The sequence below is a fragment of the Hetaerina americana genome, unplaced genomic scaffold (genome assembly GCF_022747635.1).
Source record: "Hetaerina americana unplaced genomic scaffold, ioHetAmer1.1.p SCAF_12, whole genome shotgun sequence".
NCBI classification, from domain to species: domain Eukaryota; kingdom Metazoa; phylum Arthropoda; class Insecta; order Odonata; family Calopterygidae; genus Hetaerina; species Hetaerina americana.
In genome coordinates, this window is record NW_027286292.1 from 15,324,613 (window position 1) to 15,396,701 (window position 72,089).

The 72,089-nt window shown below is 39.6% G+C and overlaps 1 protein-coding gene across 1 annotated transcript; it reads left to right on the top strand.

The window, feature by feature from the left end:
• The first annotated feature begins 3,333 nt into the window (after window positions 1–3,333).
• On the top strand, window positions 3,334–48,513 carry LOC139685815 (nuclear receptor subfamily 2 group E member 1-like). The gene is made up of 9 exons (XM_071582933.1): window positions 3,334–3,355; window positions 5,420–5,603; window positions 32,979–33,092; window positions 35,648–35,666; window positions 39,234–39,363; window positions 41,741–41,894; window positions 43,504–43,603; window positions 45,340–45,598; window positions 48,260–48,513. Exons 1-9 carry the CDS (start codon window positions 3,334–3,336, stop codon window positions 48,511–48,513), a joined length of 1,236 nt encoding a protein of 411 aa, XP_071439034.1.
• Window positions 48,514–72,089: the final 23,576 nt, after the last annotated feature.

The window sequence follows — 72,089 nt, forward strand, 5'->3', positions numbered from 1 at the left end:
AAAAAATCCAAATTTTAAGTGAGAAAATGACCACAGTTTTTAAAAAAGAACAAAAAACTAATAGAAAAAGTTTTCTTTTTAAATAGAATAGTTTTGGAATGGAACCAGCTACCTCGAGAGAGTTCCTTGAGCCTTTCCATCAAATGTTAATTGTTTTAAGAGTGGGTGTTAGGCAGACACTGGGCAAAGGACCGGGTGATAAATTCAGCATTGTCTGTGTGCGATATTGGTGTGTAATGTAATGTGGACGGAGTAAGAAGTTGGTCTGTGACAATGGGTGATTTTTGACGGTCAGTGATTTTTGACAGGGAGTGATGTTGGTCCTCGTGATTTTGGTCGGTATGTGATTCTAAACAGTGCGTGATTAAGAACGGGATGTGATGTAGGACAATGCCTGATTTAGGACGGGCTGTAATGTTGGACAGTGCGTGATTTTGGACGTGGTATAATGTTGGGCCACGTGTAGTATTATTTTATATTTTCCTTGATTATCCATATTTAGCTTTGATTATTTTTAACGATTGTGAGAATGATTGTTTATTTTAATGATCGCTTTTTTATTGTTCTGGGCAACATCAATTACGACTCTAGAGACTTGTGTGCCACCTGAAAACGTATGTATGCACATATTTTAATTTAATATATCATGGGGCTTTTTCGCAAACTTGCACAACTTTCTCGACTTTGTTTCAACCCTTACCTAACCAACCTAAGATTGCTCAGGTGCGTGTGGAGGACGAAGAGTCGGTATGAGTAGTGCTAGAAAGAGGAGTTAGGCAGGGACTACAATGTAACCAATGGTTTGCAAGGTATAAGTGAATAAAATGGTAAAAGAAGCATAGGGAGAGATATGAATGAAAGTCGGCACGGAATTCATACAATCAGATGAGTTAGCGGATGATCAAGCTTTAGTTAGCCATTAACCCATGTGGTCATAATCACACTGGATTTCCATCGAGCGCATTGAAGCATCAGTGTGATTTGTATGAAATGAGAGTAAACGTAAACAAAGGATAGGGTATCGAGGTCTTTGAGTAAAAGGAGTCTAAATTTAACGCTGACATAGAAGGGAAAAAATGTAGCAGGTGGATTACTTTAAAGATCTTTTGTTTTGGAAAAATTGTGTTAGGTATGAAAGAATTCCCAAGGATAGAATTGATGAAAGGCACGTTTAATAAGAACATTAAGAAAACACTTGCATATCTTTTGCGATAGCGCACTTTTGTTTTGATGGAAAAACATTTTTACTGCATTTGCTTCACTTTTTTCCGCAAGTAATTTTAAGTTTTCATAATTGTACTTATACATTTGAACACATATTTGCTGAAAAGCTTTGACATAAAATTATTTAGAACGTTTAAAACTCGCAACATCTCTCCTTGATAAATATTTTTAGGATGTAACAGCAATCTGCCCTTCCTGACTTCCCAAGGTTAAGAAAAACACGTACTGTCTAAGCTCACATCCGTGGGTTCAAAATGCAAGAGGATAGCGTCCGCCTTTATGAATGTCCATATGAGATCCTAGATCTTGCATGTATTTTTGCATTCTTACGACGAGGATATCCTTATCTGATTTAGAGAAACGCCGAAGGCGTATCTCCTTATCAAGCCATCTGGTACGCACACTAAGAACACCACTTCCTTTTAATTGAAATATCTATTTTTCCTTCATGTTTTCTTCGTACAGAGCATCTCGACTTCAATTTCACTTGTTGAAATCTCCAGCATCTCAGGTTTCGCCTTTTTGCTGTTTCTTTTGTCCTCGGCCGCTTGTCGTCACATCCGCCCCATCCATTTGGCCCACACCGCACCTCTCCGGGCCTCCATTCACGGGCGCGCACTTGTGGGCCGGGCAAAACCCACCTGCCTCCCCCTCACCCCACGGGGCGTCTTTTCCCGTCGCTCCTTGCCTCTCTTATTAGTGCCAGTCAGGGGAGACTTCAATGGCAGGCCCGGGAGTTTTTGCTTCCGACCACGTTTAATCGGAGTCCATGGAAACACCTCTCCGTCCCTAGCTTTGATGCAGATAAACTTTCGTCGCGTGAAGTAAACGTAATGAAATAGGCAACCCAATCAGAAGTCACAATACCTGTGCACAGGACGAGCATATTTCCTCGTGATATTAAACCATATAGAATAGTGCTGTGAAACATTCGTCCCATAATAATGTGCTCAGTAGGATTCAATTGACTCTTAATAATTTTTCCTCTTATCTGTTCATAAGGGGATCGAGATGGTGCGGGGGCTAACGTACTGGCTTCCCACCATGAGGGCGCGGGTTCAAATCCCGGCGGTGTTGAATATTTTTCAGAGGTATCTCGATCCCTACTTGAGGTGCTTTGTGGAGGGCACTTTGAGTGAGTACGCCGTCCGTCGGATGGGACGTTAAACTGCGGACCCCTTGGCGCCTTTCGTAAAGAGTAGGCTAATGCCGACGCCGGGTTTCTCTCCACCCTTCATCCTTTCCTATCCATCCCCTATGGCGCAAATGACCTTAGCTGTCGGTCGCCTCCCCTCAAAACTACTACTACTATCTGTTCATAACTGCGAAAAAATAAAAGAAGTGCGGAAAAACTTGTGAGTTGTTCTTGTATACTTTATGTTGCTCTTCAATTATTTTAATGCTTTACACTCCTAATGCTGGATTATTCGTTGGTTGATAATTAATAGCTCAATTTTCAGCCGTGATGATTTTTCACAAAGTACATTTACAGTTTTCCGAAAAATTTTTCTTCAACTTTATTCAGCCAATTTTCTCCAATTCGTAATTTTCCTTCTCAGGCACAGAGAGACCACCGGTGAAATCCCAAGGAGCCTTAAGAACATTTTATCAGTCTTTTCCAGGTTTTACTCGTTACTTCAATCAGATATTTCTAACCTTCTTCAATCAGATAATCCTAGCTTTCATCAGTATTTACTAATTAGGTAAAAGATGGTAAATGGAAATAGAAAATCCAAAGTGATTTTTTTATGCATTTTAAAGGAATAAAATCTTTGAATTTTAACTGAACAAATGTAAATATAAATGCTTTTCTTACTCATTGATTTACCTTTCAGACTCAATAGAATTTCTCACTACCTGCCCACCGTGAGCGGGCCCTGTTAGCAGGGCCAAGCCCTTACTCCCGGACCAGTTTCTTCGATTTTTTCGATTCCAAATTGTTCTCCACCTTTGATCCTCCGCGATTACCAAGTATTGGTCGTAAAACCCAGTAAACACGTCTATGCTAGCCGTCAATCGCCATTCGCTGAACATAGAATCACTCGTATTAGGGCGTGTTTCGTTAGCTTGCCTAACAATATGCTCTACTGTAGCTCAAAGGTCAACGAAATGAGCCCTCTCTTGGGTCCAGGTAAGTGCATTTTGTATTAGAGCTTTAAGTTTTGAAAGGATTTGATGATCCTAATGTTGCCATGCATAAAGGAGTGACTAACTTCATGCAGTAACTTCAATAAAAGTTATTACGCCTTTATTTAGCTTATTTGTATTTGTATCACTATGATCAGGTGTGACGAAAGAGAAGATGGACAGTTAGTTCAAAAAATGGTTAATTTTCAAAATTATTATCTAAACTTTACTCTTATTTCATATAAGAAATGTGGATTCGGAGAATGCCATGCAAGACCAAGTTTAAGGAGCATTGGACGATATTATGATATCTTTGCCCTTAAATGCTGGTCATTCTCACGGCAAAAGTTTTACTTCTAAATTTAGAGCAGTCCCATGAGGGAAAACAACCCATCCCCGATTTTTCTCTTCAGCCGTTAGGTTTGCCGTGCCCTTAACCACCGGTTAAATTTTCATCGGCCGACACACCGCCGCCTGCCTGCTTGCTGCTTTGGGCGCCCCGCCGCCCTAATTGAGGCCGCCCACATCCCAGGGGGCCCTTTCGTAAAGAAATGCGCAATCAAGCGTTTCCCCTGCCGTCAACCCTCGAGTCAGAACGTGTGCACTACGTGTGGCTACGGAGAGACTTCCCCAACGTCGACATTAGCTCGAGGCACTCATCTCTTAGACGATTCCTCGCGGTGTATCCCGTATCATCATGCATGCTCGCTTGTGAAATCCATATCCCTGTTATTGAATGAGCTCCATTGCTACTTTCAACAAATCTTTTCAAAAATATATAACGGTATCGTCCTCAATTTCTTCTCAATCTGGTATTTGCCACCCTTTATCTATTTGTTGGCTAGTGCAAGGCTAATGGGCTGGTTGTCTATCATAACACAGATTAGAGCTGTGACTACACGAAAATACGATTGGCTCGAGCATTGGCTCCTCTAAACTGATTTTTTTGTGATAGGAAACCTTTAATTAAATACACCAAAAATGCTTTTCGAAGAGTTAAATATTGATATTAATCCATATGAGAAACGGATCTACCAACATTATTGCTAAAGGGAAGTATCATCCCTACGCCGTCTAATCTTAGCTCGCGGTGGGAGGAAGGTTCTTTAGGTCTAACCCTATATACACACGCTTATATCATTCCAACTTTTAAGTTTTCATGTCTAATCTCAAGAGTTAATACATCCGTAAGGTAAAGATCAATGGAGCAAAAGGGTTAGGACGCGCTCATATTTAGGGTTGAAGCCCGTCCTTTGTGAAGGAAGGCCTGTAGGCTATACTCAATGGGGGCATCCAAGTGGAAAAGTGCCCTACAAGCAGAGGTTAGGCGCCGGCTACAAACCCGAGAACTACCTTCTTGTTTTCAAAATGAGTAATGAAAATGCGTTCTTTTAAAGACCCATTTCTAGATTTATGAATATTATTTCGTTTTTAGAACGTAAATCAACGCCATTCTCTGGAAACATCGCAAAAATTACATGCTCAACCCTCATTTAAATCAAAAGTCGTCTCGGAATCCCTCCTTAGGACCCTTTTTAGTATGAGCTTGTGGCTTTGACTATTTCCGTCCGCCTGCACATTTTCAATTTTCTCAAACCCTTTCACTCGCTCCGAATTATCCTGCCACGTTTTCGTCCTCCGTCAAGCAAGTCACTCACTCCGTCGGCGGACCTGCTGGAGGATTTGAAATTCACCTGAATGTGATACGCGACTCGCCAACCCTCAATGCCTCCCCTCAAAACCCACAATCAGTCAGCCCATCCCCCCTCCCCTCCACCCGGAAAACGGTCCTGGAAACGGCGGCCGACTCGCCACGCTCATTGGAAGCAGCGCCCTGCCGGCACGGCCATTGTGAGCTACCCTCGCCGAGCATCACCCTCCCCGTTCCTAACCCTCCTTCCCGCACCAGACCGCACCTCGACGGGGATGAGTCCCCCTGGGCCCTGGGTGGGGAGGGGGCCGGCCATTTGGTTGGCCGCCGGCCCCAACCAATGGGGAACCCGTCCCCCCAACGCCAGACCCTTCTCCCCGTCCCCCAACGGAGGAGGGGGTTGAACTCCTCCCGCAGACGCGGCCATCTCGGATAGCAGCAGCCAGCAGCGGCGGCAGCAGCAGCCGCCAGCAACAGTAGCAGCCAGCGACCGCAGCCGCCCACCCCCGCCAAAGCGAGTGCCCGAGCGGCGGCCCTCCGGAGCAGCGGCCGATGGTGTGCGGGCCCCGGACGATGGAGCAGCTGAGGCAGAAAGTGGCCAGTGAGTGAGGTTGGATTCCGCGCCCGTTGCGGCTCGCCCGGGACCCCTGTCGTGTTCGCTGGCCGGACGTCCGTCCCGGGTCACAGTGACCCCTAAGTCCGCGCCGCGGTGGCGACGCCCGTCTCGCCCTTTTGGGGGATGAGGCCTTCGCCCTGTTATAGTCCCGCCGCGCCCGGCTACGAATCCTTTTATCGTTCCCCTGAGACGAGAAACATATTGACAAGTGATCTCCTCAATTCACGGAAAGAAGACTGTGTGGAATCTAAGTTAGCCGTGGGAGACACTTGATTGCGCAGATTTATTGTGTTGTCGGCTCAAGGATTTTGGCAGTAGGTCATGACACAAGGGCACGGTGGGCGTCATGTTGGTGAGATCTGGATGTGGTCTGCTAACTTGGCTCTCTCCAAATGATTGGATTTGATAAACGAAAGTGAATTCTCGAAGAGAGTTGATGTTACTCCATTGCTCCGTCTGAATTTACGTCTAATGAGGCAGGAAAGATGAATGCGGAGCATTCTGATTCGCAGTGAAATTTTGAAAAATGTGGTAAAGCGAAAATGTTAGGCAAACAAGGATGGGGAAGGAATACAGGAATAGGATAGATGTTGGACGTAACGGAGGGAGAAGGAATTATACGGAATTGTAGTGGCAATTATTTAATGTCGGTTAACATGGCTATTTTTTTGCTAGGAAAGGCATCGTTGCACCTTTTTATAGACTGTGTTCATACAGAACCTACCTTAACCGGTAGAAAATCAATAATATTAATCACTGTGATGAGTATAAGAAATATATTTCTCCAAAGTTTGATAGCTGTTCTTATCAGTGGCCAGTTTTTGCGATGTTGGAACTTACTTGCATGACGTATAGTTTTCATAGTTGAATATGTCATGACATTATTACAGAAACGACCGACGCTGCAATTTATATATTTAATAAGATTTTGCAATCCCCTTTCTCCTCTTCCTTTGTTTTTCTTGGCGTTTATTTTAAATAGTTCAGTTTTTTAAACAAAATTTGTTTCCGTATTTTATCTCCCTATAATATGAAATTTTTAGATTAACATATCTACTGGGTACAATTGAAATTATGCCATAATTTAATTATCTCTTTAGCAAACCATTTATTGATATCCTTTTTGTAGCAAATGTTCGAATTTGTATTTTAAAAATTGACACGTGAAATGACTTTCCTCAGGATATTTATTCATCAGCATTGTGCTTTAAACCTCCTAGTTCATATCATTAGCTTTCAGGATTATTATAATATACTTTCGTGTTGCAATGCTATCAGCGTAGGAAATGTTTGTAAATTAATGCTTTAATGCTACCGTTTGCTTTTCATTCAATGTCTTACAAATCAGAACTTTGACATGCCTATATCGAGGTACATATATCCGTTAAACTAATGTTGTTATCTTATTTTGCTTTCAAAAAAATGTCAGTTATTTACTTTAACCAATGCTTCTTGAAATAAATGCATGCCTAACTTCTGCGTCAATTTATTTAATGCAACCGTGCAGCAATTGAGATTACCTTAGGCGATCTTATTATCCCATTTCGATCTTGGGATCCTTCAACTTATACGCATCATAATGGAGCTAGTAGTAATTGGATACGATGCGAGGTTAGACAGTGAAAGTATTTCATTTATTGCAATATAGAATGGAAAACGTTAATAGCTCTTCGCTAAGAGAGGAGGAATTTGAAGCCCTACATTAAGTGTTGAGTGACGAAAAACATGATGAATTGCAGATGACGATGTTCTGAAAGCAAATCTTATTATGCATATAAATATTCGATATTTTTTAAATGTTTGAAACGTTTAGCGATTTGGTGAGCATTTAGTTTGTACTTTTAAGCTTCACATTTATGTTACGATAAAATTATAATTCTTTATCCTACCACAACGAAGAAATTTTTTTGTTTCTACCATTCAAAGCTTGCTATAATTTGTTTAATAAGAGTTAAATAAGTGTTAAATAAGCGAATGTTCGTATTAAGATATCCTCCTGGATGCTCCATCAATCAGGATGGTATGCAAATGCCGCTATTTTATTTAATCCTTGAATTATTAACCGTTTCTTTCCAAATATCAATTATTTGTAATCGCATATTGTGTAAATATGGTATCATTTTGACTATTTTATTGGAATTTTAATGAGGCTCGGAGACTCCAACGTTACATACCACTAAACCAGGGCTAAAGATTTTCCTGGCTAAAGGTCTTTGCTGTGAGATTACTCGAAAGTGTGTTATTATCGTGCGTATTCCTTTCTGGTTATCCTAATTCCTTTATTTTTGGTTTTTAATTGCTTTTTGGTGATTTTTCAGCAACAGAAAATTTTATGGTACATATTTATAAGTTTAGATACTAAATGAAAGACATCTAGAATGTCTTTATTACCTCATTTTCCATTGCATTTGATTTAAATTTCGAAGGAGGAAGGGGTACTCAAATCAACTGGTTTGCAGCCCACATTGAGTAGTATGGTATCCAGCTGGCCCCCGATACCGTGCATATTTGGTGTCAATAGTTTAAATAATAATAAACAGCTCTCTTATCTATGCAATTTTTCATGTTTCACTATGTGGTAATAGAAGGCACAAATCACAGTTTTTTATGCTTGCTCGCTTAGTGAATATGTTTAAACGTAAATTGTAGATAAGGGCAAATTTAATCTTTAAGAAGAACTTGCCTTTAAATTAGAGTTTATTTCTGTCACCTGTAAGGAACGTAAAAAAAGTAACATTAAATACCACTCATCGGAGCCATGAGTAAGGCATATATTTTAGCAGCCTTGATGGTTGGAGGGAGCCGTTTTAGGGCTACATGAATTTTCCAGTAAGTTTGCAAAAAGCAGGAGGTTTGAGACAGAATAGAGCCATAGCCATAACGCTTGGCATTAACCAGCCCAGAAGTTATCAATATGAATAAAAATCAACTGCTGATTGGAGATTTTTCAATCAAGAGAGCTTCATCGAAGACCGTAAAATGCGTGCAATATGTGTTGGGGGAGGAGGGAATGTAAGGCCTCCGTTCGTCCGTCTGTGTGGGCTCCGCGGGGGGCATCCTCGGGTGGGGGGTGGCCTTCATGGGGAGAGAGGCAAAGGTTGCATCTTGTCTCGCGCAACTCCCGCTCTCTCGTGCATCTTGGCTGGCTGGGGTATTGTTTTGAAGGGTCTCCACCCTTCGAATCGTATTTATTCTAAACTGGGAGATATTAGAGTGCCTTCGTGGGAAAAGAAAACGTGATTTTCATAACATAAAACAACTTCTCATCGATAGAATTAAATACTAAGTAGTAAGTAAGTAATAGTAAGTAAGTAATAGTAAGTGTGTTTTTATATTTTGCATGAATTTCATTTAGCACCCTGCAACCAGTTTCACCGAAGGTTCATATCGGCGAGTCTCATAAACGTGAAACCAAAAGGAGAATTAAATTAAGTAGGGTGAAGTCTTTTACCTCTATTGGTAAACATTATCTCCATTGAGTCATGTCTGAAGTTAGTGTGCTTATTTAAAATAGAAAATTAACTTGTTTCATCGATTGCGTAGCAGTACTTTTATTACTGAGGTCTAGCTTAACTTCATTTATATAATATACTTACGTAAAAGAGTATTATCCAATTTTCGAAGATAGTTGTCAAATCACTTGAATACACGTGGCATTTATAAATTTTTTGATGCCGCCCATTCACATAAAATTGTCTTTCCACTGTGATACGATACCTTTCCTTCCGCTCTTTTTGTAAGGACAGAGATCTAAATGTCTTCCTTTGATCTGAATCCAAACTTTTTCTTAATGGTCTCCCAATGTCATTTGCCTTACTTATCTCAAAGGACGGATAGCCATCAATAGTCATTTATATCGATAGTATATAACAATTAGTACACATGCTACCGGTAACCATATAGATAATCCCTCACAATGTTGATGTAGGAGAATATTTTAACAACACAATTCACGCAAGAGTTTTGACTTTTTAAAGTAAAGTTAAACTATATTTCGCTTCTTTCTTTGTTCCCACATTATATTGGTTAAATTCATTTAATTATTAGGTGCTATATTTTATTCAGTTAATAATGCAGTGTGAGTATATAATAGTCACAATTCATTTTAAGACAGTATATAGGTATATTGGTATATATATATATATATATATATATATATATATATATATATATGTACTATATACACCGGCTTCCTTTATAATAGGTAAAATAATTGTATGTGCAATAATTCCCTTGCCTCTCCAAACAAAACTCAACCTCATATCCAAAACTACAATAAGCCCCTCTAAATTATCTCAAAGGGAAAATATTACTCTTTTGTCATTATGTTTCAATCTCCCATCATTATTAAGTTTCCCTCGCGAATCACTTGCAATTAGATCCCCTTACCGATCGAATATCCTGTTGACTTCTTCCTCCCTATGACTGCTTTGAGGCATATACTCGTATACCTAACCAAAGATCAAATTCTTGGGTCATCTTTAGACTTTAGATATTGAAAAGACTTTACAATTGATACGACATCGAAGAATTTTCATTAAATTTATATAGTGAGTTCCATTTATATATTCATGTGCTGGTACTGACATGCTGAAACACCATTCCTTAAATATCAGAAATAATATGACCAGGCTAATGCTAGCACCGGGTTTCTCTCCACCCTTCATCCTTACCTGTCCATCCTTAATGGCGCAAATGGCCTTAGCTGTCAGTCTCTCCCCTAAATACTACCTCTACAATGTAGCTAAGTTACATTCGCAGGGGTAACATTGAAAAGAAACACCTCTCTTTCCAGTAACGTCACCTTCAACTGCGAACAAACCTGCACGCAAACGTCCTGTGTTTCGATTATCAGTATTCACGGTACCAATAGACTAGTATCATGGGCAATTTCACTCTAACCAAAACTGTGGGTGACACCCTTGAAATTTTCAATGCTCCTGATAGTTCTTTTACGGTTATTCGGCCATGATATCTCACAATGGTCAGTATCAGTATTAAAGTTAACTTACTTGAACATTGAATGAAGCGCCGGGTTCACATTCACGGAAAATTGATATTCTTTCCTTTTATTCATTTAAAATCGCTTTCTAGATATTCTATAAGGAAGAAGTAACTCTCCAGAAGCCTCCTATATCACTACGTAATCCTCGGCTGAGGATGTATACAGGCTGAAACAAAATTTCAATGCGGTGCACTTCTCATCGCGTATTATCTCCATCGTTTTCATAGGCGAAACGAAGATGGTGAAGCTCTTAGCGGCAGTCGCAAACGCAATACAGGAGTCAACAATGAAACTTGTACCACAGGTATATTATATTTTCGCATACAATTATTGCAGTGCCCACAGCTTGCGATGTAGTGAAAAAATTATGCAGAAATATTATGCGAAGGAAAAAGTAACCATTTTTATAGTATTCTTCGTGCATTCATATTCTTCCAATGTGTCAAAGATATAATGAATAGACTCATTAACTGCGGGCAGTCCTCCCTGATATTAAATTCCACAATAATATTACCTTTATTTATGGTAATAATTATTGATAATTATCTTCACTGACGATTTCGAACGATAATAGCAGTTATTGATAATTAGCGAGAACAGAATCAGAGGTTCTCCGCCATTACCACGAATCCATATTTCTGGGGTAGTACACTGAGTTCTTAGGAAGCTCTTTACATGTGTGGATTAAATGATTGTTCCCAACACTTAAAAATTCTTAATAGCTACGCTGGGTACCTTGCCATCAGTTATTAATCTAAAGCGTTCCTCACGAATCACTGCAAAGGTGAACGGGAAGAATTTGAGGTATCTTCCAATCCCCATCGTTCCCGTAGTTTCGGACCCTAGATCACGACCCTTTGCCATTCACCTTGCCTTCTCCCTCATCTCCCGGGTCCCAATGACCGTGTGACAAGTACCTCTGGCTGACCCCTGCCTGTGTCCCCAGGTAGCTTTCACCCAAAGGCGGCCCACTCGGGTACCTCATCTACGGATGCGGGCGCAATGTCAACGCCCCTCTCGCCCCAACCCCCCTGCCAATCCGCCCACTCCCCCCTGTGCCGGATCCCTCCATATCGTCTTACGCCATCCATCTCCTCCCAGCGCCCCCCTCCCCCTCGATCTTCATCTCCTGCCGTCTCCCAACATTCACATCCGCTTGCTCTGTTACCTTCCGCGCATTCATCTCGTTCAGATTAATCGGAAATATTAAATCAACTCTCATAAATATGTCCGCGTAAGGGCATTCGGTGCAGTGGATTTTAGTCTCACGATTTTTAACGTAAATCCTATTCGTTTCCATTTGAGTATGAAAATGCCCTGATATATCCGGTTAATAAATGATTGGTTTTCCGACAGCCTGTCGTAGAAGTCGTTTGGTTTTCCATAAATATTTATTTTTGTATGTCCCAGGTTTCGTAGTATTAGTTATTAGGAAAGGTGACAAATAGCCAAGGTCATTTACACTGGGTCGTGCAAAAATTAAAAAAATATGGAAAACTAAGTATTTGTGGTGCTAATTTAGTGCGAAGAAATTCCGCCAAGCGACACCAGACAACGATGATTTGATAACAACCACCCCTAATATATTTAAATTTGCTCAAAGCAGAAATAATATTCACCATTAATAGTGGGAAAACTAATCCTTGGAGAACTATGTTAATGAAAGGGGCCGGGATCATTTGACAGGTCTCAGGTAAAATGGAGGACAATCCAGGGTGCCAGAAGTGACACCATGTAACATTTTAATGAGTTTTGTTACAATTTTTTGTTTTTGGTCGGTGTTATAAATAGTTTTCGCTGCAATATTTTATAGAAAATAAATGCTTCCCGGCTTATATTTCTCTTTGATAACGATCTCATTGTAATCTTGAAAAACTTTTGCGTCAGAATTCAGGATATCAACCAGTCAGGCATTTGGGTTTCCTACCCAATAATATTTTTCGAAGAAAATGTTAGAAATCGAGAGGATATCTAGAGGAAGGACCACACTGGAGTTTGAATTTGAACGAAATAAAATACACCTAATTAATATCAAAATAAATTGAATAGCTGAAGCAGATGCATGCATGCATTGGGGAAGTTCTAACGGAGAAATGGATATAACCGCTTTCCAAATAATCTTCGGGGACTATGACATATTTAGGTGATCAATCGGTGTTCCTGGCGTTTCTGGGCTTCATTAAGGTTTGTAATGATTTTTTGCCAAGAGCGACTGCTAAATCTCCGTTCTGATTTTAAAGGGGTCATTTCGTACTATAGGTTACATAATGTGGGCATAATGGGGATGCCAGCATATTAAAAAACTAACCATTAAAGGAAGAGAGGATTGGTCAAAATATATTCGCGGTTGTTTCTTCTTTACATTTCTGCCTCGCGATATCTCCATTCCTCTCTCCACTTTCGCTATTCTACTCAACGATGCCTCTTTCTACTCATCATGTTTATATCCTATAACTTTTGCCTTTAGCCCTCATTGTTGAGCCTACCATTTCACTCTAGTCTTTGTTATCATTTAATTACTTCGATTTGTTAATATTTCTCTCAACTTGACCGGACGGTAGATTCCAAAATGGCGAGATGGTGGACTCATTTTAATATAATCCGCCAAATGAAACACTGCTATGGGAATGGCTCCAGCCTAAAAAGTTTATTTTATGAATTAGTGTTTGACAGAATAGTTTATCGTTACGATGGCGGACGTTGCTCTTATAAATCCCTCAACTGTTGTGATCACTATTATAATTAAGTAACAATAAAAATCATTGAAAAATGAAAATGAATTCAAACATTGCGAAGAAACATTTTTAGTTAATTTTGAAAGAGTAAAGTAGATCTTGAATTACTAAGGAATCTTTGGGAACAAAAAGTCAACTTTGTAGCAAGAAAAGACATTCTTGTATTAACATTTCCCTGATTTATACTCCAGTATAAGTAGTTATAATTTACTTGAGGGGATCGAGATGGTGCAGGGGCTAACGTACTGGCTTCCCACCCTGAGGGCGCGGGTTCAAATCCCGGCGGTGTTGAATATTTTTCAGAGGTATCTCGATCCCTACTTGAAGTGCTTTGTGGAGGGCACTTTGAGGGAGTACGCCGTCCGTCGGATGGGACGTTAAACTGCGGACCCCTTGGCGCCTTTCCTAAAGAGTAGGCTAATGCCGACGCCGGGTTTCTCTCCACCCTTCATCCTTTCCTGTCCATCCCTAATGGCGCAAATGACCTCAGCAGTCGGTCGCCTCCCCTCAAAACTACTACTACTACTACTAAGACCTATGAGTAGAATTTTGTATTGGTATGAAGACGATAATACTTCGGTGACAAGGATTCCCAAGATTCCTCTTATTAGTACCAAGCTTCAAGAGAGAGTTTATAGGGCTATTCCCTGTCACTTTTAATGCCGCAACGGAATTCCGCGTAATAGGTCGTGATTATGCTGGCGGTTATCGCGAGAGGGGGACGAGGTTTGAGGCGTGGGGTCTGCCGCGAAAAGGGTCGTTCCTTGCCGCCGAGGCGGCGCGCGCGGGGGAAGGGCACGGGAAGGGAGTTTGTTCGGGGGACGCGCCGCCGCGGCACCTTGCGGGACCCCTCCACCTGACCGCGGGCGTGGGGAGGCGGGGGAGCAGCCGGCCCTTGCCCGCGCACATGTTCCGCCCATTGTGGCCACCCATAGTAGACGAATGGTAACTACGGCATTGTTTTCTTCAGGGGGGGCGGCAGAATAATGCACGAGGACCCCACACTTCAATCAATCGCTCCCCACTCAAAACCCGCCTCTCCTCGAATGCTGCACTCGAGGAGGTCCGACGAGTGGTGGAATACTTATGTGCACAAGTTTAACGGTGCAAATATTTCGCGTTCTTGCATTGTGACACACTCTCCAGGGGCACAAAACGCCCTCATGGGCAGACAAAAGTCCTGCAATTAAATAATCGCCGCTTCGCAAACGAATGCGACAGATTTCCAGGTTACGTGTGGTAGAAAAGTGGCGTTAAACACTAAGGTGAAAACAATACTGACAAAGAGGAAGCCAAAGATGTAATTGGTCGTCTAAATATTAGCAACGGCTGACGCTAGTCCGATTCTCAATTGTGAGTCCGGGTGGGTGGAGGGGATAAATTGGAAGTTGGACTTCTGTTCGAATGACTGTATTCTTCCCACACCAAAGTTTCGAGTTTTGATTCGTAGCCGAGACAGGGTGTTGCGGTGAAACTGGTGTCCCGAATACGGCTCCTTTTTTAAGTCCAGCTTACCAACCGTCTTTTGAGTCTTCCTTGTGTTTTAACCCCCAGACATCTTTCTTCAAGAACGGACTATTTTTGACGCCGAGTTTAATGTTTTCTTCTCCCGTAATTACCACTAAGTTCCTAATATGCCTTAAGGGGTCCAAAAACCGTGCGTCTCTTACTACGTCGCTACTAATACAACGGCCTGTCAAGCGAAAAAAAACAGCAATGTATCTGGAAAGCGCTGCAGTTAATATTCCATTAATTTCGGAGCGGTGGACTCAAAGCAATGCTTGAAAAGAGATATATCCCTTGGCGCGATATTTCTTGTGTTTTGAAAGCCGGTGCCAAGCATTTGCCGAATCTCAATAGGGAAGACTCTCAGATAGTTCTTGCCTGTATCAATTCATGCACACTTTGGAGAAATTTCACAACCCTTAATGATTATCGTGATGGTATTACCATTAGTCTTTAAAAATTAGTCTTCTGGAATAATTAAATTTTTATGAAGTAAGAACCTATTTTCCTCGAAATTAATTCTATAAACAAAAGTTTTTAGTTATCGCATTCATTAGGTATTGTTACTTAAAGCTGTGTCTGTTCCCCTCTTACACATCCTCAAAGATAGTTCTTTATCATGAAGTTCCGTGCTTTCACTAAAGCGGCTTTTTTATAAGCCGATAGTTTACAATATTAATGTATTTTTCAGTCTATTTTCGATTTAACTCTTTTAAAAGTAAGACATTTCACTTAATATTTTAATATAGTTGTGCAAAATAAATGTATTTAAATATTACAACACTATATATTTAATATCCCCCGCCACACCCCCTTTCGGCGGCTTGCGGGATATTATGTAGATGTCATTTCTTTCGGCTTCAAAATAAGTTCATTGGAACAATAAATTCTGATTGCTTTTTAATAGTGTCTCGAAATAAATTTTAAAGCTGTTTGTCATGAATTCACATAGTAATCCCCGGGAAATTTTGAAGAAAGCGTAGTTAACTTAAACATCAACAACATCTGTTGGTTTTAGATATTCTATGTGCATTGATAGTACGTTTACTGATCCGTTAAATTGAGCAATAGGTAGAGCAATAGGCCCAGTCTCTTCTTCAATATGGGATCATCTATATCACCTAGAGGTACCCAGTAAATGCACTGAATAAACGTAACCAAATATTTTAAAGAGGAATGATTAATACTTAATGCTTAAATCGATCAGCGCCTGAGTGTTTGGTGTAAAAATTGGCCCGGAGACACACATTAAGTCCTCTATTAACTGAAAGAAAAGGATTAACTAAGGAAGGTCGAATTAACATATTTTACATGCTCGAAATAATATACTTGTCTGAATGGAGAAACGAGGCGATTTTGATCCAATTTTCATAATCTTCAGAGAGTGAATGCCATTGATAGAAATATTAAAAACTTAATTGCCAAGCCCCAACCAAAAATTTTACTTGGCCTAAGGTTGGGGTGAGCGAAACATGTTTCACAGTTAACAATGCTACTGATTACGCTTTCAAATCTTCCTTTGGTACGGAATCAGTAGTTGTTGTTAAAAATATTGAAGCAAAATTCCTATAGTAAAATACAATAATAAATAATGCAAAATTGGAGCCATAAATACAAAGGGTCCGTGAAAAAGGAAGGAAAAAGCTGTCGTGCACTGACTGTATAAGGGAGTTGCACATGAGGTATGAGCAGTACAGTAAAATATTGAAAATAAATTTCAAATTATTTAATTTGCCTTTAGTGGAAATGGGATATATGAATTAATGTAATGAATCTATGAAAAGGAAGAATTTTTATGCAATGAAGGTTCAACTGGCCATGGACACGAATTGGAAATGCCTACCTAAAGAAGAAAGGTGAGTATCAAAATTTTGTTAGAAGAAATCATAAATAGCTACTATAGAAACTGCTTAACACGCAATTTTCGAGGTGATTATCGGTCGGGTGATACGTAACTCAGAATGAATCCGTTTTGGTCTTATTAATCACCTGTTCACATAGTGAGAAAGGGTTGACAGGGTTTTTGGTGGCTTTAAGGTAAATATATTAAATAGAATATTTCAAATAACATGAATTGGAATTAGCAGAGCGTGCTTACAATACTTATGCCTATTTAAAAAATGCATTAATTAATTGCTTTAATATTATTTCCTACTCACTTATAATAATTTACTTTTCTGTACCACATAAGCTCATTCACGTAAATCACTTTAGTCGATGAGCAAATCCAGTATAAGGTGACACGTCTTCCTAGTTTCGTATAAAGTGATTTTTGTAAATACCAAGGAAAGGGCTTAATAGAAGATTACATGGATTTTTTCAGTTGCTGGTTAAGTGGTAGTAGTAGTAGTTTTTAGGGGAGGCGACCGACAACTGAGGTCATTTGCGCCATTAGGGATGGACAGGAAAGGATGAAGGGTGGAGAGAAACCCGGCGTCGGCATTAGCCTACTCTTTACGAAAGGCGCCAAGGGGTCCGCAGTTTAACGTCCCATCCGACGGACGGCTTACTCACTCAAAGTACCCTCCACAAACCACCTCAAGTAGGGATCGAGATACCTCTGAAAAATATTCAGCACCGCCGGGATTTGGTTAAGTGGATAGGGGCCTGAAGGCAACCCAGGGAGACATCATGGCAGCGGTAACTTCCTCTTCAAGAAATCGGCGGGGACCGACATGATGCTCCCCGTCGCGATATTGGGACCCCGCCACTCACTACGCACTAACCGTTCTCCGATTATCCGGGCGGGAAAACCCGTGACGGCTACCACTTTGCCTCGTCAATGCTCAGAAACGTGAAATAAAATGCCGTCGATATTATCTTTTGGATCTAAATTAACTAGATAAAGTGTTTTAGGATGATCTCATTGTCAACGCATCATTCCTAAAGTCAGGAAATGTAATATTATATAGCTAACTTTGTGTATGTAGTGTAGCTAACTTTGCAAACTTAATTCAGAAGTGCTTTGGAATCCACGTGAAGATAATGAACTACTAAACCATGATCAACAAGCGTCATTATTCTTCTTTTGGTACAGTTTTCCTTTACGGTTGTCATTTTCTTTCATTTTCAGATACCGTTTAATGCAAACATCCACAAAATAATGTTTTTTAAATCATCTCAGGTCTGTCATGGAACAGATTACAATTACAAGTTGATTCGGTTGAACGAAAAACACTGGTATCACTGATGAATTTGGCATATATTTTAGACTTTTGTATTTATTCATGTGACAAAAGGAAATCATTGAAAATGCGCTTTACACGTGAGAAGTGGGTGGGGTCCTGCAAAGCTCTATATTAAGGGAAAATGAAGCAAGAAATGCAATTTTTCCGACGTCTTCGTCGTTGCAGTCACCATTGGCTACTCACAGCAACCAAATATGAAAAAAAACAATGCAATCATTCGTTGCTGTAACTAAGAAAATGAAAAATTAAAAACAATAATTTTTTGGTAAACTAACGTCGCGAATAAAGTACAAATATGCTACTATCAGAAATTGGTGTGATCTTTTGCTGATCAATGACTTGTGATGTGAAAAGATCAGCATGATGACTATTTAAAATAAGACTTCAGCCACTATTATATTTGGTCACATACTCTTAATAATACTATCTTTTAACATAAGCAATATAAGGTTGGTACATTGAAGAGAAAGGAAGATGGGTTGAAATTCACGAAATACAGCAGCCTTAACATATTACATTCAGACATTTAACAATAATTATATGGAGTAATTTTGGAAAGAAAGAAAAGTGCAATCGTGTAACTACGCATGGTGATCATTGCAAAGAGATCGTAAAGATGAAAAATATTAAATGACAGTAAAGATGAAAAATATTTAATAGAACGGAAGTATATTCAAAGAAGGTAGGATGAATTATTTTTGAATATGTTTATCATGTAGAAATGAGACCTGCAAGGAAGGATGTACTCGTAGATCGGAATTGCAGCGTAAATGATGACAGTGAATGTTTAGGAATAAATATATAGCAATATGAAACCAATAATACGGAGAGAAAAACCAAACAATGCAGTTGGATTTGATTGTATCCCCGCAGAGTTAGGTACCTGAAGGATTAGTAAATATAGACGGGCGTTTTATGTAATTCCTTATCTATTTTTGATAAGAAAGGACTTCTGCCAAAAACTTAATTGTCATGTAAATTTAAGCCTCTTTATCTATAAAGCAAATACAAATCATTAAATTAACTACAATGTAAATAGTACACGCTCTAAAGTTTGAACTTGAATCATCAATTACTGATTAGAGAACAGTAAAACGTAAAGTCAGCTGAGGTTGAAATTGAGGTGTATACATTTTTTCAGGAAGAACACAAAAGAAAGTTCAGGAAGAACAATAATAAATAGTTGGGGAAGAATAATAATAGAAAAAAATATTAAATTTAGCGAATATATCCCAATATTCTTCGTAGATGCTGAAGGCGTTTCACAAAATAGAGAGGAAAAGTTTTGCAATAGTATTGAATTATATAGAAATACGCGTAGACGAGAATGAGGGGGATCGGAATTATGCAGTGGCTAACGTTCTGGCTTCCCACCCTGAAGGTTTGAATCCTGGAGGTGGCAGATATTTTTCAGTCATATCCCGATCCCTACCTGAGGTGCTTTGTGGAGGGCACTTTGACTGAGTACGCCGTCCGTCAGATGGGACGTTAAGTTGCGGACCCCTTGGTGCCTTTCGTTAAGAGTAGGCTAATGCCGACGCTGAGTTTCTCTCCACCCTTCCTTCTTTCCCATCCATCCCTAATGACCTCAGCTATCGGTCGCCTCCCTAAAACTACAACTATTACGAGAATGAGGCGTCTTATTCGAAAGATGTAAGCCAAAAACAACGAATGAATCAAACTACAACAGGAAAAATGAATCTTTCGGTTTAGTATTGGGCTTTTTACAGGGATATTATATAAATAAATATAGTCTATGTGGAGTGTATACGTATTGGACTGGGTCGGAGCATAAGTAAATCGATTAGCTTTGCGGATAACGTTAGATAGTAAGCCGCGTGTTTTAGTGTTTATTGAACAACATATCGAATCAATGTTAAGAGTTAATGAGATGACGCAATATTATTAAAAAAATGAAGTTTAAAGGATAAATGAATGAAAAGACTAAATTGAACATGAAAGTACGTCTTAATTATTATAGCTGTAACAACAAATCCCATATTTGTGCATCTTTTGGACGCATAGTATGCATAGTATTGAGTGATAAATACAAAAGAGCATGTTTACAAAGTGAAGGGTGATGGTTAAGGGTATTCAAGAGTTATTGGAAACATTTTTGGTCAGTGTGCGCAAAGAAAATAAGCTGGACAAAGTAGACGGCAAGCCAAAAAATATTAGTAGGGTGAAGGAAGAGAGAGATAGGGTGTTGTTAAGGACATTTTTAAAAGAATAAGTGAATGGAGGAGATTATGATAAGGGCGTCATACTAAAGGCAGTGGACAGAAGGATGAATATGAAGAAGGTAGGAAAAAATTAAGAAGAACAGAGGCTGTAAGATACATATGTGAGCAAGGAAAATTATGGTCTTACACGAGCACTATTTAATAAAGCAATCATAACCTTTTTATCCACATAATTTTTTGTGCAAAATTTTAATTTTATATTATGCTAGTTACTTAACTTGAGATGTATATATTGTCCTAGTGTCGTTGATTCCACCGCAATATTGCGTTACATAATTAGTAAATGCAATTCAAAACGTTCAATTTGACTTTGGCAACGATGGTGGCAACACGCGACGCTCCGTTAAAATATTGCTTTTGCAAATCGTCAGCTAAGGCTTATTTAATTCTACAGGAAGCTTTTGGAGAATCTGTTCCTCGATAAAGAATATCTAGAAGCTATAAGTAATCTGTATGGAATATTTTATTCAGGGGTTCTCGATGGAAATCACTAGATTATTTCCCCTTAAAAATGTGTAAATGGGAGAGGACTTCAAGGGAAGATGGCTCCGGAGCCTCAGTTACTTTACTTAAGAGAGTGAAATTTAACATTGGTACTGACATTGTGAGGAAAGAGTTTCGAATAATGATAGTATCCATATTAAACATTTTCGAAAATTAAGGGGTGCAACTTACGCATTGGCAGCAGAATGATTGCGCATCCAATGTTTGCCTGTGCACCGGATATGGCGAAAACAAACAATAAATCGTGATTATATTGCAAAAATCAATATAAAGTGTGCTTACCATATTACATACTGTCAGAACATAGGTATATGCGGCTTTTCCCTGTTCCCGAAGGTGAAGAAAAATTTGTATGAAAATGTTTTTTATAATTGCAAGCAAGCGCTTGCGAGCTGAACATATTTCAATTTGCAACATTTTTTAACTAGATGAATGTGGCTTGGTGTGAAAGATTTTTTCTAGGTGCTATATAAAAGGACTATTAACCTGAGCAGATATGTAAGCAAAATAAGATGAGCGGATTAGTAGGTATGCAATAAAAAGAACTAATTATATTTTGTTCTAAGTTGGCCCACGTGAATTCATCGTCTTGGCCTTTTTTGCAATACGTAACAGTGGCGTCACTGTGTAAATTATTTTATCAGAGATCGGGATCTCGTACCTATCCCCAATAAAACTATCGGTGTGTCGGCCTCGGTGGTGGCGGGGTAACGTCCTCGCCTACCAACCCAATGGTCGCGGGTTCGATTCCCGCCTAGGTGGATTTCTCCTCCATCTTGGGCTTGGTTGAATGTGATTGTCTTCAATATAATGTCTGTAATGTAGGGTTAGGTGGAAGAAGGGACTATTAAGCCCAATCGCCCAATTAAGTCGTTAAATAAATAAATAAAAATAAATGAATAAAACTAAGAAAATTTCCTTGAAGAGCTAATTTATTTCCCTCATCAAAAGATGAAGTAAAACTAACGTGAAACTACGACCATCATACGGATACATAATTAAATGTTATCATTCTCTTCACACTTCGTTGTGTATTACTAAAATGATTAATAAAACCTCGTTCATGGGCGGATATTTAGTATTTTGGCACTTTTAAATGTAGGCAAAATAGAAATCCATCGCTGAGACCGGCTATGTAGTATTGTTTAAATCTCTTTTCTTCCATGGTGCCATGGGTTTCGCATCAATATCATGGTTAGTAATAATTATTATAGTAGTATAAGTGTGATGGTTTAATTCCTACAATCTCAATAAATTTTGTAGAATAAAGGCCAGCAAAATAATTAAATTACCCGAAAACTGTTCAATTAGAGCTCCCGTAAATGTTTACGAGAGCTCTAATTGTTTATTTCCATTAAAAATCCCTATTTTAAAAATTTTCATGAAAAATATATTCCTCCATTTAATGTATGGTAAAAGTAAAAAGTTGATTTTCGATTCCAAAGGAAACAGCTTGTAAATTTCCGTCTATATTCTTGTTTTTTAGATTATAGGGATCGCAATCTGTGGACGATCGACTTCTAATATCCAGGATTCTCGGTTTAGGTTTCCGGTTATAAATGACGAATTTATCAATTCTTCAATGTTATAGAAAACTCAAAAAAAGATTAATCTCACGGGTATAATCATATCTGTTCGTGTGTGCGCTTAAAAAATCAAGTGCAATTTTTCCAGTTTAGAAAACATTCTTGAACGCATTTTGAAGTGGGGGTAACGTGGAGTAACCTAAAAGAATTGATTGGAAGATTGAAGAATTTTCGAAGTAATAATACGTATAAAGAAGCCCGATTTTATTGTTAGTAATTGAAGGTTTTATTTTTATATTAAGAAAGCAATCGGGGGTTGACTATAATTAAACTGCCTGAATCTTTCCGGAGCCAAAATATAGCCCGTTGCTTTGAGAGAACCTTGCCTTACACTACATGTATCTTGGTACATCTCGTTTGAAAGAAAGCAGTCGTATCGAGAAGAAACGATAAACAAAATGCACTCATTCACATTTCCAATACCGCTAAACTTGAACAAATCAAAAGATCTCAAAAAATGAAAGCAGTAAAATGCAAAGAGAGGATAATATTTATGAGGCATTTACCGAAAGTTGGCCCTTTTTTTTGCCAGCATTTTGAAATATGGCAAGCCGTTGATTCATATATTGTAAAATGCGAGTTAAGGTAACGCCAACTTTAAAGCCTTTCTGCTAAGTGAGCACAGTTGTAAGGAGAAGCACGCGCATGTCGCAGCAGGCGTTACGGCAAGCCTGGCACCGCCCTTCCGGGATCGCATTTCCCCTTTGGTGGACCCCGCGATCCTCAGGCTTCGCTCGCATGAGCACAAGGGAGCATGATGACAAGCGCATGCGTCTCACACCAGGCTTCAAGCTTTTGAGCTCCTCGGTATTTAAATGTGATCCCTCGCTGTCAATACTCGAGAGTATTCAGGGGAGCGGACGGGAAAATACGGCAGAGGAGATTTCGCCGGCGTAACTTTTATCAGTGTAATGTACTCACAATCAGACCAAATCTAAGAAGCTGTCCGATCTGTAACATTGTACAACGTCTGTATCTAAATACCGTAGATGTCGTAAAACGTTTATATGTACGGTATTTCGTCACAACATATATTAAAGCCCCCGAATTTTCGGAGTAACCACGAGGACTCTTCGATAGCTTAACTGGCCAAAGCACTTGGCCGGACATCGAGAAATCCAGGTGCGAATCCCGGTTGATGTGAATGATTTTAACACTATGATACTGTTCAGTCATGCTCATTCAGTGGATGATTCCGTTAAATGTGCCGTTTCTTGGAATTTCTCCCCTAACTTTAGGAAAAGTTAATTGGCGCAGCGCTTTAAACGTTTGACGGTTTATCAACCCTTCCATCGTTCCAAAACATGCTCTCGTCTGCATCGGCCAGGTAAATTTTATTTAGCATTGTGTTTGTGACATTCATTAACATCACGTCATTGGTAATGGTTGTTTTCCACAAAGTTACAAGAAGAAAATATGAATTTCTATACCCATTTTCATTGTTAGTAAGATCTCACGAGGGGACAAGAACATAAGGCCAATGAAGATGGACTTAAAACTGAATAACTATATGGGGGTAAGGGAAATAAAATTAAAACGAGAAGAATGTGTGCGACAGTATACCAAAATTATGAGTGAAATACTGATGATGATGGTGGTGAACAAAAATTTAGTCTTTCTTATAATTAATTTATTAGGAGTTGAGCATGATAACTATGTATTCATTCATTCAAAGGTGTTTATTTATCCAAGTAGTTGTACAGAGCAACAAAAACTACAGAGTAACTAAATATGTATTGATTAAGGGAGTTTATATATCTGCTTATAGTTCATTAACTTTATTTTTCTTTATTCACTACATCCATCAACCACACATTCATTTATTCAGGATCCATCCGCAAATAATTTGTTGGTGTTAAGTCCGTCAACTATCACGGTGGCGTGACGCCGTTGAAGTGAAAGTGGCATCAGGGTGTTTCCCACTTCCGAGGGAAAGTGTATCTCGCAGTTCGGTAAATGAGCAGCGCCCCCCGGGTCTCTTCCAAATGACTATTTATGGCCGAGGAGGCGTCATAGGCGTGAAACCCCGGCTCGCGATCACATCACTTTTTCCGCCTTTGAATTGACGTCAACTCACCTCCCACAAAGGTGACGCCCTCCAACTCCCTTCCCCCACGCGGTGATAGGCCCACAAATCGACGGGGGGTGGGGGAGAGAGGGTACAACCCGTGGGAAAATTCTCACCATGCCCCCCCTCAATTTATGCCCTCTCGACAACCGATTTGCTGACGCCGCCCCCACCCCCTGTGTCCACCGACCCCCTGCAGCTGTTGCGTGATACACGATAGCCAAGGGGGGATCGGGGTCGGCCGGGAGTGAGCCAAGTGCCTTGAGGAGTGCTTGTGAAGCTGGAGGGTCGAGGCCAGCTGACGCGGCTCCGTGGCGACGAGTGCCAAGAGTCCATCATTATTTGGGTGCCAATCCCGAGTGGTGCATTATCTCAGGGCAACAAGCAGAGCAACACTTGCGTGCAAACGATCGCATTAGATTAATTGATTGCTGCAGAAATCGACGTAAATATACGTATGTGGTGACTCTTACCATTGTTTTCTCCTTACGGCCGAAGGGATAATTTCGTATTTTAAGCGCAAACGAGTTCCTGATAGTCGCCATACTAAACTTATACAATATATCATTTTATTTATGACGATAATCCGAAGCATCGCACTATCGCCCAACACACGCCCTATCATTTCACTAGTTATGCTTCGTGGACATCATAATACTCGCTCGCATATCATTAGGTAAATATTTATACTTTTTTGTTTTTGCCTGCGTGGCCATACGTGTTCCCGTTTCAAATATCTTCATTCCCATTCTAGTATTTTTTAATTTAGGATTATGAGATTATCTGTAAGCCCAGCCGAGCTTATTACAAGTAATTCAATTTTCGATTAGTGGATGAGGTCATAACACAGTGTATTGTCCACATCAGAAAATATTTTGAAATTTTGAAAAATTTTTGAGTGTTCAGCTGGTCATCAGGGGTCGAGTTTGTTGTCTTTTTTCCTACTTTCCGTGCAGCCTCTTCAGTTCCACGTTTTTCTGTATCTCTTCAAAGTTTTACTACGTTTTTCTACTTTTATGTCGTTTATTGCACTTTTATTGCGCTCCTTTCTCGTGATTCTTCCGATTTGGAAATCTTTTTCTGGTGCCATTTCCACATAAATAAAAGCTTTCATTTTTCCCAGCATTTTGAGAAACGAATTCCGAATAAAATAGTTTCTATTACGTACTTTGCTGAATCGAAACCCCTAAATCATCAAGTTATTTCAAACCTATTGAGCTTCTAATTGAGATATAAAATTTTAAACCTGAGCAGGTAAAAATAATTTAAGCTATAAAATATCGTATTGTTTTAAATATAAGTGGGTAGATGCTACAGAAAAGCAATTTTAATTCAGGATAATATTAGCTCATAAGTATGAACAAATATAAGGAGAGTTGTGAAGAAACAAACTTTTAGTTAGCGACTGTAAATCAACTCCAATCAAAACTATATTTCTCTTACAAGGGGTCTCACAAGCTCCTGCTGTCCAGCGTACGATAGCTTGTAAAATGTATATCGGAAGTTGTAATGCATTCATGTGAATGAGCAGCTTGAACAATTATAAAAAAAGCTAGAAACTTGGAAGCCATAGGAAAATGGAATATTTTCGAGTAAAGCGTATTTGGCATCATACTTATTAACGTTGGATCTTTTGCGTTCCAAAAACTTAATTTTACTGAAATTTTTCACCAGAGTTCCCCTGCCATGTGGTGGGCCGGTATGGAAGATTTGAAATTTTTTTCAAGCCTCAATATCTTCTTATATATAGTTTGGGTATGTAGTAGGAAAATATTGCGAACAAACTAAATCAGAAGCATATTAAGTAAAAACTTGCTTTTGAACAAAGTCAATTCAACAATCTCCCTAAATTCCTACATTTTTTTAGTATATCCGTCTCAAATTAAATTTCATTCCTGCTCTGACCGTTATCTTTCGATATGCTCCTCTGGTTTTCCTAAACTTTTTTCTTTCTTTCTCCATGCGTTTAAGATGTTTCATGCCTGTATTGAACGAGAGTAAATTTAATTCAGAATTATAAAAAAAACAATACTAACCTCTTTGCGGATTTCAAGAATTGTCCTCTCATCTCACTGAAAATCATTTCCCAGGGATTATTAATGCAGTATTATAGACACAACTCGAGAATTGAACATAAATGAGAAAACAATTCGATTTCAATTAATTTATTCAGTTTATGTTGCAAAATACAAAGACAATGGATATCACAAAACTTTTATTTTTACGCCGTAATTCAAGCTTCGTCAAACGTATGTTGTACCACCATTCATGATATCTTTTTAGCGGCAAATTAAAAAATTACATTTTCTTGAAAGTGTGTATTTTTTCCCAATTACTTCAACTGAATATTTGAACTTTCCTGAAATCTTACTCGAACAACTTAGTGTGGATTGTTGATTTTCTCCTTTCTCTCCAAATAGTAAAGCCGCTTAAGCATTTCAAGTCCCTAGTTCGAGTCGAATGCCTCAGGCAATGGTGCCTTAATTGGTCTGTATTTTTGTAGCTTTGAGTGAAGTTATAAACTGAGTATCGTGGCTAATAATTTTCATTCTTTATATTGGAAGCTGATTAGAAGCCATTTTAATTCTTCATGCAAAATATTTCGATTGTTTGGCTAGATGAAGGTACCATACCAGAAACCGGAATTGACAACAGTTGGAATGATGATTTTGAACTTTTCCCATTTCGATGGGTCTTAGTTCTTTCTGACGTAATTTTTGTTGCCGTTGAATCAATTTTAAGTGAATCCCTGAAATATATTGAGTGAATTAGAAATAAATACATATGCATAGCAGTGCTTTGAGCTCAAATCCTCATTATTTAAAGTATATTCGCCAATTTAGTAATATTAACAACTTTATTACGTTCGCTAATCGAGAGCAGTATTTATTATTTCATTCCCTTATTAAAAGAGGAGGAAACAAACAAGTATTTTGAGAAGCCATTTTATTTCGCGAAGTTTAAGTATGCATAAAAAATTCCTGTCACTAAATTACCTATTTTCTAGCCACAATTATTTTCCTTTATTCGCATTCAAAAGTCCTTCCTTTCTCCTTTCCTATACTTCTGTACGGTCTCCATTCCCTGACGCGCCACTAGAGTTTACAGTACCCTATACCTAGAGGGTAAATAAAGGAAGACTATCATTGCCTCTTGCACAAGAATTTTTATTTTTGGCAATCATAGTTTCGTCGGAAGGCAACATCAACAGGAGGTCCTTGCCTTACGACGAAACCACAGTCCTCAAACTTCAAAATTGCCGTGGAAGTAGCAAAGTTCGTTTCCCTTCATTTAAGCCAAGTATAAAAGAACGCCTGAGTAACGCCCCTAAGTAACGCCTTAGACACTGTCTTACATGTATACCAAGAGCGTTTAGTTCAATCCATCTGCTTCTTGGTTCTTCTTCTTACGTTTTTCTAAAGTACTCTCGTCTTTTCCTTTTACGCGCCTTAATCTTCCCTTTGTCCGTCCTTTTTACCACTTGCCTTCAGCACTATTTTTAAAGCTCTACCTCCTCCAGACTTGTTTTTCCAGCCGTCACTTTCATGACAGCTCATGACTGTTTTTCTGCTGCACCGAACGCCACCACTAATTTAAGCCAAATTCTCCCTTAACCTGTTTTACAGTTAAAAATGAAATTTCCCTAGGATAAAATGTGTTGGCCTTAATTAATACACTTCCATCCGGAGACGAAATAGTGAACATTCTTGGTCCTCTCATCCACCCACACGACCACTTACCACGCAGGCTGTGCGCTCTTTATCCGCCTCAAGTCCGTGGGTCCCCGGCAAAAATACCCTTCCTCCACCCCCCTCCCCCCGCAGCCAAAGGGCGGGGAAAGCTGTTTGGGATTGGCGAGCCAGCCAAGTGTGTAGCGAGCGGGAGTGAGAGTGGGCACCTTTTTATGTCCGAGCGCCCTGCCTTCCTTCCTTCCTCCCTCGGCGGCCTTTGTGCCCACTCCCAAAGACCCCCATTTGCAGCCGACGACACTCACTCATTGTGAGGCGGGGTGGAATGAGCAACGCCGACAAGTCAATGCACACGCCTCCCAGGGTCTCCCGAGGGGGCAGGGGTCCCCGTCACCCCGGTGACGGGACCCCTACGCGGGATTGTTTTGGCCTCCCGCGGGGTGCGCGCTCCTCGGGCACCCACCTCACTCGGCCGGTTTCAACGGGGACTCACTCCGCCCTTACGTCAAATCGTATTCCGGCAGAGGGCAAACTAGGGCCCGACGCCATCTTCTTTCCACCTCCGAAGGATGTGAATATGTGGCACTCTCTCTCCCGGTTGCCTTTTTTTTGATGCTTCAGTTGTAATGAGTACTCAAGAATTACTCAAAATGGTTGAAAATGAATGGCATTAACTTGACTACGGTCTTTATTTTGCTATTAATTTTAAAAAGGGTTTAGCCGTAATAACAGATGAGCCCATAAAATTAATGACTAGACGCCTCTATCAGTCGTGTTTGACTAGAGTAAGTGAATATGCTTATATTTGCATAATGTACTCTAAGCATGCAGTGAATTCACTGTTGGCTAATTCTTAGCTTTACTTCTCCATCATCTACATTTGGTGATTTTATTCTCCCTTTTTTCGGGAAAACTTCCTTTTGCATATTTATTCCAGCATGAGTATGCATAATCTCTTTTCATATGGTTAATTATTACCATTTTGCTATTTTACATTTTGAAAAAAACGATTCCAGGATGATATTATCTTGTATTGCTTCTTTGTTGCCTATCCAGAGGCAAGATGACTTCTTGCGTCCGCCTTGATGAAGCGTTTTATAATTTTAAGGTTCTCATTTTGTGGTGGTGCAGAATGTTCCTCAAGAAAGTGTTATTGACTTATGCTATTCACTTGACTGCATCCTGAGGTACTTTTTCCAACGATTCTGATTCTTCTGATGATGATTTCATTTAATTTTAAGTCGCTTTTTCGTAACCTACTTTAATTTACTATGTATGCATAAGCTCCATGCTCCCTTTTCCAGACATTACTTCTGTCCTGTTTTCTATGCTTCTGCTATGTTTCCTTTGATTTCAAGTTTTTTTGAGGATGATAAAAATAGCGGGAAAGTGTGGGAAGCATGACCTATTCCTTTGTATAGTCAATTGACTAGGTTTACAACGGTATAACGTGGGTCACTCCTCTGTTAGGAATAGTTTTTTCCAGGTCGCATATTCCGAAGTATAGTCAATTCCTTGAATGTATGTTCATAATTCACAGCAAAATAATATTCCATCGTGCTAATACTTTTCTTCAATCCAAACTTCTAAATATGTAAAGAAATTTTCCTACTTTACAGCGCATTCTTCTCCAGGTTACTCTATTCGTAATTTTCTTTACATGAGTCGGTATTCTCATTGTTCGATTTTTTTATAATTGATCACGTGCTTATTCATTTTAAATTTGGCCGTTGGTTTGGTCGTCGATCTATGTTTTTCCAGGTTAGTGTCTCATAAAATTTTTTAAAGCTCGTTTAAAGTGTTTTCTTCAGTTTTTTTTACTAATTCTATTATCATCAATTTCAGGCCATTTATTTACGCATAGACGCTTCACAACTCATATATATTCTAACACCGATTTTCATTCTGGATAAAATTAAGATACTACCTTCACTTTACCTTCAATGATCAGTTCTAAAATCTCTTTTCATATCCAATATCGCTTCTTAATGTGTCTTCCTGTATGCTCCCAGTAGTGGTTTCTCCCTTACTTATTGACTATCTGAACTTCTCTTTATGGGTTTGATTTTTGTACACGTGAACGTATGCTACTTTCACAATGATAATACTTCGTTAAATCTGAATATTTTTTTACTCAGAGATGCTAAATACGTGTTTAATGTATGCCAAGCCTTTGAGCTTTTTCTCGGAATTAATTAAACTTGCAGGTTCTACTATGAGTCGTATTTTATAAATCGTATTTTTTATGCCATGAAAGAACTGTTTAATAGTTTATTCTCATACCGTAATATTTCTCTACTGACCTCACGAGAAACTTTTCTTGAAAATTAACGTGATTTAAAGGACCTGTTGCAAGATCGACTATGCAGTCATGACTTTTAAACACGTATCTTACCATCGAGTACTTAAATTACTCTCAATTTATGCAGAGTTTAAGGTATTTCCGTAAGAATTCCCTTATTAGGAATCGAAATGAGTACCTGTTTGAATGAACGGAGTAAGAATTTTTACTTCCTCAAAATTTTCAATCCTCTAAAACCTACTATTTGACTAGTATTTGAACCTACTACTACCTAGTATTTGAAAGCCTGCATGGCCAAGATAGTCGAAATTCATGTTAGAAAATGAGATCAATGAAACTTGGGTCATTTCGCACTTAATTGTATAATCTGATAAGTAATTTAATCATTACAGTTCTATTTCTTTCAATATTTAGGAAATTAAACTGTGCATGGCCACAGACTGCTAACTTTATTTTACTTCCTGCTAAACAGTGGTAGACAGCATTTACAGCCAATCACTTTTGTACTGCCTATCACAAACTCTGGGTTGCAGTTGTCAACCTGCGGGGTAATTTGAAATTTAGGGGAACGCTCCCTTGTAATGATCCTTGTGGCATGAGAGATTCAAGTATCAAGGTAATAAGGGTCAGTTCCTTTCCCTGAGATGATATTGGTTTCCCAGAAATATCTGATACACGAGAAATAACACAAATCATGTGAAACTAAGAGTACGATATCAAAAGTCAGTGAGGACCTAACCCGGCCCTCCGGTTAGTAGTCCAGCGATATGACCGCTATTTCAATTCCAGTGGATTATCACTAGGGGTATTGCCTTTATTTTATGGCTGTATTTTGAAAAGTGTCTACGAGAATCATTCGACACCTTCCAGCTCTTTGTCTTAGGATGATATTTTTCCTAAACTCTTAAATAAATTTGATTTACTTATTCTAAGGGAAGCAAGGCGTTTTGGTCAGTTGAATGCACTCGAAGACACTTTGCGAATCTCGGGGCTATACTTTCTTCGTTGAATAAATTTGAAATGCTCTTACCATAATCAGAAAAATTTTTAAGTTGATATTTTATCGCATTGAATAGGGTGGTTGGAAGCGTCGCTTTGTGGAAGCGATTCATACTGGAAAAGAAAATATTTTGTACATCCACATACATTTTTACTAAATCCGACCTAGGTTTCGACTTAAAAAGTCATCATCACCTGGTGATGTCTTTGTAAGTCGAAACCTAGGTCGCGCTTAATAAAAACGTGCGGGGAAGAACAAAGTGTTTTCTTTTTCAGCATTTTATAACACTATTTTAATTTATATAACTTATTTAAAAAAGAAAATATCAAAACTATTTTATCATTTTTCATGCACACGATATATTATACTTCATCATAACATCAGTATTTCAATCCTAAGTTTGGTTTATTGCTTCCCTGATCTCTTTTCTATTAATTGTTGTTTTTTTCACCCCCAGATAGCGTCTCTGTTTTAAGGCATTCTTAATTTGTCCATTGTATTGTCTCTGTGTCTTTTTCGCGGGATCATCCCTTCAATTTCCCTTCTTTTATGTTTATCAGAAATCCTATTTGTCTAAAGGTGTTTCCAATCCATCTAATTTTCCTTTGCCTCAGAGCTCTCCATGTAGGTCTTTTCTCTTCTGCTCTTCGAAATATGTACTTCCTCGCTCCTTCCTTTGTCTGTCCATTTAGTCGTCAGCATTCTCACCTTTCATAATGCTTAAAAGGCTCTTATTCTTTTGTGGCCCAATTTTCCAATGCTCCATGTCTTTGGTCCATAGAGTACTATGCTCCATATGACAAGCATCGTACAAACGTTTCGACGAACTGCATCCTTACTTGCAACCTTAGATGCTTTGGATATAGAGGTTTCATCTTCTCAATGAACATCTTCTTAGCCCAAGTAAATCTACGCTTGATGACGGTGTACATTGTTCCATCCCAAGAAATATTTCTTTTCAGCTAGATAAAGGATTCCACTCAGTCTAGCTTCCCTCATTAAATCGTGATGTGTATTTACAGCTTCTATCCTCCACACGAAATGATTTTAGTTTTGTTCTAGTAGATTCTCACATTTTATTACCGAAACACCCGTACAGAATTGCTTACAAGTCCTCTAGCGTTCTGCAACTACCTCGATGTAATAGTTGAACTACTGCATGTTCATTTCTTCACCATTCACCTTGTCTCACATGATTCCCAATTATTGTACTTCTTTGATTGCCTCTTCCAGAACAGTCGTGGCGAGATATTGAATCTCTTTGTAACTACTTTATTTAAGTTGGCTTCTATTAACCTTCCATTTTTTTTTATTTGCATGGCCGTTACCTCATTTATGGGGAGGTATTACGTTATATTTCTGTAGTTGCCAAAATTGGTGAAAAGTAATTGTTAAGTGCAAATAAATGTTGAGGGAAACAATCGTGGGAGTACGCCACGGTAATTTGTAATTACACGGTAGTATGTGGATACTAATAAGATACATGTTAATTATTAAAAATTAATTGAAAAATTATATTTTTTGTGAGAATTAGGGTAGTAAAAGTATGTCCTTCTTTGCTTACAGGCCGCATTCTTTATGACATTCCGTGCAAAGTGTGCCAGGATCACTCGTCCGGAAAGCATTACGGAATATTTGCTTGTGATGGGTGAGTAAAACAGATGAATGTAATACCAATTGTATTTTATGTGAAGTTGAAGTAAGTGACCATTAAGCATATGATATTCAGAGGCAGACAGAGTAAAACTTCTATGATCAATTAATATTATGGCTTGCGACAGAGTCTAATTTCTCTTTTGAGAGCAGAGCAGAATCTATCTCGGGTTTGAGAAATTTCATATTTTAGTACAATATCGTTAAAGTCGGTATTAGAGTACTAATAATGGCGGCAGAGGTGTCTCATCATTGGAAATAAGCTGCACATAACCTTTTCGGTGAATTTAAGATTTCATGTTCCGCTATCGATTAAATGTATGTACTCGCTCAACAATAAGAGCATCCTGCCGCCCAATTTCTCAGCGATCCCGTTAACACGCGTCATTTTACGGCTATTATTTAGCTAGTATCTGCTTGCGACGCAGATTTGCCATTTCTCTTGCTTGCTTTCTCCATTTCATTGCAGCATTATAGAATTTATAATTTTTTCTAGGTGTGGAATGAAGCAGCTAAGCGTTTCTTTCTAGAGCCTTACATTCGGAAATGATTTGACTAAGTAATTTCCGAATTGTCATTCAAACATTTCCCTTTATTTTCGCGCATAAGCGATTTTAAGTGGCAAACACTACTGGTTTACCTTATTTTTGGCTGTCAAAATTTTTCAAGGCGATATAGCGTCACCAGGATAGCACATAAAGCTACGTCCAGACTCGTTAGACATTAGGTAGCATGGAATTAAGTGCCTAGGTGTTGGGCGCCTAATGAAAAGGCAGCTTGAGTTTGGACACCTTAAGCAGTAGTACTGCCATCTATATAGCTAAGAATAAGGAATAAACAGATGATGTTCGAATGTAACTATTTAGATATTTGAGATAGCTTGTGCAAATATTTGTTTGTAGTTGCAAAACCGCGGAATTTTTATTGTGTAAATCTGATTTTTTTCGTTCATTCGGCAATGTTTGATTAAAGTTTTCCATTTCTTTGCTATAATTTAGTAACCTGGGCGATTTTTGGTACTAGTTTCGTATTCATTTTCTCTTATCGGGTTATATTTAGTCTTTAGATAATCGGTTTTTTCTATTTTGCTTTAATTATTAGGCCAAATAGTATTAAATTTTATTAATAAAAAAATGTTTATCTTATTACATGGTATATTACTCCAGGGTAATTTTTCGGTCATTTATCTTTGTCAGTAATTGTTTTAAGATATGCTTTGTGTTGCGTGTAGTACATTTATATTTATGTGTAATTTTCCTTCTTAATGTATCGTATTTCTAAGTTACGCTTAACATCAATCCAATATTTATTCTATTATTAGTCTTTGTCAGTATGTTTTCATTTACGTTGGTTTCATTACTTTACGGGCTTACGTAGTGAAACGGTGACCCCTTTGGCAAAGGTTTAGCGAACGACCTATGATAATTCAGTTGGATTCATGCAGAAAGCTAGATTTTTACTGAGAACACTACTAAATGCTTACACTCTCCAAATACAACATTACGCTTGAAGATTATTTTCCGTAATGTTTTTATACCAAAATAAGATTTAACAAGCTCGAAAACGAGGTATGGATACCTCCACGATGACAATGACGATGTTCTTAGGTATAATATGAAGCACCAAGCAAAGAAATTTGTTCTTATCTCTACATTTCAAATATCTGTATCCTATAACTTGATAAAATAAAGTAATTACAAGAATCAAACTACATTCATGCGGAAGACATCAAATTTCTCTTTCCCAAGGCAAGCTCCGCCTTTTCCCAACTCGTGCTAATAAAGCCTTCGATTTTTCAACGAGTAAAATTGTACTTTCTTGAACAAATAACCCATGTTATTGTGACCAACGTATATAATACACTCCCGCCATGGTGATTACTCTTTTGCTAGTTATCTCGCTTCTAGCACTTCTGGAGTTGCAATATGGTGGATTTAGGATACACCTCGCGTGTCCTAAATCCTGGGCCCAAATAAGGTGCCTAAATTTGCACCCTCTCGCTGCATAACGAGTTTGGATACCCCTCAAGATTGCGTCCACACTAAATTGGGCGATTTAGGCACCTAAATGACGAGTCTGGACACAGCTTAAGTTAAAAAAGCACTGTCGTCAATGAAAACATTTCAATTCTATCCCCCCTTATAAGTTTCATACTTTTATAAGAGTCGGAATGAGATTTTACATACGCCCATTTATTAGTACACATTATTCAATCAAATGATGAATTTTCCAAAAGAGATTTATGAACAGTTACGTAAAAGCCTTTGAATTTTGAAAGAACATACGTGAAAATAAATTGAACTATAAAATAAGTTCACCGTTATTCCACAGTATAATATTATAGCAGAATTTATTTAAATATCAGGTGTAGGGGTTACAAAAACAAAACAAGTTTATCATATGATAGGTTGATAAATAATTGATTTTCACAAAAAAGTCGTCAGCGATGAAATTGATTTACGCTTACCTATTCATAAAAATACCAATTATATGTAACTATTGTTATTTAAATATTATAATTTCATATATTTTCTTTTGCATGTCTGGCAGCTGCGCTGGATTCTTTAAGGTGAGTCAAAATTTGATCAAAACTTAAATGAGATAAGACTATGCACTGAGCGGGAGGGATGTACAGGAGAGCGAGTGCTGTGCTTGACCTACTTGCCTGCTGTGAAACGTGAACGAGAGCCGGCGTCATTTCAGCCGCATTTCATTTGAGCCAAAAAATAGAGGGAAAGACATTTATTTCCGCAATTTTGAGCGACTTGGCCAGCGAAGAACAGTGGTTCAGCTCAACTTGAGCATTTTTATGTGGATAAAAACTTGAGATAGAATAATTTTTCCCAAATAATTTTGATTTAATTTGATAATTTCTTTTTAACTTTTACCCTTTAACAAAGCCATATCCAACATTTGCTGCTGAGTTTTTTTGACTCAATGAAAAATCATGTGAAGCTCTCGCGTACAGGATTACGCATGCATAGGTCCTCTTCGTAAAAAAACTGTTTTTATCTTCAGCATTTTTATGCTGATGCAGTTACAATAAAATAACTTCTTTCATCGTGGCAATTGAATGATACACCATTTTACCATATAAACATGGTTTGTACAAAAAGTATCGGGAAAAATTCGGAGAAATAGGTTGCTACAATACCTCAAAACTCTCCAAAGTAGATCCTTTGAGCATCGACTCACCTTTACCTGCGATTTTCCACGACTCGAAGGCTCCCTGGTCAGCGGATTCCGGAAGGTCCTTAGGGTACGCGTGCGAGCTTCTTTGACGGCACTTAGGGTCCCATGGTGGTTACCTATGAGGAACGATTTCCCTTTTGGGAATAGAAAAAAGTCTGCTGGTGCCACCCTGGGACTGTAAGGGGATTGGGAAGTCGTCGTAATGCCATTGCAGAAGGTCTTTGCAAGCAGACACTCGACTCTGCTCTTGGTTGTCCATCAAAACCTTCGGGTCGAGTTCAGTGCAGATCTTTCGCATCGCCAAATTTTCAGTAATAATGATGTGAACTGCTATCATCTTATCAAATGTAATACGATCTGTAATTCTGCTTACCCTTAATCGACGGTCTGCATTCAGTACTTCACACATACGTTAGGATAAAATTGTTGCCGACACTTTTTATAAAAACTTTGTAATAGATTTCGAAATCATGAAACTTCCAAATTGATGAAATTGATCACAACAGAAACACTGACACAGCGAGAAAAAGTTCATGTAGGAGATTTTATGGCGAGTCAATTTCCTTTCAACCCGATAGCCAACATTCAGAACACAAACAGTTGACCGCAGTTTCATTTTTCATTGAAAGTCGTTCTTCCACATGCATGCGAATGAAACGAGAGAGACGGTGAGCGGATGAGTTTCTTAGGGAACCTTGATTTCAAGTATTGCCCACAATATATGAAATAAAAATGTGTCCGCGGTATCTTGAATAAAACTTCATCTGGGCCTTATTTATTTTAATACGCTTACTGCACCTAGATAAATGTAATTGTTACAAAAGACAACTCTATAATGGTAATTCTACTTCATATCCAAATTACCAGTACACATTTAATAAATGTTATTTACTGCAAAATTCACATTCACACATTGTTTTTATGCATCATTTGATTTTTAATGTATCTAGAAAGATTAAAAAACTTGGCCGAGAGAAAATTCTGTAGTTGAAACACCTTTACCTGAGTGATGGAAGCTTTAAATAAAATTGAATATAGACGGTTATCAATGAGCTAAGGATAGTTAACTATTTTGTAATTATTATTTAAATGTTTAATACTTGGAATATGTCTTAAGTCATTAAACTATTTCCCCAAACTAAATTACTTAACTCAATTATCTTACTAATAAAAATGTAGCATAAAAATTTACCAGCATAAAGTATATTCAAATGAAAAGGCACCCTGAGATACAAATGCGTGGCGAAAGAAGAGAAAACGAAATGACTTAAAAACTCCATGATTACGCTTTGTATTTCCATTAAAATAGATTTTTTATTTTATGTGGAAATACAAAGAGTATTTCTGGAGACATGGATCCCTTCCAAAAAATAACTCTGGACACTTTATCGTATATCTCGTAGATGACTGTACCTTCAACAGGGTTATCCCACCGTTAGAGATACATGGTTCATAGAATTTCAAAATAATACATTTCTTCTTTGAAAAATGAACAAAATTTTGTACATAAGTTTTAGTAAGAATAAAGCGATTTCTACAAATCCGATTAATCTTAAAGTTAATTCTGATTTAACTCAATTGAAAGTATTTTTCTCAGCTATAAGTTTAAAATTTACTCAGAACGTAACTGAAATCAGTTATAATATATAAAACTCGACTTTAGATAGCCTGGGATAACCTTAACAGTCAAGTAACATCCCTTCTCCCGGGAAGGCTCTGCTGACGGGCTCGACACCCCCCCGGACCCTCGGCATACGGGCTCGACACTCCCGGGGACCCTCGGCAGACGGGCGCCCGCGGGGCGCGCGACGGCTCGTAACCATTGCTCCCCCCCGCGGGCCGCCGAAATCCACGACGCCCCACCCCATCATCCCTGTTAATGTTGGATAAATCTAAGGCTTTCTAATGACTGATTATCTTTTGTCTTCCCATGCCTTCTTTATCAGTTCCTCCACATGCGCGTTGGAAAGCGCGGGTGATTAGAGGCCAGCCCTGCTTTACGAGTATCTTGCCTAAAATTTTCATTGCTTAACCCCTCTCTGCAAGACCACACGCATCATTGCAGTTGGATTCATATCCAGTTTTCGGATAAGTTGCCTAATGCTACAGTTTTTTAATTTCCTTTTTAATGAATTCTTAATATTGCCCGATTAACCTACGAGATAAACAAAAACGCCCTGGTTAAATTCTGTATTTCGCTTTATCAGTGACCTCATTACTGCTGTGGAATCACGCGTTACTCTACCCTCATTAATCCTATCTTATATCCAACCCCGAAAACAAACTGATCTTTACCTAACTATTACTTTCCCTCTTCTCCATTCCTTTGTTGATGATCTTAAATACTGCCTTTGCTGCTTGCAAAAGCAAACTTATTATCATCACATTTGGCTGCTTTTCCCTTTTTTGGGATGGGAACTAATGTCGAATCTCGAATTTTGAAACGTTCCAGAAAATTTCCTCTCTCATAAAAAGGTCCACAAAAATTCTATGCCCCATATACTCCTTAATCCTTTGTTAGTTTTGCGTGTATGTGTTATATTCCTACGATTAAATATAGTTCAATTTAATCTTTGTTCATGCATTTCCTATCTTGCTATCTCCTGTACCTATACCAAAGCTATCCTCATTGTAAGCGGCGAAGACGTAAATGGGCTGAATTGAAGGTAAAGTAGGAAAAAATTGGACGTAAGGAATGGGTTAAAGAAATAAAAGAAGAATTGTGTTGGTAAATAAGAGCTCTTTATAAAAGAAGAGGTTATTCGAGCTGTATTCATCTCCCAGAAACTGTTCTTACCACCCAATTTTCATACAAAAATGGTTAATGACATTGACTCTTTGATGCATACGTTGCGACTTCATTCCTTTCTATTTTAAATTCAGATAAATGACATTTCTTTCTTGGGGGCATCGCTAATTGGGACGGGCAATTCATTTCCTGCAGAGGTCCATCCGCCGCAACCGGGAGTACGTGTGCAAGTCGAAGGGGTCGTGCGTAGTGGACAAGACCCATCGGAACCAGTGCCGTTGTTGCCGGCTGAAGAAATGCCTCGAGGCGGGCATGAACAAAGACGGTGAGTGTCGTCGCGGACTCCCTTCTTGCTGGGTGAGAGGAGAAGGGCATGACGGCGATGGTGACTGAAAGTCTCTTGATATCAGACTCTGATCGAGAAACTTCCCTCGATTATGATTACGGGCCCTTATGGGTGTGGAAACTTGAAGTATTGCCAAGATTTTTTAGTAATTAGCAATGTATCGTTTTGAGTGGAGATAACGAAATAGGTTGCTTTTATTTCATGACAACTTTGCAGGCCACCTCTTTTTGCTCCCCGGGTTCATTGGCTCTGTCAAAAAAGTCAAGTTCGAATCTTACATCATTTCGCTAAAGAGTACTCCTGTTTTTCTGTCTAGCAGAGAATGGATATAATTGCTTGAAGGAGATGTCACGATGTAGCAAAATGCCCTCCGTTCTCAAAATACCTAGAAGACATTTATTGATACTGTTTGGCCATAAATGAAATCACAGGAGTGAACAATTCTTACAGGACGTGCCAGCTTGGAAATAAAAAGTTAAGTGTTTTCATCTAGGTCACTTCTGTGACTTTCTGTATAGTGTACCGAATATTACTCGGAGTAAGCCTTAGTTAAATGTCTGTTGGCCTCATTGAAATCTCAAGGAAGTAGCCTTGGCTTAAGTGAGTGAGTAGTGCATTTTAAATTAGACTCAGAGATTGGCTCCGCTATGGGTCCGCGTACTCCTTTATGGCTTCTTCCCCTGTTTCCTGAATTATTACCGCATCCTGGTCTTCTCTATTGGATACCTCGCAAAGTTCTCAAAACAGAAAGAATTAAGTGTTTTGGAATGGGGACGTTATTTTAGCTATGCTATTTCACAGACGGATGCTATTTCAGTGTAGCTGAAATAATATCCGTTCTTAAAAAACAAATGTATTAAATGGCGTGCTCCCTAATACGAGTTGAATAAGTGCCACCATGTGCTCAAACATTCGGGAAAGCCAAATTAAATCCACATTATGAGCGAGTCATGCACAATTCCATTTAAGCGGTCGCTCCACTAATGTGAAAAAGTAGATTTTTTGAAAAACACGAGGCATCAGTCAGTTTTAACTTCTATCGCCTTTTAAATTGCTTGCTTCTGTGAGTCTGACCCTTTGAGCCTCTAAAAATGTAGAATATTGATTTGTCAAAGTATTGCTAATAATTTTATCATGAAAAAGTCTTAGTTTAAAAATTATTTTAAAATGTGTGGTTCCCAATGACTGCAGCAGCAAACACACTCTAAATACTTGATTTGAATTTCTTCCACATGCAAGAAGACCTTTTCTTATCGTCTTGGAATCGAATGCCAAGGCTAATGATTTCGTTGACTCACGAGGAGCTACATCTCGGTGAAACTTAAAAAGGTTATCCTGGCTTGCTAACTAAATCAGCATGTATTCCCTCAAAATTTTGGTGAGAACAGTCGCACGTATCCTGCTAAGACTAAGAGCGATCCTTGACGCCTAAGATAAGATCAAGTAAACAAGGAACCAGCCTAGTGTTTTACCGGCTTTGATGATTTTAATTCTATCATGATGCGTACGTATGTAACTATATATACCATACCTGTATATATATATATATATATATATATATATATATATATATATATATATATATATATATATATATATATATATATATATATATATAAATGCACACACACACACCCGCACACATATAGAAACACATTTAACTCACAGTACGCTTTAGTTTAATGAAGTATCTTGCATTCGCTGGAAAAAGCCTTAAGGGTGTATTTCTATAACGATATCTCTGGGACAGAACATTTTTCCGTATAAAACCTGATCCAATCTTCCCTGGTGATCTCAACGGTTGACTTAGCAATGTGAATTTTTGCTTCCGTTATACTATTTCATGTTTTCTCACACCAGCGGCAGCTGTAGCGAATGTCAAAGCTTAATGGAAAAATCATATTACCTAATCTTACTCTTTGCTTGCGACGAAGAATGATACCTAAACTTACTGTTAAATCATCCATTTCTCTAATATTGTATTCGTTGTGCTATCGGAAAATATAAGTTTGCCCAAGTTTGAATGAAAGGAGCGATTTCAATTCCATCATTTCTCTCACTGATCAAAATCGGTCGTTATTTTATATACGTGGTCGCAGTCAAGGGGTTTTGGGTAAAGCTACGTTTCCATGGCTTAGTGTCGCCGCAGGCTGCGCAGCCAATCAGCATATAGAAAGACGCCTCACCTCTGCGGCGCAGGACGCAGGAATAGCGTTATGTTGCAAAGCCGGATGCGCAGAAGCGTAGAGTAACGAGAATTGGGCACCTGCTCCGGCGTGGCCTTCAGCCCGCTGCCTCCTCAGACCCTTCGCCCCTTGATCGAGGCTTCCGCCCGTCGCGTCTTCCATTCCTCTAGCGGTGCAGCACGAGAGGGGTCCCCGCAACGCGACCCTCCGCCGCCGGCCACTCCACCCAGGACCTACGCCGGCCGTCGCCACTGCAGCCTCCCACGCCTTCGCCTCGCCGCCGCCTACCCCCCACCCTGCCCTGCCGCCCCTCGACTTGGTGCTGCACAAGAGGGAAGGGCCGGCAGCCGCGCCTCCGCCGCCCCTGCCCCCGGCGCTCCCCGCGGTGAGTCCAACACGGATCCTGGACTGGACCCCCCACCCTCACCTCACTACCAGTGCTTTAGCACATTCCTGCCCGGTGGGCTCCTGCACGCTTGAGGTGGGCAGTGGAGACCATTCGAAAGAACCCCAGCTATTGTTGGAGAGAGGGGATTGTTGGAGGGACTATTTTAGTTTCAATTTCGCCCCTATGAAGACCCTTTCATTTTCATCGTGTTAACCGCCCCCCTCCTTCAAACTTCTGACACAAGAAGTTCCGTGAAAATGAAATCAAATTAAGTTTTCTTCTTTAAAAAGGACGCTTACTAAGTTGATGCATTTTGAAAATTAATTAAAATTCAAGTTGATATTGTTTAATGATTTTTAAATATACAATTCCTTCGAAAGCCTGGTATAGTAAGGGTAAAAATAAAGATCCATGTGGTACGCAACTGCCTACTGTGGTGCCAAGACGTCGAAAGAAGTTTATTAATTCTGTGAAATAACAATTTACTTCCCATTAAATTTACATTCTGATCCAACATCTAAAGTTTTTTTCATCGGTATCAGGTTAGTTTATGCATAAACATTTGCACACTCACGAAAACGTTTGTCACGGTGGAAGCGATGATTTAAATTTAAAAAATTTAAATTTTTTTTATGTGCAATGGATTAAGGATTGTATAGGAATTGGTACTGGTCTTTTTTGTAGTTTGTTGAGGTTGTTTTTTCAATCCACCCAACCCCGTTACTTCGTTGACCCATGTCCAACGGTTTAAATGCTATATTTGCAAAGAATTACGTTTTCTCAAGTTGACGTATCGATCGATGTTTGGCTTGTCGAAACAACTTTTATAATAATTATTTTCCTTTTGATTATTCCTTTAACTTAATTATCATTGAATTAAATATCATGGAATAAGAACGGTATGAGCGTCAAATGAATGTTTCTACTAGAGTAATAAACATTAATTTGCATCACAGTTTGGCCAGTGTTTTTTTCAGATCCCCACTTTTCATGATTTTTGCAAATATATGCCCACAACTCAGTGCTAGTGCGTTCATATTTCCTTAATATTGAATTTTATAAATTCATAAGGGTGTTGTTTTCTTGTCTTGCTGCAGATACTAAATTCGCGAAATTTTCATAGGTTTCGAAACAATTTAACTGTTACTAAAATCATAGAAGTCTTAAATATGTGGGCATTAATTAATTTGGTCACGTGTTAATTTTATTGAGTCAAATAGATATCTTGATTTAAAAATTTGAAAGCTGTATTCCATAGAAATACAGTGGGAAGTGTTTTATTTTAATGGCGACACACATTATTTGTCCTAAGGTTTCGCGCATCCGCGAAAACGCGTTAAATATTTTCTAGTTTTAGCCGATATTGATGGATTGAGCCGTAAAATAAATGAAGGCCCCTTTACCCTTTGAATCGGGACATCAGTTATGTAGTTTCGTATCATAAACGCTAAATTCGCTGATCATGTAGCTTTGATTGGTATTTTCGTCCTTCCAGGTTCTACCCCTTCCAGTGTCCTATCTGGTACCGAACGCATTCCCGCTTAGCTCCGAGACGGTGTGCGAGTCAGCTGCCAGGCTTCTCTTCATGAACGTCAAGTGGGCAAAAAGTGTGGCTTCCTTCCGGTACTTGCCGCTCAGAGACCAGGTAAAAATGGAAACAGAGACGACTCAGATTTCTTCTCCGTTTCCGGTCGAGTATTAGTAAAAATCTACTACTAGAGTGTCACTTTAGGAGTACATAGGATGCATAATTTCGCAAGAGTTTTTCATCGATAAGCAGCCTATACTATGACATCATTCTTGCATTTAGAAAAAATATCTTTCTCAACTTATGCTGAAGACAGAGTGACATTCCTAATGTGGAAGTCATCTCAACCATAAAACCACACATATTAGGGTTCTGTGTATATATAACATACATTATATGTATATATTATATATAAATATATACATACATACATATGTATATATATGTATATATATTATAAATATATATATATATAATTATATATACACGAACGCACAGAAACACACATTATTATTATTAATTAATCTACCGGTTAAGGTAGGTTTTGGATCGACACAACTACTGAATAAATATTTTGTGACTCCTAAAAAAACACAATCCAGCATCCTACTCTACGTCAAGTTCCTCTTCATCTCTGAGTACTTCCATCGTCTCTCCATCACGTCCAACATCTCCATCCCGCTGCTGCCCATCCCTCGCTTGCCTAAAGTTCTCCCTTCTATTACAGTCTTCAACTTCCCACTGCCGATCAATACGCCCTTCATCCATTTTTCCTGCCTCCATAGAATTTTTCCCAGCAATCCCCTCTCCTTCCCACCAAACCTAGCACTTCCTCATTTGTTTTCCTTTCTGTCCACTTCATCTTCTCCTCTCTTCTCCACCCTCACATTTCAAAAGCCTCCAATCTACGTCTATCCTCCTGCTTCAGTAACCTCGTTTCCGTACCGTGCATAACCACGCTCCATATCAAAGTTCTTACGAGTATTTTGTTAACATCCTTACTCAGCGTCCCTGTCATCATCTTCCTCCTCCCCTTTGCCCTGCACAATTCTTTTCCTTACATCCCTAAAACTTTGACCATGTTGGTCTTAAACCCTTCCGGGCAATACGTAAATTGTTCTACCTGCTCTAGTTTTTTCCCTCCTATTTTAATGTTCAGCCTAGCCCTTCTCCTTCTGGAAAACTGTATGACCTTTGTTCTATTAATATTGATTTCTATTAAAACCAAATGAGGCAAATATAAAAAATCAGCCATTTGAAACATTTTACTGTTCCCGACACAACTAGTAATTGGCAGAGTGCTCACCTCGTGCAATCAGTGATTGGTGGTGAAAGGAATATTCCCCGTGGGCTGTTGCTCGGTGCTGACCCTTGGCAGAGACGACCGCTCCACGTAGGGATTAAACTATTTGGTACATTACCATATCTTCTTTAAAAATTCCAAGCTAAAGCCTTTTGGAAATTGCCATGCTCCTTAATGATCTGGTCGCTCGTAGGTTCCCTTTGCTATTAAATTATCAATCATACAGGGTGAGTAGCAGTATATTTAAGGTGTAAGGAGGGATTAATGTCCTTTAAACAAATTTGTTTGACTGAAGTCTCATACAAGTAATTCAAGTGGTGCAAATACAGGTAATGACTTTGAGCTCACCATGTGAATGGGCATGCTGATGGAATATGCATATGCTGATGGCTCGCTGCGAATTATAGCAATCTTTTTCAGGAGTATTTAAATAAGGCGACTGGCAATTGCCTCGTGTAGCCATGGGCTTATATATTTCTCTAATATAAAGTTTTGGTCGAAAGTGCCACGTAGTGTGCCTTGAACCGTTTCGCTCCTTGTCTTCTTCCAGCTACTGCTCCTGGAGGAGAGCTGGAGGGAACTGTTCGTGCTGGGCGCGGCACAGTTCTCGCTGCCTCTGGAGGCCGCTTCTGGGGACCTCTTGGCGGGAGAGGCGGCTGGGCCGGATGAGAGGGCGGGCCCGGCGCTCGTGCGCGACATTAAGGCGTTCCGGGACACGCTCTCAGAGATCAAAATGGAGGATGCGGACCCCAACGAGTACGCTTGCCTCCGGGCCCTCGTCCTCTTCGCCCCGGATTTCCGATTTAACGGTGAGGTGTGGCCCCTCGGGTACAAGATATGTTTGGCTTTTGCCCCAATGAATGTGAAGGAGAGGTATAGGAAATGTTTGAATCCATGCAGTGCAGGATCCGTTGTGTTTCTTCTCACCCAGTGCCTGGTACCGAGTGTAAAATGGCGGGATAGCAACTGTTCAATTCGACACTAGAGTGGGCATCTCCGAGTTTTTTTCCCGAAAAAGGCTTTGTTAGGAGACGGATGGTGAGGATAATCACAATGATACGTTTTTAATGACTACAGATCAGTTATTTAAATAGTAGAGGGGCATGATTGTCATTTACCTGCCAGTACTCATGGATGTAGGCTGCGCGTGTTTAGAGGCTTTGACTACATTGAGGGGTCGGTCAATCGGTAAAACGAAATCGATACATCAAAGTTTTAGCCAAAAATGTATAATAATTATATTGAAAAGATTACAAAATCATTCCCGGGAGAAAAGTAAGAATGTTATTGCCATTAGCCGTAGTTGTCATTTATCAATTCTTCAGGTTACAGGTGCTTGTATTACTAGGCAAATGGCTGATAAACGCAAGACGTGCGTATTTTGCTGGTACGGTTTTCATTGATTAGATAATAAGCAAGAGGAAAGTATACAGTAAATTGAACATCGATTCTTCTCCATTACTTCCTCCCGCGGACGCCAACCATCAATAAAACCTCAAAGGGAGTCAGCAAATTACATGAATGAAAGTTTAAAATTTTGTGAAAACTAAAAAAATTCGCACTAATTTAAAGAGCGCATGGCGCCCAGCAGTAGTTTCTGTCATTCTCACGGTACAGAAAATATTCAAATATAGTACCGTACAATCATGGCATTCTTGGGATGAAGAATACCATGATAGTACGGCATTACATTTGAATATCTGATGTTCCGTGGGCATTAAAGGAGCTACAGCTGGGCGCCATACGCTATTTAAATTAGTGCGATGCATGCCATATTTATTTACAAATTTGTGTAAGAAAAAATATATTGAACAAGGTAGGACCCCATCCCTTGGATCTGACCCTGCCTGTATGAGTAATACGGTAAACTATAAATATATGTATGGCACTCTACGGATCGGAGACATGGAATATTAGAAACGTGGACCAACGAATAATAGAAGCATTTGAAACATGATGATGGAAGAGAATGCTGAAGATTAAATGGACTGACAAGGTGAGGAACGATGAAGGACGAGATATCTAGATCGTCGTATATAGAAGATCAGAAGAGGAAAGAACCGTATGGAGAGCTCTACGGCAAAGAAGAACTAGATGGATTGGGCATACCTTGAGGCTCAATAGATTAGTTAGAAACATAACAGAAGGAAAATTGAAGGAAAGATCCTGCAAGGTAAGGCCAAGAGGCAATTACATAGGGTAAATTAAGAAGGACGTAAGACAGGGAACCTATCAGAGGGTGAGGGAATTACACTAAATAGGGAAGAATGGAGGGCTGCTCTAAACAAATCTTAGGATTGAAATACAGATGATGAAATATAGATAATACCTGTAGCCACAAGGATGTATTATTAATATTACGATATTAAGGCTTCTATCGCACATAGATGGACAGGTGACCATAAATGTCGAATCTTCAATAGTATGTAGATACCTACAATTACTATTCTAACTTTAACTAATTAACCCCAAAGTTAGCATTCGGAGATAACTTCTGGATTGGCAACCAAAGAACGCAAGCTCTTAAACCAGAAGGAACTTTTTATTACGACTAATTTGATTGCTCTATAATATTACTTCATTTTTTAAATTACCCATTTTTTCATAATATCTTATGGCGATGAAAAGTATCAAAATATAGTTTTAAAAAAGTGCTGCACGTAATTAGAAACTCCATTTTGACATTGTGGTATTACATTCTGTGTTCATATCAGGAAACTTTTACAAAGCATATTAATGATTTTTATAACTCGGACTTAATAAATAACATTTACATCGCCTGAGATGAGTAAGCATCATCACCAGGCCTTATAAATCACTGTTCACTCCCTTATGCACAAAAGAAGGTTGGTTGCGACGAAAAATTTCCCTTCTCCTCTTTTTAAATCTCAGTGGAATGCGCTGCACATCACTTAGAAACTGAAACAAGGGCCACGAGGAATATTGTTGGTCACTCATTGATTTTACCCGAAAAGAGCACGTATTATTTCTCTTCACGCATTATGTCTTCTGTAACCAGCACGGTTATAACAACATCGCGACACTTGAAACCAATCATTTTTTTAAATATCCAGTCGACGTTTACCGTCGTATTGCATCAAAACTCACACTAAAATATATTCTTTCTATTACCTTATTACCTTTGTATAACTATACGTTTTTTGTATGATTACTTTGAATACATATGTGCGTATGGGTGGGTGAGAAAGAAAACTAGTGGGTCCTAGTACATGAGGCATGTTCAGTCATGTAGTAAGTAGTTATGAGCAGTCATTTTTGGTCCATTGTATCAGTTCATATTCGAGTTTGGTCGTAGTGGGTATTTGGGCTCTGTATGTCTCGCAATTGAAAGATGGCTCCTCCCCAGTTGCCGATTATTCCTCGTCTCACCTAGGTGCCCGCCCGGGGTCGGTGCGCCCGCACTCACATTGACCCGTTCCCTTACCCCGGTGTCTCTCTCCTCGCTGCAGGTGGCGCCGGCCGTTGGCTCAAGGAGGCGGCGGCGGTAGCCGCCGTGAGGGACCAGGTGCAGGCGGCTCTGGAGGCCTACGTGGGAGCCACCTACCCCTCGCGACCCCTCCGCTTCGGCCGGCTCCTCCTCCTGCTGCCGCTCCTCCGGGCCGTCTCACCGGACACCATCGAGCAGCTCTTCTTCCGCCGCACCATCGGCCACATCCCCATCCGCCGCATCCTCTGCGACATGTTTCGCTCCGAAGACCTGTGACGAACGCTGCGCCGTCCATCGGCGGTGGCGTCTGCACCGCCCCGCTCCCGACCCCCTCTGCCCACTCAAACCCTATTTCCACCCTTTCACCGATTGTTGCCAAACAACGGCCAGTTCACGAGTGCAGCATTCCACGAACGCCATACCTCATGGCCCATCGTAACGTGAATAACGACTGCTCTCTTGCTCGGGCTGGAATGGAAATATGGGGAGTATTCCTATGTTTCCGGAGTAGTTTGTAACAGCATCACAGTTGAATACGTGCCAAAATGATTTTGCTACGCACTCCTTTCTTTTAGTTCGGTTGTTATTGGTAGAGATCCAGAAAGTGCGAACTGTTACTTGCCGACTATAAAAAAAAGTATTCAATGCTCCAGGTGATAATCGACTTAGTTCTTTCTAACGATGCTCACATTGTTGATTAAGTGGCCGATATTATAGGTTTGTCTCCTCTAACCCTTTAAAGGAATTACTATAATTCCCTGCTCTTGAGCTTTGGATTATGGGGAGAATGGTCGCGCTTTCAGGTGGGGTTTTCTGGCGGGTTTCAAAATGGGGACTTCGGTCAGGGGAAGTTAGGACTTCAAAGTACTATATGCCTGCCATAGTGGGAAACTTGTTAGTTGGGTGACTGTGAAATTAATGGAAAATTGCGTTTACGCTAATTCTATTTCCGAAATGTCAGTTGTGAAACTTCACGGAAATACCACTGTTCGTTTATGTAAATAAATTCTGGTATATCCGTTTTGAAGTGGTCGGCAAAGTTTTATGACCTGGAATCGTTCACTGGCACAATATGTTCCCAACGCCGCGCTCCAATTCAATTGCCCTCCGCCTGCCGGTGCTTCCTGCCGTAAAAATATTGAATATAAAGATATTTATATTGAAGATCAACTATAAGATATTTTAAGCATGTTTTACTGATTCATGAGTTCATGGTTACAGCGAGAAGGTTTAAATATTTTTAATCACCAAAAACTCTATGATTGTATTTTGTTTCTACCTAGATCTATTTATCAAGAGAACATATATAATGATGGAAATTTTTAAATGTTCCAAACACTTTTCTGATGGACTTCAAAGTTGACATAAACATCGTTATGGTGCATCGGAATGCTGAAAAGGATCTTTGGAAAAAAAACTAAGTTGAAAGTTCTCGATTTCCTTAAGCTATCATACACATTTGGGCCAAAAAGAAACTAATTTATGATGACTTTGTGATTCGACATACAGATCCGTTTGGAGAGTGATTCTTAGATTTGTGAAATTGACTATCGCATGATACAAAAATAAACCGGGCTGTTTTTTCTGTTGCTTTGTTTCATGAGCTTATAGGTATAAAATTGTTCGTAGTAAGAAGTACTTTCTTGCATATTAGTAGTTGTTTTGTTTCTATTTAATAAAATTCTCCAATAACCATTATTGTATAAAAATAAATATTTCTACAGGTTAACCTGAATTTTTAATTTATTTTTGGATTCCTATTGTTTTTACGACCTTATTAGCTTAATCCTTTCCTATATACTATGCATAAACAGGAAGAATAATGTATGCGTTATAATTTATAAGGCAACATTAGCCCTGGAAAATATTTCATGCGTCCTCATTAAAATATTATTTTTGATTGATGTTTTTTCTTGCCGCTATTATTACTAACTATGCCCCTACAGTATTACTTTACAAGTCAAAAATATTTATTTTATTTACATAATTAACATCAAGCAATCTATCTAGGCATGCCTTTCCAAATTTGTACGAAATAAGCCGAGTATTCAGAATCCCTTGTTCCTTCAGTTACTAGAATGTGGTAGAATGTACAAGACTATAAATGTCAGATTTCTTGAAGCATTTTATTGTCACCAAAGAAATGACTCTAACCTGAAATCATCCATTACTTGACCCACCCAGACATTTGCGATATATTTTTTTAAGTTGTCGGCATTTTACTGCGTAAAACGTATTTTTATCCTTCCACCACGAAAATCCAGCGTACGATATGCAATGTATGTATGTCGATCTGCAATGTAAAAGTCATGGAAATACGTAAACTTTTGTATGCGTATTTGAATTTTTTCCTCCCCTTCCTTCTTTAGGTGGCATTCTTGAGTATCTCCCAAGTTTTCAGACACCTCCTTGAGAAAACGAGCACTAAGTTAATGCAAAATAAAAGTTAATACAAAATATGGGAAGGCTGTTAATGTCACTCTCGACGAAAACCGTATTAATATATTTTTTAGTAAAAACTAACACCCACACATTGCAATTGGAAGATAGAAAGCAGAGTAAAACAGCTGTTTACCGTGAAGAATCTGAATTCTCTAATCATAGACGAAATAGTTACAGTGATATACACGATTTCTTAAACTGGTAAGAGAGAGAGTGTGTGTTTGAAATGATAATTTAATGCTGAATTCAAATATGTGGTCGACATTTTTCTTTCATTCATTAAACAATTGATGTGTGCCTTCCTGTGACGAAGATATCAATGTTATTACTTGTGTGTGTCACAAAATTTTGCTTGAAAATACGTATGCCATAGTTTTCAAATATATCTTTTTTTCTCATTGGTTTACTCATGCAACAAGCATTTTCCCCAGATGCTTTGTAATTTTGACTTCCAATTTCTAGACAAGCACTAATGCAGCCCCTTGGCACTTGGCGTTATGTGTAAAAGTGATTGGTATTTAAAAATCAATGATGAAATTTGAAAACACCAATTAAAAAGGTTATACAGTATATTTTGCCTGTAATTGAAGTCATCCATATCACAAACTCTGCTCCTTGCGTCTGTAATAAGACCTACGTAAAACGAATGGTACATGAGTTTTTCGCATCATTGGTGTGACGTCAATCACAATATCTACATCTACAGAAGTACTCCGCGATTCACCAAAAAGGTTTGCGGTAGGGGGTGAAAGCACCAGGTGAGATGGGTAAGGGATAAGGTATGATATTTTAAAGGATGGGAAAAGGGAAAGAAATGTTCACTAAAAACTTCAAATTACTGCAAATTTATTTGCATGCTGGCGGAAAACTTAGTTCAAAATAATTGTTAATGGCCCCCGCCCTTAAAGTCTCAGGTAGAGAACGCACCACACCGCTTTTGGCTGCAGACAAATGATATCATTCATATGACTATGATTTCTCTGCTAAAAACATTAGCCGTTGATCCCAAAAGCAAAATACCCACTTTTGCTCTGAGTCAAGTGTCTTTCAGACACCAGACCAAGTGCCTCATTTCTTGCACCCTTAACGGTGAAAACGAAGACTTTGAACGTAAGACAGCTACCAGATTTCAAAAGGAGGAGCAAGGTACCCCAATTTTTAAATACTATTTCGCAGGAAAGCCTTAGCACAGCTGTTGTGAAAACAATTGCTCAGTTTGAGGGAAGAAATCTTTTTTGGAATTTGAAATCGTTCAGTAAGTAAAACAAAGTGAATTTTACCTCGGTGGCGGCGGGGTAAAGTCCTCGTCTACCAATTCAAGGGTCGTGAGTTCGATTCCTGCTTGGGTGGGTTTTCCTCCAACTAGGGTTTGGTTCTTTTCACAGTTATAATCGGCTTCACTGTTGTCACTGTTAATAGTCCGTTGTAAAGGCCAAAAAGTAATGCTTTCGGACTAAGACTAAATAAATAAGTTTCGGTTTCTGAAGTTAAAAGCTGGAGCCTACTTGTCTATGGCACTATAGTTTAGTCTAGTTTATAGTTTAACCATCATAAGGATTTGATGGACGAACTAGATCAGGGGCGTTAGAACACGGTTGGAGATTGATCGTGAACTATTCAAAAAACATTTAAAGGCTGTTCTTTCGTATACTGGAAACAAATTTCATTTTTTTCTTTTAGCTTACATGTATAAGCAATTCAAATGAATAAAACGTATAATTTCCATTTTTAAGTATTCAGTATGACTGGCAAATTGAAGCAGAGATTTTGATTTGGGCATCCACGTTGTTGCTGGGTATTCCACTATGGAATGCCAAATGTTGTTTTTTCTTGTGCCAATAGGAGTGGGGATAGGAATTATCATTATATCAAGAAGAGAGGGTCAAAACGTGAATCACTTACTCTCGCACAATAAAATTTTGAACCTTCTCCATTTGACATAAATATTCTGCTTCCAATTCACATACATTTTCGGAGTATTAAAAAAAAAGTTTTCTAAAGGCAGAAGTAAAAATGGCGCTCGCTTTAATTATTTTAAAGACTTTTTTCCTAACACGTGTTATGCTAAAACCAAGGAGGGCATTACGACGAGTTCCCAAAATTAGAGTTTTTAATTGATAGAGATATTTCAAAGGACTCTTGAACTGAATTGAAAAATCAAAAAATCAACGCTAAATGTATCATATAAAGTGTTACCCAAAATGTTTCGGGAAATACGTAGTGGTAAACTATGTAGAGACGGGGTGAGGTATCCTCAGAAGAATGCCTCATGCCTTCCGCTGCCTACAGCGGCGAGTCACGTTCTCTACCTGTGACTTCAGGGGTGGAGGCCATTAGTTTGCATGCCGGTGAAATTGCAGTATTTCCGCTTCTTACTTTCCAGTTCTGCATGACCTGTCTTGGTATCTTGGAGGTCTGTCGCATTAATGGTCATGGTTCATTTTAATTCCTTTTTTCGCATTTTAAAAAACTTACTCATTAGGTGAAATCAACACTTTATGAATCCATTTTTGAATTGAGTCTTCCTCCAGCATGTATACGTATTTGCACGTTATTTGAGGTTTTTTACTGAATATTTTTTTCCTTTTTCCTACCCTCTCCCTTATTCTCCCCTATGCCTTACCCATCCTACCTGGTGCTTAAATCCCTTGCCGCACACCTTTTTGGTTGACCGCGGGGTATTTATGTAGATGTAAAAGAATCTAATAGGCACTCAAAGATGTGAAGTGTAAAATGTCCATCGTTCACATCTTGACCAGCCACCAAAATCTTTCCCTAAGAATTTAGATACCGCCTGCGAGCAACATAGGGACAGCTTCTACTTCAAAATCTCAGCCATTGAAAAGAGGTACTAGTAAAAGTAGATTGCATAAATTTTAGCTTATTATTGTTGGGGATTCAAGAGAGATGTTTTGGATGTCAAACACGAAAGAAGCCAACAAGTCTCAAATAATAAATAGGGTTAATATTATCGTGTGTGTACATAAATATTTTATCACATTTAACATCGGTGTCAAAGACGTGCCCCGTTTGAAGAGAAGAAACTGTGCGAAAAGGAGATTTTTGTAAGAAAAGTTTTTTTTGGAATAAGTCATTCGCCCACTTGTGTGAATAAGGTTAATTTTGAATCAAGAAATCGATTAATCATGAATATTTCGCTCACCCCACTGAAAGCAAGGTGACATATGATCAGAATACGACTGAAGTATTGAAATACACTGCTCCAAAAACACGTAACCTTTCACTATGGAAAGAGACCGTAAAATAATATCGGACGTAAAGGTGATAGGTTTCCCTGTGGATTCACGAAATCTATAGATCCTAACCTTCGTGTGTAGCGAGGGCCGAAACACACGGCTCCAAAGGCCCTGGGAGTGGGGGATGGCGGGTTTGAAGGGTCTGGAGAGAAAATCACGACTCAAGAGAGAAGTGGTCTGGGATATGAGAGATGAGTGAGAAAATCACCGTTGGGGGAAGAGTGGGGCAAGCCCTCACCCTCCATCACTAGTGGCAAAAAGGGAGGGGCACAAATGGTCTTTGTTTTGACGAGTGAAACAAATGTCTTGTGTACACCGGTGCTTCGTCAAATAAAAGAAGAAAGGAAAACAAAGCTGCATTGAAAACCGCATTGTCTGAATCGAAGAGGGTACTTGTGCCAGCAGTGCCGCTTGATACCGCGGCCGTCATGATTGTTACCGTGGCGTGGGGTGAGGTGGTTGGTGAGCTCGTCGGAGAGGGGCTTTTTGTGGGCTGGTTGGCGAAAGGGGGAGCGATCGCTTTTGTCCCGTTGACTGGGTGACCGAGTCGATGTTTCGCTTCCGATTGGTTGAATTGAATGCCTGTACTCTAAATATCGTCTCGACGTCAGTTTTCAAAACGTGTTTTTGCCTTGGTGTTCGATCAAAAAAAGGATGACGAGCAGCGAAATGATTTTACCAAAACATTAATGATGAGCACAAACAATGGGGAAAATATTCAATTTTTTTTTGAGGCAACGGGTAATATTTCTGAACACCCCTATCAAAAACGTCAAATTAACAGAAAAATATATCCAACTCTTCATGTAAATATACTTAAGCTATTAGCCCTTCCTATTCATATTCCAAGTAGGTATACTTTTTATAATAAGTCATTCTTCCTCTCTGATTGGCAAGCATTAGCTTCTAATGCATGAGTTAAACAATCCACAGTATTCATGAGTTGTCATAATCAGGAGCTAACGTGTAAGACCACCATGGTGATGTGAGATTTTTCCAAGTCTGTCCGGACCCTATCCAGCCAAGCAATATTTTGAGAAAAATAACTTACCTAGAATAATAAGGCCTTCATTACCTTCGAAGAACCTCGTTTGGGACCTCAGATATTTATCCAAGTGCCTTTTCCACTTTTCAAAACGATCGGTGAAGTTCTTTTCCTGAATGATCCTCAGCTGCCTCGTCGCATTCCTTTTCATCTCGTCAATCGGCTGTTGGGAAGTCTGGAATTTTGCCTCTGGGTCATAGCCGTAGTCCCATGACTCATCTGCAGTTATGATATTTTTTTAAAAAACCTTGGTCATCGTTTGCGAAATGGAACTAATTCCCCAACTGCAGCGCGAAGTCCTTGACGTTGACGAGATGTGAAAATGCAAAGAGGCAGCTGATGACCATTCCAAAAGAGGAATTTGCCGATTGTTTTGAAAAGTGGATGAAATGCTGTGGTTAGTGTGTAAGGCCCCAATGGGAGTAATTCGAAGGGGACTTATGACTCATTGGTCTAAGTAAACTACTTTACTTAATATATTGATGCCTTTATCCTTTCCAGACAGACCTCGTACATATATTTACGCTTTCGGATAAGAATTGAAGGCGTGAACACTAATGAACATTAGACTGGGTGAACTCGATAAATACTCTCAATTTGTTGCTCTCAATATTATAAACGGACACATGTATACTCAAAGCTATAGTATCAATTGGAAAGTGATTTATTGTATAAGAAACGTTTTGTCGGATCGCAAACTAATAGTAATCATCGATGGAATGTGCTCAACGGAGGTAGACGTAACTTTGGGCGTCCCTGAGGGAAGTGTAACAGGCCTACGACTATCCTAAATATACATCAATGACTTAGCTCACGCGTTAGTAGAAACCTAAGATCATTTGTAGATGATATGGTGGTAAACAAGGAAATAAGGACCTCAGCAGATTCCGGGCCACTCTCCAGCAATTTAGACAAAATATCGGATTGGTCCAAGGGATGGGAAGAAGTACTTAAAATAAGAAAATGCGCAGTTTTGAAATGTTGAAGAAAAAGAAATGATGTGCATAACATAAATGATGAAGTAGAGGGGTCAATTCTAATTACGGCAGCTCAAGTTAAATATTCTGGCGTAGTCCGAAAACCACGCCTTTCATGGGGAGCACATATCAGGACAATATGCAGATCAGCTTTAGAGAAACTCTACTTCATTAAACGAGTGGCGTGGAAACGCAATGCGATAGTTAAAAAGAGATATTTTATTTTGCCTTCCTTAGGTCTCATTTGGAATGCGCCGCACGTATTTGGAATCCTATGGAGAAAGCGTTGATAAGCGAATTAAATAAAGTTCAGAGAAGATCCTCCAAATCCGTCAAAAATGTTTATGATAAGGAGACGAATGTAACAGGTCTAATATAGGATTCTAAGAACCGCTTGAGATGCGAAGAGAACTTGCGAGACTCAGACTTTTAGCAAGGTTTAGAACACACGTGCTTTAATTTGGCACAAAGGCAATTATTATATCTCCGAACTAATAGATGACACCACAAAGTTAAGAAAGATAGACTCCAGTACAGAAAGATATAAATATTTGTTCTTTCCTCTGAGAATCAGTAATCCTAATAGCAAGAAATCAAATTAATAATTGAAATAGTACAGTGACTCGAATTACAAGCGAGGACAAGATTAAATGCTTCGTAGATATCTGGCACGTTCATAGGTTCATGTCCCTGTGAATGTTACTTGCTAGTACATGTATTATGCATTAATACTTGCATATGCATGTGTGTGAGTTAAAATGAGTTTTGCAAGAATACATACGTCTGTGTGGGTATGCATTACAGTTAACTACAAGCAATATGTTTATTTTTAACAAGGCATCTTTCAGGCCAATAGTTGACTTAAGTTTCGCGGGGAGTAATTGTCATAGGAGATGGTGTGTTGCGGGTGCAAGGCCATCAGAGGCGTTCTAATACACTTTCCGTCGGCCATTTTTTGTAGTAATTACGCTATTTCATATTTAATTTATATTATTTAAAGCTCCTAAAGAGATTCAAATCTTTCAAAATAAAAATTCCATGCTAACCCCTAAAAAAATTTCACTCTCTAGTATTATAAGGAAGTACTCCATTGGTTCGTGTTTTCTTTTTCTAAATAAAAAAGAACCAGGTCATCAGCCGATATTTAGAGAAGTTTGTTTATAATCTACAATTGTTTCATTGGATGTTCTGAAAATTGGGAAAGCTGTTGTTCAAGGAGCTGCATTCATTTTTACATTGGAGAGCGGAACCCAAATAATCCTTTGACTAATATGCCCACAGTTCCTCTTTTTTTCTTTCCTAATATTTGTAGACTGATTTATGATGGACAATAATAGTTTCAACTTTTTTATTCTTTAATATTTACATTAGGGTCATGAGGCACCTTATCTGTGGAGTTCTTTGTATATCAATTTTTCGATCGCTAGTTCGATTTTGCGATCCAATTTTTCGAGTATATGTTCAAAGGCATTCTTGAGGATGCTATACAATTATCACATTCCACGAAGTGCCTTGAAGAAAGAGTTGTATGGACTTAATAGCTGTCACGAAAATTACCAATCCTTAAACTTCATCAATAATTCAATTTATGGCTATCATATGTTTAAAACAACATATTCGTATAATGCGCTGTAAATTCTGGAGGCGCATCGATAGATAGGCGTATGTCATAATTTGTTGCTTGCGTTTGAAAAGTGGAAAGATATTTTTCGTAATAAAATAAAATTGAAATAAAAGTCCTATAGCAAATATCTGGAATTTTTCCAATTTTGAATGTAAGTTTTATTCTTTTTCTTCGTTTCATTTAAATCACATTGTAGCCTGGCTCAATGAACTATTCCCAATGTTCCCCTTATTATCAGGGCGAAAAAAAATTATTTGCAGGTAAGGGATTAAGCTGTTTTTTCAATCTTAAATATGGGGATCGAGATGGTGCGGGTGCTAACGTCCTGGCTTCCCACCCTGAGGGCCCGGGTTCAAATCCCGGCGGTGTTGAATATTTTTCAGAGGTATCTCGATCCCTACTTTGGTGCTTTGCGGAGGGCACTTTGAGTGAGTACGCCGTTCGTCGGATGGGACGTTGCGGACCCCTTGGCACCTTTCGTAAAAAGTAGGCTAATACGGCTAAGACGCCGGGTTTCTCTCCACCCTTCATCCTTACCTGTCCATCCCCTATGGCGAAGTTCTGTCGGTCGCCTCCCCTAAATACTACTACTACTCTAATCTTAAATTTTATGATTTCTTGAGAATGGTGATTTCTTAGAGTGAGTGTAATCTTATTAAGAAATCATAACCCCAACAGGAAAATAAGAAAGCAAAGCTTGACAATGTAAGTAAAACGTTAAGATCTAAAAAAGATACCAGCAAGACAAAAGAAGTTAGGGACAGCTCCGATGAAGCTAAGACAATGACTAATAAGACGAGGGTTAAGTCTTCAAGAGTGTTTTGACGCGTACCGCCTCATTTAACACGATATATAAAACGAAGAAGGCCAACAATTGAAAATCCAAGATGGCGACCCTTGGTGGCGAACTGCTGGCCGCGACGTATGGCCTTGCCCACTAATACAGCGCCCTTAATTGACTAAATATAACAATAACCAGCGAAAAGTAGGAGTACCTACCTGTCCTGCTTCAGGAACGGCGTCTATAAATTCCGAACAAGTAATTTAAAATATGTTTTGCAATGACGACGAAGATTTGGATTTATTGACCCCAATGATTTTGGCTTACTATGTTATTCAGAAATGTGTCTGGGCGTAGCAGCAAGAGATTGTGCAGGTATATCTAATGCGCAAAGTGGTCTTATGCAGAAAGGATTTAGTAACATGATTTGTGCAATCGGAAATTGAAGAAGAGTAAAACGAAGACTCCGACAACAGGAAATAACTATGATTCTGAAAGCGTTTGTTTTTTTCACTTAATTTTCACAACATTCACTTTCACCTGTCATAGCATATAATTACTCTGCTCTAGATATCTGGTTTTTAATTTTAAGCTTATGAATGACAAAATAAATAAATTATATTATAATAATATAAAAAATTAACGCCTAGATCGATTAACGCCTAGTCAATATTTTGGAAAAGATATTTTATAAAATATTGACTAATACCTGGTGAAATTATCTACGTTGTCTAAGCAGTTATATATGATATTCCTCAAAGCAAGTATCATATCGATGTATTCCACGCCTTCGGCATTTCACAGTTTTACTCCCGCAAAGAGCATAGCGGTGACCTGCAATGATTAGGTTTTCAGTGGGATGTAACCGTACGCATTATCCTACTTTTTCCAGTTGGCAAGTATTTGGGAAGCAGTGCCATGCTTATAAATTGTGGCATGGACTACCTCTGTTCATAAAGGTAGGTCATCTAAAGCCATGGCTGGTGTTATTCATTTAATATCAATAAATAGAATGTATTCGTGGCTTTTACTTGGTATTATGACCTTAGTCGTAGCCAATTCTATAAATGTGTATAAGAACATATCACTACTTTCAGCTCACCGCAATTTTATATTCAGAATTGAACCGTTCCAAATTATTTAATTACCCTACATGTATGTTGCGTTTTTATTCATCAGTTACAAATTTTCGCCAACCAGCGTCTTCCCACGACTCGAAGGCTTCCTTGTAGACAGAATCCGGAAGGCACTTAAGGGTAAGCGTGCTTCATTGACGGCACTTAGGGTACCATGATACTGTCCTTTGAGGGAGGGTGTTGCGTTTGGAAATAAGAAATGGTCGGCTGGTGCCAGTTCGGGACTGTAAGGGGGTTGGGGAATCATCGCGAAACGTTGCAGAAGTTCTTCGCAAGGAGACACTCGCCTCTGATTTTGGTCGTCCGTCAAAACTGACTATTACAGTCGGCACTAGTTTAGCGCAGATCTTTCGCATCGCCAAGTTTTCAGTGATAATAATGTGCTATCTCATCTTATCAATGCCGATACAACCTGCGATCATGCGCACACTTAACCGACGGTCTGAAATAAGCACTCCACGCACACGTTGAACGTTGTCGTCGGTTCTTGACTTCGACGGCCGTCCAACGCGCGGCTCTTTCTCTGCACTCTCTCGGCTCTCTTTGAAGAGCTTGTGCCACTTAAAAACTGCAGTTTGTGACATGCTTTCATCTTTGAACATTTGGAACATCATGCCCAACGTCTCCGTACCCGATTTTCCTAGTCGAACACAAAATTTGAAGGCGTATGGATATTCAATTGTTCGCTGCATTTTGCGCTTGCCCCGAGTCACTCGAAAGGGGTCCGCTACAAACCCGATCTAGCCTGGTAAAGAACGCTCGCAGGCGATTGACACTTGGTGCGTTTTGAAGGTCAGACCCCCCCACCACTGAGCCTGCGCAGTGCGAGCGCGCTGTAACGTACAGTTGCGTCAGCAAAAAATTATCTCCGATACTTTTTGTGAAAACCTTGTATATCTTGCTGTGGTACAATGATTTTTATTTTATTTATTGCAAATAAGCAGAAGACTTGACAAAATGGCAGTTCTATGGGCATTAGGCGTATATACAACATTGCTGTCTTTTCATGCGACTGCCAACATGCCCCTCACTTTCTCTACCCTTGCCTCACATGCTCCTGTCGAACGTTTTCTCATTTTTTCTTTAGCATGCCAAAGGACAGTGACGCATGTGATTTGCGAGTGAGGCACCGTCACACCATGAGCTGCCAATGGTGACGAAAACCTTTCACAGGTAGAGAAGTTGTCAAAATAAAAAACCTATATCGGAAAAGCGTTTTGTGAGAATGCCCATTATTAGCAAGCCCGTTATTGCAAGTTACTCACCGAGGCATAAGCCTGTCTTCTAACCTACCCTACTGATAAAAGTAGTGAAGTGCATAAAATGGCGCAGAAGAAAAAATAAGTTTTGTAAGAAATATTTAATGCTTAAAAAAATTAGGTACATGTTTTCTTTTAGTTTACATTCAATTATTTATTAGTTTTTTTGCCTAAAATCATTGAACAATCATGGTGCCATAATTTCTTCTTTTAACACATGAGTACATATAATACGTACCATACTTTTTTTCAAACCATTAATGCAAGACCCAAATTCTTTCACTGACTTTCTATTTCTTTTTGGACTTGGGGATAATTAATATACATCTACATCTACATCAATACCCTGCGAGCCACCAAAAAGGTGTGTGGCAAGGGCTGCAGCACCAGGAGGAAAGGGTAAGGGAATAGGGTTTGACGGTTCTTCAAATGGATGGGGAAAGGTGGGGGGAACATGCAAAAAAAAATATTATATATAAATATTTTTATTAGGTAATCTACCGGTTAAGGTAGGTTTTTGGATGGACGTAATTACTAATTAAATAATCTGTGGCCCCTAGCAAAATACAACATCCTACTATACATCAGGTCCCTCTTCAGCTCTGAGTACTTTCTTCCTCCCTTCATCCCGTCCAACATCCCTATCCTGTTCCTTCGCTTTCCTGGTTTGCCTAACATTCTCCCCTCAATTACAGTCTTCAACATCCCACTGCCGGTCACTACCCCCTTCAACCACTTTTCCTGTCTCCATAGGATTGCTCCCAACAAACCCCTCTCTTCGCCCACCATACCAAGTACTTCCTCATTTGTTTTCTTCTCTGTCCATTTCACCTTCTCCATTCTCCTCCACACCCACATTTCAAAAGCCTCCAATCTACGTCTATCCTCCTGCTTCAACGACCACGTTTCCGCACCGTACATAGCTACGCTCCATACCAAAGTTTTTACGAGTCTTTTCTAAACATCCTTACTCAAAGTCCCCGTCATCAACTCCCTCCTCCTTGTGAAAGCCTCTTTGCCTAGTGCAATACTTCTCCTTACGTCCCTAGTACTGTGACCGTGTTGGTCCAAAACACTACCGAGATACGTAAACTGCTCTACCTGCTCTAGTTTTTGCCCTCCGATTTTAATGTTAAGCTCGGCCTTTTTCTTTCTAGAAAAACGCATAACCTTTGTTTTATTAATATTGATTTTCATCCCATACCTGTCGCACTGAATTTCCAATTCACTCAGCAATGCTTGCAGCCCCTTGGCTGACTGACAAACTAAAGCTTGGTCTTCAGCAAACCTAACTGATTTTATGAATTCCCCGCCCACTTTCATTCCTACCTCGAGTTCTTCCCATGCCTCTTTCATCATTTCTTCTGCATACAGGTTGAACAGCAACGGTGATAATGGGCAACCCTGCCTTACACCCCTTCCTAACACTGCCCATCCTGACTCCCCGTTTCCCACCCGCACCTGAGCAATCTGACACATGTACAGGTTGCGGATTAGCCTCCTTTCCCTCCAATCTATTCCTATTTTCTGCAATATACTCATTAGTTTTTCCCAATTCACTCTATCAAACGCTTTTTCGAAATCTACGAAACAGGCAAATACCTCCTGGTTGTGTTCTATATTCCTCTCGATTAATAATCTCATTACTGCAATGGCATCACGCGTACCTCTCCCCTTCCGAAACTCAAACTGATCATCCCCTAAGTAATCATTTGCCCTACTCTCTATCCTTTTGTTTATGATCCTGAGAACAACTTTACCTGCGTAGGATATCAAACTAATTGTCCTATAGTCCTCACATGACGTGGCCTTTACCTTTTTCGGAATAGGAACTAAAACTAATCTCACAAAGTCTTCCGGCCAGATTCCCTCCTCATAAATACTACGGATCAGCCCATATAGCCTCTTCCTCCCACATTTTCCTAAGCATTTTAAAAGTTCCACGGGAATGTTATCTACCCCTACGGCCTTATTTAGTTTCATCTCCCTTAATGCCCTTTCTATCTCATTGTCTAGTATGCCTGGACCTAAGCTATCTTCCTCTACGTCATTTTCTTTTTCAATATCTAACTTTGTTGGTCTGAGTTCTTTACTATACAGTTCTTCTATATACTCCTTCCATCTCTCTTGGATCTTTCCTGCGTCAACAATTACCTTACCCGCCTTATCTTTAACTGCTATCGTTGATCTCCCTTTCTTACTTGCCGATAACGATTTAACTTTGCTGTACAGCGCACCGATTTCACCCTTCCTCTGCAGACTTTCCATATCCTCACACTGCGTCTTCCACCATGCTTCTTTTGCTATATTTGTTGCCCGCCTCAATTTATTGTTTAATTCTTTGTACTTCATTTTTCCTAATTCTGTATTTATATTCTTCCATTTTCGCCGCTCATCCATCTTTGTAATCATCTCATCCGTGATCCATGGCTTCCTAGTCCTTTTAGCGTTAACGGTCCCAATAGTGTCTTTTGCGGCTTTAGACAACCCTTTCTTAATACTTTCCCATTTTCTTCGATAGTACTTAGCTCTTTACCATCCTCCATGATTTCCTCTACCGCCTGTTTGTATTCCTTCCTTTTCAAACCATTTAATGCTTCTACATTCCATTTTCTGACTCGCCGCCCCTGCCTTATGTTTTTGAAACGGACGCTACATTTCATAACCACTAAATTGTGGTCAGAGTCCGCATCCGCTCCCGGGAAGCTATGCGAATTTATCACACTGTTCCTAAACCTGTGTCTAACCAGGATATAATCTAGCTGATACCTTTCTGAGTCACCTGGCATTTTCCATGCATACCTGCGTCTTTTGTGGTGTCTAAACCAAGTGTTGGTGATGACTAAGCTCTGTCTCCTGCAGATCTCAACTGCTTTCTCCCCGCGGTCATTCCTCGTGCCTACACCGTAGTCCCCGACCTCGTCACCATCTCTTCCTTCGCCTACCGTCGCATTCCAATCCCTCATCACTATCAAATTTTTCCCTGCAGGGACACTCGCGATTATGTCCTTTAACTGATCGTATATCCTATCGACATTTCTTCCTTATGGTTGCTCGGTGGCATGTATACCTGAATAATAACCAAGTTCGTCGGTTCTGCTTTTATCTCTACTAGTTGTATTCTATCCGTTACCTGCTCTATGTTGACTACGCTTCTCCCTACCTCTTCATTTAATACTATGGTAACCCCTCGTTATATATATATATATATATATATATATATATATATATATATATATATATGACTCCTGGGGGATTTCGATTACAAGCATTCTGGTCTCTTATTGTTCTTGGAAAAAATGACATTTTGAACCTGACAGTCTTGCAGTCTATCTCTCTAATGTTATATTTGAAATCCCTCCGCCCGTAATACGTTGGGGTTCGTATTATATTTTTGATGCCATCGGAAAAGGCCCCATCTTTAAATGTTTTAAATAAGTTTAATATATATTGTAAACGCCGCTGTTTAATGGAATCCCACCCTAAATTTTCTAGCAAAGTAGTTACGCTACTGCGTTGCTCATAACAATGTTTGACAAATCTAGCCCCCCTCAGCTAAACTCTATACTATCTCACGCAAATATATGTGTTTCTCAGTTACTTTACAGAAATGCAAAGGGGTTCTATGCAAAACTGTCCGCCGTACTCTTTTCAATAAACATTTTACCGAACAATTACTTCGATATGATCATTAGACTATTTATCTATAAATATTACATTCCACCTGGGGGATAAAATAAGATAATAAGACACCGACACAGACAGATTCAATTATCCGCCCCTTCCCTCGCACTACGTACATGCAATTATTAAAAAAATTGAACTCAAACACCTGCATATTTTTTCTCCATGACAAAATTTGATTATTTAATGAAGCACAATTTATTTAATGATTTGTGCGGTTTTTATGTGTGTACAAATGCTTGGGCAATGGAGCAAGGGTATTTTGGCGTGCATGTATGAGGTCATGTTTGTGGATACATGGCTGCTGTCCTAAAAGCCCCCCACCACCCACCATTGAGGCGGCACGCGGAGAATCATTTAGATGTCGACGTTCGAGAGGTAAACCACACGAGGGGCAGCCGAGAGTCATGTGGAGAATCGTTTAGTTGTCGACGTTTGTAAGATAAACCACACGAACTTTATGGGGCAGCCGAGATTCATGTGTCTGGGGGTGCCAGTCGTTGCTTCCGGTAACGTGTTCCCGTGGAACACTTTGGAAAACGTGCAACGTTCATCGTTGCATACGGTTAACATATCGGAAATAAGAAGATTATGATAAAATCGGACGGATATATGAAGAGGGATTTTAGGTCTTAATCTATGCTGTCACACTTCTGTTTTTTCATCGCGTTGCCGCAGCTATTTGACATCGACATAAATACTCCACGATCCACCAAAAAGGTGTGTGGCATAGTGTTAAAGCACCAGATGGCAAGGGTGGGAAGGGGGTGATAAGGCAGGATAAGGGATAGGAAGGAAAAAGGGAAAAATATTCAGTAAATAACAATCAAATAACGTGCAAATTTGTCTACAAGCCGGGGGAAGACTTAATTTAAAACAAGGGTTAATTCATCTTGTGAATTAGTAGTTTTTAATGCGCAAAAAAGGCAATTATAATGAACCATAACTATTTATTAACACAGTGAGGGAATCAAAATTCTGCGCGTCCAATTGACATGCTCCGATTCCACACCCGAGCGGAAGACGAGGATCACCCATTGTGCGGCAAGAGGTGGATAGGCAATGGCAGCAGTGAGACTCGGAAGGAAGTCTGCCGCAATCGCTTCAGTGCAGCCCGCGCTGGCCATCTGTGTTCACCTTGGCACCGCAGCCCTCGGAAAGGCAGGGTCGGATGCGTGCACGCACGCTATTCCGCGCACGTTTGGGAGAGCTGCTTATACTCCCCAATCTCATCCCCCCCACCAAACCTCCTTCGCGCCCTTTTCCCCGTCTCCTCCTTCGCCGCCTCCGCGCCCTCACCCTCGGCGGACGAAGAGGCGAACGACCAAGTGATAGGAGCCCGAATCCCAAAACTCCTAGACCTACCGAACTTGGCTTTCACCGGGAATTAACAACCTAATGGAGGGGAGAAGAGAATTGATCTAAATTTTGCAAGCTTCAATTAGTACGCATGGATATGATGTATTCCATGGGAATATTGAATCCAGTGGCTTCACTCAAAAGTTAGTTTGGTGATCAGCCTTGATAAAGCTTTAAAAAGTAAGTTATCATATTCCGTTGCAAAACTTTGTGTTCTTGGGACAGAAAACAGTTTCCAATAGTATTTCTTTGCAAAAGTCATTTCCCAAAAAACATAGCTATCTAGTAACTAAGCACACTAAATTCGCTTAATAATTTTGAAGGAAAAGTTCTATATGTTAAATTGTGACCTATAGCCCTTTATAAAACACAAAATGTTAATCTCAGATGATACACGCTTGAAATTTTATACAAGATAATTTTTTTCCGAACAATAGCTCAAATCATTTCCTAAAACTAAGTCGAAACAAAACGTATGTCGTTGACCAAATTTCAATCTAAAACACCGTCATATGTTCTTATTTTTTGTAGTTAAGTATTTTGTATAGCTTAAGATGGTTGCCATTTGTTTCAGGGAGTCAACAATAAAATTATTTTAATGTCAAATTTAGGTGCAAATAAATAATATACTATTTTATTAGTCTTATTTGAAATTGAATTAATTCTCCATGTTCTTTCTTTCGGTTAAATTAAAGCAAAAATAGCAGTCATTGTCGTGAATCAATTCCAACCTGCCAACTTTCTATGAGGGGATATGTTCTCCAAAAGCTAAAAAGTATTTCTATTGAAGAAATCACAAAAATACGACCTTCCATTTACATTTTCCGTGCGTATCTATTTCTTTCAAATATTCCGGAAACTCTACAGTTTTACTGAGAAATTTTTAAAACAGTGCAATTCAGTGAACACAGCATTCTTAAATTTATATTTTCATAATATAAGCCTCTGAATAAAATCAATTCTGCATAGAAAACAGTAACACAATTAATTGTGAAATTTATGTGTTTCTCCTATCTATACAATGGAGAAATTCACCGAGTAACGGCTAAAACTGTCTAATAAAAATATTGTATAAAATATATAGCACAGTTGGCACATTTGACCTGGCGTTGGAGTACTCATTGACGCAATGCATGTCGCAGAACTTTTAAAGAAACAACCGCTCTATGTGTTCCTATTATTGATGAGAAGATGATTATCAAAATTATCTCAAATCAAAATACACGTAACGTAACTACTGATCTACTCCATTGAAACATATGATGTGACTGCCCACATCCCAATCGATACATATGATTTGATTGTATTTGTTGCCTAGGGCAGGATGTGATGAGGGAGGAAGGACCATTCTTGCTTCGGAATGAGGCCGCTGAAGGGATAGTCCCTCTTCTTGGGCCTAAAATTTCAGCATGGCCGAATGCCTTGTGGGGCTAAATTTCGCAAGAGAAACTGAAAGCAACCATTTTGGGTCTTCATATAGCCTGCAGCTTTGAGCTTACGGATCGAAAATGGCTAGGAAACTATCGTTCCTAGACTTCCAGCAATAGAGGCCATTACAAAACTGCCCCTAAAATTTAAGTATGATTTGATAACATGCAATCATTTGGACATCAATAGCCCTCCCCTTTCTTGCAATAGCAATCTTAATATTGCCTAAAATTCACTGATGGCATGACTATATGATATTCATCATTCCTATGATTCGAGTGTTTATATTTAGACTAAAATACCCTGAGCCCAATCAGAATATCTCAATAAGATTATTCGCCACGCTTGGCGGCTTACCATCAATTGACGAATAAAAAGCGCACATTGCATCGTCAGGCATTCTTTATGTGCGTGCGGGCAGGGGAATTAGAGCTCCATAACTATCCCACTGCGTGACGTCCCATCTGGGATGGACGGAGGTTACTACAAGTTTCCTGTCGAAAGACAAGTCAGCAATAATTAGCGTGAAATAAAATGATTTAGTCTCCTTTTAACGTTCGTTTGAAAAAGCTAATGTTTTAAGAGGAACGGATGGTGGGCAACCTTGGCTCGGCTTGCTGGTGACCCCACGTGAGCACACACGGGGTTTGCAAAACACCGCATACCGTCCTTGGCGCTGCCGCCCGGATTACAAGGGCACAAGGATTACCAGCGTGAGTTAGTGAGGGTCGGCTACCCTTGAATGTCCATTTTCCAGATGAAGGGAACAAGCATTTCATGGAGCAAACTCTTGGCTTTGCTGGATATTTTCCCTTGGCCATTCTTGAGGGCGAATTTTCTGCAACGAAGGCAAGTAAGAAAATTACCTTTTGGTCTGACGGCAATCGGAACTTCCGTAAAGCTTTTGAGCATTACACCCCATACCGAAGAGTTTAATTAGACTTTGAAAATTCTCCGACTCCTTAGGCCGCAAGAGCTAGTAAGGTTGTGCTTGCGGGATGCAGTGAGTCTCAGTAAAATATTTGTGCCTAAGATAAAATCCATGCCACGACCTTGATGTTTCCATCCGAGTAAGTCATGTACCTAACTGCCCCGCGTCGAATGACTGTACCCATGAATGCATGTATGTACTAACAGTTGCTTGGAAATGATGCGCTAGACTCTTAGCTCTCGAGAGAAAAACGCATGACAGCGTGGGAAGTGTACATGTATGCATGTAACAGCAGTGATAATATAAACATTAATAATTTGTACAGTAAACATGCATAGCTTAGATATCACCAGAAATTTTAGGAAATGAACGATGGAAGAAGCACAGAGGAATGAATTGTAACAGATTGGAAGACGGCCGATAAATGGATTGGAACAGTTAAAAAGCTGCTAAGAATTTGAGTCAGCAATATTTTATACTGCAATTATTATAAAAACAAGAAAATCAGGATGATGTAAGTACATATATAGATCGAACCTGAGGTGTTCCAAAAATACAAAGAAATCAATGTTTGGCATCGAATTAAAAAAACCTCGTTTCCCAGCGATATGCAGGAGCAAGCCCGCAGTCTTAATATAAAAATAGTCTTGATAGTTTTGAAGTCCTGGCCTTCATTAAGTCTGGAAACTTTTAACGATGTCATAATATATGCAGTCCCTTTTTGCCCAAATGAACGTTATTTTTCTCTCAATGCTAGCTGATGGCGTTCTCTTGGCCAAAAAAATACACTTTTGATGGGAAATGTGCAAGAAAAAAGTGGAATAATTTCAAATGTCCTGGTTCATTTGGGGAAGTAAATAGGCTGCCGGTGGAAAAGTAAGCTCACTGCGTGATCGCCTCTGACTAAATATTCTAACTTATCAGCCCATCTAAATGGCTGAAGCCAGAAAAAAAAGACAACTGTAAAATGAAATATATACTGGATAATCTCAAATGCAATAACTTCTTTTCTGCACAAAATTACACCTCAAACAATTAATTTCAGGAAGAGAGAAACGGTTAACTTGAAAACCGGAGAACTCTTTTTGAGTTCCTGCTTTCCGTTCAAAATTCTAAGACAAATGATTTACGCGAGCTATTACACTGAAGATGGTCAAGGAATGAAAAGTAACTCTTTACATATAAAAGATGAGCGTTTGGTTATATTTCTACTCCGATGGACAACATTTTGATTTAAAAAATCACATTTTGTTAATTCTCTGTTACGCTCTTTGTGGATTCTCGTATGTACTTAAAACCTTATTTCCCGCGAACATATTGCTGGAACTGGCATTAATTACTTACTATTACTTTTAAATACCAATAATTATTATATTATTTATTTAATAATGACTGTGATTGAAATATTGTTTTTTTCGTGATATGATTTTGACATTATTGCAATTTTTATGTTCTGGACCTTGTTCCATGGGAATGAATTCATTCCCCGTGCATTATAAAGAGATAAATATGGGACTTTCAAAGATTCTAGTCATTAAATGGTACCCATTAATCACCCGACGCTCTTTGAAACCAAAATGTCAGCTCCCACCGCCTCCTCCCCCAAGTGACGCCCGGTAATGTTTCCTTGTTCTAGCCCCCTCCCATAGTATCATACAATTTTTTTACTTCTCCGCCATTTTGGTTTACTGGTTACACCAAACCTAATTGATTCATAAAATATTGTTTGAGGCATTAATTTTTTACAACATGTTATCAAAACTGACACTCATTAAAGTGGTTATTATTCACTAACGTATTACGTACACGCACTACTTAACTATACATCACGAACTTCAGTTGTCGGTTCAATCTAATTTTTGTCGATTCCATTTTTTCACTTTCCTCCCCGAATCTATATTACAAAACGTTTACCAAAAGAAATTTACATAAATAGCCCCTAAGGTCAGTATTAGTTGCGATAAAATCATATGTAAAAGTAGATATATGAGAGCAACACAGAGCTGCAATACGATACTCGGAGGTTGGACAGCAATGCATAGCGGCAATAATGTATAGAGAGAGTGAATATTATTTGCACCACTACCCATCCAACTTCAAGGAGCTCCTCGGAGGACCCAGAGCAATACGGAGCTTCAAGAAGTCACTCGGAGCAATACTCCCTGGTGGTGGCTCTGTATGGACCATACCGTGAGGGTTGCCGCCGGCGAAACGCTTGTCCCTCCGACGGCCTAAGGGCCGTGAGCAAATGGGTGGTTTACCGAAAAAATGTTGTCAAGAGTGATTCTGTCCCGAAAAGTATCCCTCGGCGAGTGACGGGAGTCAAGGCTCGAAAAGCGAGGGACTCCGTTCCCTAGCCCGCCTTTCACCGGGCCTCTGTGGACCCACAAGCCCCCTCGCCCATCCCTCCACCCCCTGTACCACCCTTTGAAGGCCGCCCGCCCCACCCCCAGGCCCCGAGCAGGCCTCGCCGGCCGCTTCTGAAGGACCCCGGTGACTTCCTCACGGGGACGCCAATTTGCCACCGCCTTTCAAAAGGAGTCGGGAGGATTAGGTCCCGACCCTTTGCACCGCCCAGGATTATCCCAGCGGCCGACCAGCTGCGCACAATAATGAACTCCCAACTTCTCCCCCATCCTCCCCTCCCAACAACACTCACGCTCCTCCACCTCCACAACCCCCCCTGCCCGAACTCCGCGGACCGCATCCAGCGGGACTAAATACTTATTTCCCCACACCCCTCCACACCCTCCCTCGGGGCCTCTCCCCCACCAGACGCCAGCATTTTAACCGGCTCTCGTGGATGAAACCTAACAATGACCCTTGTCACCACGCGCCCTCGAGTCACTGAGCACCCGCAGAATACTTCGTCCGCCGCCTGCGCCCTTTTGTCGCCCTCAGATGCCCCGAGAAATGTTCCCTGCCAGCCTGTTCACCGACCAAATCTCCTTCGAAGTCATTACCTTCCCCGAGCGTGGAGCGGGCGCCGGCACATATTTGCCCTAGTGCTGAGTCTTTTTATTCCTTTTTGCGTGTTTGGGGCTACGGGAGTCACAAGAGCGGAGCGGGCGGGGATGAGAAGGGGTGGAACGGGGGAGGGAGCGGTCGCCCCCTCCACCACCCACCTAGCCATGGCCACCCCTCCCCCGCCGCAACTGCACGACACTTACACACTCGCCCCGTGTGACACTCATCTAGTCTTCTCCGCTTGAGGCATAAGAGCACTACGATGCATCCGTGCATCCGGTTTTGCGTTAGGTTGCTGTCGTAGCGGCGTGCGTCGTCACCAGGGTACCCCTTTCCCACGGCAGCGGATGCGGCGGGTGGAAGCGGATAACGACGCTGTTGACCCGTTCGCTGTGTGTTTCTTTGGGAATAGTAAACGGCAGACGTCGGTTTGCGCTCTCTGCAACCGCAGTGGCAATCTACGCCCAAATTGCCTGCGCAGTCTGCGTCCACGCAAAAGCGGGCGAATAGAAAAATGTAGCTTTAAAATTTGCGGCTTTTAAGGTGAGACAGGAATCCCACCGCAATGACACAGTCCCGACAACTTATTTAGTCGCTCCCAAATTAAAGTCAGCCAGAAATCAGCACGTATTAGTCACGTCTGTGGGCTTACAACGTTTTGCTGGACTACTCGGGACACTGTTATGGATAAATATATGGTTATGGTTACTGATTACTTATTCTTTATATTTTCTCGCAAAAACTTTTTGTGGAAAAATACAACGTTAACTTATTCAGTGATCATGAATTTTCGCGAAGTATAGCCAGAAACCATCGAATTCATATGGTTAACGGACTAAGTGCACAATCAATAATAAATTGTGCATGGAAATGAAAGAAAATTATTTGCGATATTGTTCACGGCACTATAAAAAATTAAGTGTAACTTTAAAAGATTGTGAACTCAGGAAACGCTATATCGT

Bases quoted from the DNA above. Each gene is read 5' to 3' on its own strand.
- LOC139685815 (XM_071582933.1), top strand. From the start codon at position 3,334: ATGAGCCCTCTCTTGGGTCCAG. The intron at 39,364-41,740 runs GTGAGTGTCGTC...CCATTCCTCTAG, and splicing joins GGCGGGCATGAACAAAGACG to CGGTGCAGCACGAGAGGGGT. The intron at 43,604-45,339 runs GTAAAAATGGAA...GTCTTCTTCCAG, and splicing joins ACTTGCCGCTCAGAGACCAG to CTACTGCTCCTGGAGGAGAG.